Source organism: Erinaceus europaeus, chromosome 19 (assembly GCF_950295315.1).
Source record: "Erinaceus europaeus chromosome 19, mEriEur2.1, whole genome shotgun sequence".
NCBI lineage: Eukaryota > Metazoa > Chordata > Mammalia > Eulipotyphla > Erinaceidae > Erinaceus > Erinaceus europaeus.
The window spans coordinates 67138545-67206116 of record NC_080180.1 but is presented as its reverse complement, the minus strand read 5'-3'; the positions used below and the strand labels follow the sequence as shown (position 1 = coordinate 67206116).

At 61.8% G+C, this 67572-nt stretch overlaps 5 protein-coding genes across 6 annotated transcripts in view; 4 read left to right on the top strand and 1 right to left on the bottom strand.

Annotated features, from left to right (window-relative positions):
* Positions 1 to 12262: 12262 nt before the first annotated feature.
* On the bottom strand, positions 12263 to 17729 carry IL21 (interleukin 21). The gene is made up of 5 exons (XM_016193983.2): positions 17577 to 17729; positions 17434 to 17469; positions 14745 to 14891; positions 13995 to 14072; positions 12263 to 13918 (listed from the first exon to the last, which is right to left on the bottom strand). The coding sequence occupies exons 1-5, from the start codon at positions 17727 to 17729 to the stop codon at positions 13895 to 13897; spliced, it is 438 nt and encodes a 145-aa protein (XP_016049469.1). The 3' UTR covers positions 12263 to 13894.
* Positions 17730 to 33442: 15713 nt separating this feature from the next.
* LOC132534700 (basic proline-rich protein-like) lies at positions 33443 to 38079 on the top strand. Its single transcript, XM_060179168.1, has 3 exons — positions 33443 to 33522; positions 36413 to 36552; positions 36770 to 38079. The coding sequence occupies exons 1-3, from the start codon at positions 33443 to 33445 to the stop codon at positions 38077 to 38079; spliced, it is 1530 nt and encodes a 509-aa protein (XP_060035151.1).
* BBS12 (Bardet-Biedl syndrome 12) lies at positions 36502 to 40573 on the top strand. Of its 2 annotated transcripts, none has more exons than XM_016193982.2 (2): positions 36502 to 36536; positions 38097 to 40573. In XM_016193982.2, exon 2 carries the CDS (start codon positions 38114 to 38116, stop codon positions 39959 to 39961), a length of 1848 nt encoding a protein of 615 aa, XP_016049468.2. In that variant the 5' UTR covers positions 36502 to 36536; positions 38097 to 38113; the 3' UTR covers positions 39962 to 40573. The 2 variants fall into 2 exon arrangements, with proteins under 2 accessions (XP_016049468.2, XP_060035093.1); XM_060179110.1 differs by having other exon boundaries at positions 36535 to 36552.
* A 5311-nt stretch (positions 40574 to 45884) lies between these two features.
* Positions 45885 to 58197, top strand: FGF2 (fibroblast growth factor 2; the record flags this gene model as incomplete). Its single annotated transcript, XM_060179167.1, has 3 exons — positions 45885 to 46281; positions 52724 to 52827; positions 56109 to 58197. Coding segments are annotated over 3 exons (687 nt in total), but the record flags the coding sequence as incomplete, so codon positions are not given.
* A 6069-nt stretch (positions 58198 to 64266) lies between these two features.
* The window catches only part of AFG2A (AFG2 AAA ATPase homolog A), a 28543-nt gene continuing 25237 nt past the window's right edge, over positions 64267 to 67572 (top strand). The window contains exons 1-2 of the mRNA XM_060179109.1: positions 64267 to 64436; positions 66630 to 66751. Of these exons, the coding sequence (XP_060035092.1) occupies positions 64301 to 64436; positions 66630 to 66751 (258 nt within the window). The 5' untranslated portion in view covers positions 64267 to 64300. The remainder of the gene's footprint in view (positions 64437 to 66629; positions 66752 to 67572) is intronic.

Genomic DNA, 67572 nt, shown 5'->3' with positions numbered 1-67572 from the left:
CACTCTGGGGCTTCACTGGGGTGTGAGATCTCATGCTGAGGTTTCTGAGGCATCTTGCTGAGGTGACTGAGGGTCCCACTGGGTCACTGTGGAGTCTCCTTGAGTGACTGTAGGAACTCATTAGTGTCACTGGGGTGTCACTGAGGTGACTGTGGGGTCTGAGGTGATTGGAGGTTTCACTGAAATGACTGTAGGGTCTTGCTGGGGTCTCTGTGGGGGTCTCACAGAGGTGACTGTGGGGTATTAGGTGACGGGTCTTGCCGGGGCCACTATGGGGTGTCACTGAGGTGACTGAAGTGTCACTGGGGTCACTGGGAATTTAACTGAAGTGACTGTGGAGGTCTCACTGAAGTGGCTGGGGTCTTTGGTGATTGTGGGATGTCACTAAGGTGACTATAGGGTCTCACTGAGGTCTCACAGGTGTCACTGTGGTCTCACTAAGTGACTGTGGGATCTGTGGGGGTCTGAGGTGACTGTAGTCTGAGGTGACTGGGGTCTCACTGAGATGACTGTGAGGTCTCACTGGGGTCACTATAGTTTCTATCTAAGGTCACTGTGGTCACTGTGGGGTCTCACGCTGAGGTTTCTGTGGGGTCCCACTGAGGTGACTGTAGGGTTTCACTGGGTCACTGTTGGGTCTCACTGAGGTGACTGTGGGCTCTGAGGTGACAGGATCTCACTGGAGTCACTGTGGGGTCTCACTGGGGCCACTATGGGGGTCTCATTGAGGTGACTGTGGGCTCTGAGGTGACTGGGATCCCACTAGGGTCACTGTGGGGTCTCCATAAGTGACTGTAGGATCTCGCTGGGATCGCTGAGGTTGAGTGAGGCTCTGAGTTGATTGTGATATCTCACTGAGATGACTGTAGGGTCTTGCTGGGGTCATTGTGGGATCCCACTGAGGTGACTGTGGGATATGCGGTGACTGGGGTCTCACTGAGGTGACTGGGCTCTGATGTGACTGGGGTCTCACTGGGTCACTGTGGGGTGTCACTGAAATGATTGGATTCTTGCTGGAGTCACAGGATTTCACTGAGGTTACTGGGGGTCTCACTGAGGTGACTGTGGGGTCTTAGGTTATTGTGGGGTTTCTCTGAGGTGAGTGTAAGGTCTCACTGGGTTCTTGCTTGGATCACTGTGGGATGTCACTGAGATGACTGGGGTCTCACAGGTCACTGTGGGATGTCACTGAGATGACTGGGGTCTCACAAGTCACTGTGGGGATTTCACTGAGGTGACTTGAGGTCTCACTGAGGTGACTGGGGTCTTAGGTAATTGTGGGCTTTCACTGAAGTGACTGTAGGGTCTCACTGAGGTCACTGGGGTCACTGTGGTTTCACTGACTGTGGAGGCCTCACTGAGGTGACTGAACTCTGAGGTGACTGTGGGGGTCTCACTGAGTTATCTATGGAGTCTCACTGGGATCACTATAGGCGCTATGTAAGGTCACTGTGGGGCTTCACTGAGGTCACTGTGGGGTCTCATGCTGAGGTTTCTGTGGGGTCTTGTTGAGACGACTTTAGGGTTTTATGGGTCACTGTGGGGTCTCACTGAGGTGACCGTGATCTCTGAGGTGACTGTGGGGTGTTGGTTGGAGTCACTGTGGAGTCTCACTGAAGTGACTGTGGGGTCTCACTGAGGTCACTTTTGGTTCTTGCTAGATTCACCGTGTCACCACACTGAGGTACTGTGGGTTTCACTGGGGTCATTGTGGAAGTCTCACTGGGGTCACTGTGGAGTCTCCTCGAGGGGTCACTGTGGAGGTCTCACTGAGCTGACTGGAATCTCTCTCAGATCACTGTGTATGGGGAGTCAAGGTCCCCAGGCCCCACAGGTTCAAGGCTACCAGTGGGATCCCATCAAGGCCATCTCTGCAGGAAAGCGAAGGCCACAGGTGCTGGTGTCCCTAACTGCAATGAAGGGGCAGGGAGTGGTGTGGGCGGGTGGCGGGGGAGGTGGGTAGGAGTGGGTCTGAAGCAGCGGTGGCACTAAAACCTCAGGTCTCTGGCCATGTGGGCGTTGACACCCCAGATCGGTGGCTGTGTGGGTGCTGCCCCCTGGTGGATGGATCCTGGGCAGGATTCGGCTTGGGGACATGAAGATTGTCACCTCCCTTCCTGTCACCTGCTGTGCGCCAGTTTGTGAGGTGACTCTCAGAAAGGGCGGTGTGGGAGACAGACAGCACAGGGATGGAGAACTGACGGCACTTCCCTGGGGCCTCCTGGGGTGGGTGAGGCAGTGCCGCGGACAGGTTCTGGCAGCAGTGGTGACAGGGAGGCAGCTGGCTATGTCAGTCCTGGCCCTGGAGCTGGCAGGGGGGCGACATTCCTGTCCCCCAGGCAGGGAGGGTCCTGTCCCCCCCCCCAGGCCCAGGAGCAGACTGGTGGCCACACTCTGTCTCTGCTCAGTGACTTCATGGGGACACGGCCACTGACCCAGAGCCATGTTGGCCACCTGCAGCTGGTCCTGAGGTCATGCTAGAAACTGCACAGGCATCGGGGACCTTGGGGACCCACTCTCCGAGGCTCCACCGCCAGGCTATGAGTGGCCTTGGCGTTTCTTAGGACTCAGCCATGTAGGCCACTGGGCAGAAGCCGGGTGCTAACCAACACTGGACTCACAGTCAGAATGTGGGTGTCCGTCCCCAGCCGAACCTCCCACAGCCCCCCTCACGGAGCCATGGCCCACGGCCAAGAGGGGCCTGGATTTGGGGGCACCCAGTCAGGCTGGCACCTGCTGCAGCTCTGACCTGGGCACTCTGGGTCTCGATGCAACTGCCTGTCTCCCATCTCCACAGGCTGTCACTGCAGCTCATGTTCTCCCTCAACATCAGGGTCAGGGGTCAGGATGGGCTACCCCCAAGCTGGCCTCAGGGAGTGGACATCAGATTCCTCACTGGTCCACCGGCCCACGTGTCTGGTGTGCACTCCCTGACCCAGGGTGGGGGCCTCTGACCACCAGGCCCTGGGCCCCCCAGACTCCCTTCCCCAGAGCAGGCTGGGTTCTGCTGAGCAGGTGTCCCATCTCGCTTGTTGTGCTGGAAGCTCCAGCCCAGTCTCCACAGTGGCCTCCGCCTGGCCCTGGCCACCCATTGCTCTGCGATGTCACCAGCCCAGTGTCACAGGGCCCAGACTCCCACTGTTGGCTGTGATACCCTCTTAGGGTCTGCTGAGTGTTACACCCTCCTAGGGTCTGTGACTGGAACACCCCTTGAGGGTCTGTGGCTGGAACACCCCCTGAGGGTCTGTGGCTGAAACACCCCCTGAGGGTCTGTGACTGGAACACCCCTGAGGGTCTGTGACTGGAACACCCCTGAGGGTCTGTGACTGGAACACCCCTGAGGGTCTGTGGCTGAACACCCTCCTGAGGGTCTGTGACTGGAATACTCTCCTGAGGGTCTGTGGCTGGAACACCCCTGAGGGTCTGGGTCTATGACTGGAATACCCTCCTGAGGCTCTGTGGCTGGAACACCCTCCTGAGGCTCTGTGGCTGGAACACCCTCCTGAGAATCTGTGACTGGAACACCCTCCTGAGGGTCTGTGACTGGAACATCCCTGATGCTCTGTGGCTGGAACACCCTCCTGAGGCCTGCTGGGCCTCTTGTCACCTCAGCATTTCTTCTGGCTCCCTTGCCCTTGATATTTCCTGAACCCTCAGTGTCTCCCTCTCAGGTGTGTCCCCTCAGCCCCTGTCCCCTCAGTGTCTCCTTTTTCAGTGTCCCTTCAGTGTCTCTTCTGTTCCCCAAACCCTCTGTGTCATCTCTGCCATGTTCCCTCATCATTTCCTCAGTTCTGTGTCCCCTCAATGTCTCCTCTGTCTCCAGTAACCTCAGTGTCCTCTCAGCCCCATGTCCCTTCAGTGACCCCTGTCCTGTGTCCCCCAGGGACCCCCTCTGTCCTGTGTCCCCTCAGTGCCCCCTCTGTTATGTGCCCCCTCAGCCCCATGTGCCCTTAATGTCTCCTTAGCCCCTTGCCCCCTCAATGAAGCCTCTATGTTCCCTCAGTGTGCCCTCTGTCTGTGTCCCCTCAGCCCCACATCCCCTCAGTCCCATGTGCCCTCAGTATCTCCGTAGCCCCTTGCCTCCTCAGTGTCCCCTCTGTCCTGTGTCCCCTCTGTCTATGTTACCTCAGTGTCCCCTCAGCCCCACGTCTCCTCAGTGTCCCCTCTGCCCCACGTCCCCTCAGTGTCCCCTCTGCCCCACGTCCCCTCAGTGTCCCCTCAGCCCCACGTCCCCTCAGTGTCCCCTCTGCCCCATGTCCCTTCAGTGTCTCCTTGGCCTTGTGTCTCCTCTGTGTCTCCTCCCCATGTGCTATGCTCTGCCCCTTGTGGGCAGGTCCCAGGGAGGCCTCCATGCAGTGGGCAGCAGGGGGCAGCAGTCTCCCTCTTTCACTCTTGCTCTCTGGCTCGCAGGCTCTCTCTCTCTCTCTCTCTCTCTCTCTCTCTCTCTCTCCCTCTCCCTCTCTTTTTCTCTCTCTCTCTTTCACTCTCTATCTCTCCTCTCTCTCCTCCCCCATGCATGCAGTCCTGCTGTGTGAATGTGAGTGTGTGTCTGTGTGTGTTTGTGTGAGTCTGTGTGAGTGTGTGTGTGAATCTGTGAGTGTGTGTGTGTGAGTCTGTGTGAGTGTGTGTGTGAGAGAGAATGTGTGTGTGTGAGTGTGTGTGTGAATCTGTGTGAGTGTGTGTGTGTGAGTCTGTGTGAGTGTGTGTGTGAGAGAGAATGTGTGTGTGTGAGTGTGTGTGTGAATCTGTGAGTGTGTGAGTCTGTGTGAGTGTGTGTGAGAGAGAATGTGTGTGTGTGAGTATGTGTGTGAATCTGTGAGTGTGTGAGTGTGTGTGAGTGTGTGTGTGAGAGAGAATGTGTGTGTGTGAGTGTGTGTGTGAATCTGTGAGTGTGTGAGTCTGTGTGAGTGTGTGTGAGAGAGAATGTGTGTGTGTGAGTGTGTGTGTGAATCTGTGTGTGAGTGTGTGAGTGTGTGTGCGTGTGTATGTGAGAGTGTGTGTGGGAGTGTATGAGTCTCTGTGTGTGTCTGTCTGTGTGTGTGTGAGAGAGAATGTGTGTGTGTGAGTGTGTGTGTGAGTGTGTGTGTGAATCTGTGTGTGAGTGTGTGTGTGTGCGTGTGTATGTGAGAGTGTGTGTGGGAGTGTATGAGTCTCTGTGTGTGTCTGTCTGTGTGTGTGTGAGAGAGAATGTGTGTGTGTGAGTGTGTGTGTGAGTGTGTGTGTGAATCTGTGTGTGAGTGTGTGAGTGTGTGTGCGTGTGTATGTGAGAGTGTGTGTGGGAGTGTATGAGTCTCTGTGTGTGTCTGTGTGTGTGTGAGAGAGAATGTGTGTGTGTGAGTGTGTGTGTGAGTGTGTGTGTGAATCTGTGTGTGTGTGAGTGTGTGTGCGTGTGTATGTGAGAGTGTGTGTGGGAGTGTATGAGTCTCTGTGTGTGTCTGTCTGTGTGTGTGTGAGAGAGAATGTGTGTGTGTGAGTGTGTGTGTGAGTGTGTGTGTGAATCTGTGTGTGAGTGTGTGAGTGTGTGTGCGTGTGTATGTGAGAGTGTGTGTGGGAGTGTATGAGTCTCTGTGTGTGTCTGTCTGTGTGAGTGTGTGTTGGGGGGCTCTGAGTTGCTCCCTCCCTGAGTCCTGAACACTGAGCTGAGGTGGCAGCCCCAGAGCCATCCCCTCTTCCCAGGGGCCGTGCTTCCCCTCAGAAACAGCAGATAAACTGAGTCGTGCTACTGGCCCCTTCAGGCTGATGCTGGGGAGCCATGGGCGGCCTTCAGAGTGGTCAGCACTCAGCGGGCAGCTGTTTCCTGCCCCAGCCAGGCCCACCTGTGGGACCACAAGGTGCTAGGGACAGATCCAGGGACAGAGCTGGGGAGCAGCCCAGCCTGGGGTTCACACCCCGCCCGCTGTCCTGGGAGCTAGGCCCAGCCTCTCTGCACCCCGGCCAGTGGCAGTGCCTCTGCTTTCCGGAACCTTCCTTCAGGGTGACTTCTAGGCCTCTGCTGTGCTCCCCAGGTCGTGCCCCACCGCATGGCAGGAGGAGGGTGTGTCCAGGCCATCTCCCGGGCAGACGGGCAGGTGAGGGAGCCAGGGGTAATGGGGCACAGCCCCCCGTGGACGCTCTGTGGCCTCTCCCTGCAGAGCCCATCCAGGTGGCAGACCACGCCCGTAGCCACGCTCAGGACAAGCGGCCTGGCCCCTGCAGGGCACCGGGATGGGGCAGGGCTGAGCCTGGGCAGGCTTCCTGAGGAGCTACAGAGACTCCTCAGGGTGCCGGGGGGGGGGGGGCAAGGCTGGCTTGGAGGGCTGCACCTGTAGAAGGCGTGGGCAGAGGGCAGCAGGCCCCCCACCCTCCACAGGACCTGCCCAGGCCAAGCATGAGAGGACAGTGACCCCAAAGAGCTGTGTATGTGTGTGAGAGAGATGGGCCTCGGGACCCCGGCCCATCAGACCCCACAAGACAGAGCAGCCTCTCAGTGTCCTGAGGACTAATTCAGTAATGGGGGTGTCTGGGTGCATCGTTTGGTGGGGGCATATTAATTAAGTGAAGTGAGGCCCAGGAAGTGTTCAGGAAGGCACCAGGGCCCAGAATGTATTGATTTAGTGAAAGACACCAGGACACATCCATGCCCTGAGAAACAACTTATTAACGGAACGGGCCGCAGAAAGAGCCTGTGCTTTTAGAGAATTCTGGGCCCTGCACAAAGGGACAGTCCAGCTCCTCTGGGGGCTGCAGGCTGCGGGCAGAAGGCTCCTCGCAGAGCAGAGGCTGCAGGGATGGGGACTCAGACCCCTTGCTCAGGGTCTGGTTGCCTTAGTCACTGTCATGGTCACTGTTCTCTTTCCTGCATCATCGCTGTGTCTGGGGAAGTTTGCCTCAGGACTCAGAAGCGTCAGCATAAGAGACGCCACTGAGGGGGCTGCCTTTCTCAAGGTCTCCTGTTATTTTAATGAGAGGGGTCCGGGATATGTTCCTTTAATGAAGGGGACCTTGGAGATACTCATTCAGGGTGTTCGTTTAATACGAGGGGTCCCTTTTGTATTCGTCTAGTGAGGGCTCAGCTACATTAATGTCTGATAAACTCATCCTACGATGGGGGAAAGATGTGGGGGTCAGCTTACGCTCAGTGAAGCCACCCTGGTTGCCGTCAATGCCAGGATGGCCCAGGATCTGTCCTGTGGTGAGCGCCTGCAACACGGTGGCTTTAAGGGCTCGTGGACACACTAAGCGAAGGTGTCCAAATCATTCATTTGTTGATCTGGCCCCACAAACACTAGTGTAATGATGGAGGTGTGGGTGTATCTATTCACGGGAGGGGTTCAGGGCGCAGTGCCTCACTGCAGGCGACCTCATGGCGGGGGCCAGGCTGTGGGGCACGTGGGCGAGGCCCGGGTGGGTTCTGCCAGTGAAGGAGAGCCGAGGCTGCGCTCGCGTAGTGAAGGGACACGAAGACACACGCTGAGTGTGGGGGACACGGTGTGCTCCTCGTGGGTGGGGCCCAGGGCGCTCATTTCACCAGAGCCCAAGAGATGCTCTTGGTGCCCTGGCCTGGGGGCTTGTTGCAGGGGCTGCAGGGTGAGCAAAGGGCCCACGATGCACTCACTCACTCAGGGCAGGGCCAGGACACAGCTGTGTGCGGAGGCCCAGTGCATGCGCTCGGGAGGACTCGCGGAATGAAGGAGACGGGGGTAGGTTCATGTCATGAAGCAAGGCTCTTGGCGGCCATTTGATAAACAGGTCCAGACCATGTGCATGGAAAATTAATTACTGGGGCCAGGCGGTGGTGCGCCTGGTTAAACGCTCACTTTACAGTGCGCCAGGAACCAAGTTCAAGACCCTGGTCCCCACCTGCAGGAAGAAGCTTCACGAGCTGCAGGTGTCTCTCTGTCTCGCTCCCTATCTCCCCCTCAATTTCTGTCTCTACCCAATCATAAATAAAGACTTTACTGGGCAATAGTGATTCTCAGGACAGTTGTTGACACCTAGAACAGCCTCTGCCCTCCCTGTGGTTGGGGTCCCACATCATGCCACCACCAGCCCTCTCTGCCCCGTGTCCTGGATGCCAAATGCCTCCCCCAAGCCCCAGTCCACTGTCTTTAACTTTGCATAACAAGCCTTACCCAGCCCAAGACTCACCTTGTATCTCCTTCTTCCCCTGCTGCCACTACTGTTACTATTACCACTACTGTTACTACTACCACTACTACTGCTGTTACTACCACTACCATTACTATTATTACCACTACTGTTACCACTACCACTACCACTACTGTTACTACTACCACGACCACTACTGTTACTACTACCACTACTACTGCTGTTACTACCACTACCACTGCTGTTACTACCACTACCATTACTATTATTACCACTACTGTTACTACTACCACTACCACGACCACTACTGTTACTACTACCACGACCACTACTGTTACTACTACCACTACTGTTACTACTACCACTACCACTACTGTTACTACCACTACCATTACTATTATTACCACTACTGTTACTACTACCACTACTACTGCTGTTACTACCACTACCATTACTATTATTACCACTACTGTTACTAATACCACTACTACTGCTGTTACTACCACTACCACTACTGTTACTACCACAACCACTACTGTTACCACTACCACTACTGTTACCACTACTGTTACTATTACCACTATCAATACCGTCACCGTTACTACTATCACTGCTGTGACTATTACCACTATCAATACCATCACCGTTACTACTACCACTGCTGTTACTATTACCACTATCAATACCGTCGCCGTTACTACTATCACTGCTGTTACTACTACCACTATCAATACCGTCACCGTTACCACTACCACTGCTGTTACTACTGCCACTATCAATACCGTCACCGTTACCACTACCACTGCTGTTACTACTACCACTATCAATACCGTCACCGTTACCACTACCACTGCTGTTACTACTACCACTATCAATACCGTCACCGTTACCACTACCACTGCTGTTACTACTACCACTATCAATACCGTCACCGTTACCACTACCACTGCTGTTACTATTACCACTATCAATACCGTCACCGTTACCACTACCACTGCTGTTACTACTACCACTATCAATACCGTCACCGTTACCACTACCACTGCTGTTACTACTACTACTTCTCCCCCTCTCCCTCCTCCTTCTCCTATTTTAATGGCCACAAGGGTTATGCTGGGGCTTAGTGTCAGCATTATGAATTCACCGCCACTCCCAGCAGCCATTTTCCCCCTTTAAAAAAATTTTTGTTTATTTTTGTCAGAAATTGAGAGGGGTAGGGGAGACAGAGAGGGAGAAAGAAAGACACCTGCAGCCCTGCTTCACCACTCATGAAGAGTCCCTCCTGCAGGTGGGGAGCCGGGGCTAGAACCCAGGTCTTTGCATATATGCACCACCACCTGCCCTCCTGGCTTTTCCCCCCAGAATTTACTTATTTATTCATGAGAAAGATAGGAGAGAGAGAGAGAGAGAGAGAAAGAACCAAACAGAACTCTGGTACATGTGCTGCCAGGAATCGAACTCAGGGTGGCAGACAGTGTCATGCCTTACCTACTGCCTCACCTCCCGGACCACTCCCCTTGCTTCTGAAGTAGCACCTGGAAGTCAGATCACCCAGGACCCGTCCTCTCCCTCCAGAGTATCTCACTCAACACGGTCCCTTCAAGGAGACTCATCACTTCTGACAGCTGGACAGTCAAGGAAGAGCACAGCTGCCCAGTGAAGCTGTGCGGTGTACTCATTCAGTAAGTGGGGCCCAGCATAAGTTCGGCTGACGTAGGGCCTAGGACACGTATGTTCCATGAGGGGCAGCAGACACAGTCGTCTGAAGACGGGCTCCTGGGGCACATTCACTTACAGAAGGGTGTCTGCCTGCACTCAGTGAGGGCGTCCCGGATGTATGAATGTGCGGCCAGCACAGGCAGTTCAGTGAGTGGAGTCACGCCTTCACTGAGTGACGGGACAGGATGCCTTCATTCACGGAAACAGTACCAGTGTGTCATCACTCGTGGGAGGGAAGCCAGGAAGTGTTCCTGTGATGACTGGGGCCTGGCATAGAAATTCCACGATGTGTAAGAGTATATCTTCCTTTAATGAAGGGCATAACCTGGGCATATTCACTAGTGAGGGAGGCCAGGACACAGGGGCCACATGTGTGAGGGAGCCCAGGTCTATTCACGGAGGCAGTGTGGCCCAGGACCTACTGACTGTTGAAGGGCCCGGACGTTTCTTCTCAAGAGAGAAGCTCCAGGGTGTTTTGGTTTGATGACAGAATCCAGGATGTGCTCACTGAGTGAGGGATCCAGCGTGTCTTCCTGGTCCAAAGTGGCGACCGCTGTCCGTCCACAGTGAAGGTGGCTCCAGCGTGGACTAGCTCCTGAGGGGCCCTGGAGAGCGTCAGTGACGGGGACCCAGAATCCATCCAGTTCCTGAAGGAGGCTCATGAAGGGCCAGGACACACTCCTCCCATGTGTGCATTTGATGGAGCGGGTGCAGGGACAGATTCAGCTGGAGGGCCAGGATGCGTTCCTTTTTTTTTTTTTTTTTTCCTCCAGGGTTATTGCTGGGCTCGGTGCCTGCACCGTGAATCCACCGCTCCTGGAGGCCATTTTCCCCCCTTTTTGTTGCCCTAGTTGTTGCCGCCTCATTGCGGTTATTATTGCCATTGTTGACGTTGCTTTTTTTTGTTGTTGGATAGGACAGAGAGAAATGGAGAGAGGAGGGGAAGACAGAGAGGGGGAGAGAAAGACAGACACCTGCAGACCTGCTTCACCGCCTGTGAAGCGACTCCCCTGCAGGTGGGGAGCCGGGGGCTCGAACCGGTATCCTTACGCCGGTCCCTGCGCTTTGCGCCACGTACACTTAACCCACTGCACCACCTCCCGACTCCCACAGGATGCGTTCCTTTAATGAAGGGGGAAGGGCCACTCAGGAGTCCTTCAGTCGGGGGCCGGGTGGTGGTGCAGCGGATTAAGTGCACGTGCAATGAAGCGAAAGGATCCCGGTTCGAGTCCCCAGCTCCCCACCTGCAGAGGGGTCCCTTCATGAGCAGTGTAAGCAGGTCTGCAGGTGTCTGTCTTTCTCTCCCCCTCTCTGTCTTCCCCTCCTTTGTCCTGTCCAACAACAATAGCAACAAGGACAACAAAATGGGAAAAATGGCCTCCAGGAGCAGTGGATTCATAGTGCAGGCACTGAGTCCCAGCAATAACTCTGGAGAGAAAGAAAGGAAGAAAGAGAGGGGGGGGGAAGGGAAGGGGAAGGGAAGGGGGAAGGGAAGGGGGAAGGGAAGGGGGAAGGGAAGGGGGAAGGGAAGGGGGAAGGGAAGGGGGAAGGGAAGGGGGAAGGGAAGGGGGAAGGGAAGGGGGAAGGGAAGGGGGAAGGGAAGGGAAGGGAAGGGAAGGGAAGGGAAGGGAAGGGAAGGGAAGGGAAGGGAAGGGAAGGGAAGGGAAGGGAAGGGAAGGGAAGGGAAGGGAAGGGAAGGATTGGATTCCTTCATCCAGGGGTTTGGATGTGCCCATTTAAAGAGTGGTGTCTGGAGTGCCCCTGTGAAGAGCGCTGTGGTCAGCTCACTAAGGGAGCTCAGCCAGCACGTGTTCACTTAGGGCTCTGGAGTGAGTCACTTTAGTAAAGGGGTCCAGCATGCATTCAGTTAACAAGGGGTCCAGGAGATACAGGGGTCCTGGGGGGAACCCCTTTCATGAGTGGGGCTCTTGATAAGGTCCTTGAGAGGTGCCTGAGTATATTCCCTTTATGAGTTGGAGAACAGGACACATTCTCAGTATTTTAAGGGGTCCAAGATGTGCTGATTCAGTGAGGGAGTCCAGAATGTGTCTGTCCGAGGCGGAGGACAGTATGCGTCCTCCGTGGAGGCAGGAAGAGCTCGTCAGTGAGTGGGGTCTCTGTGTGAAGGTCGGGTCCGGGCGAGCGGTCACTGCTGAGGCTTCCAGAGTAAACTCTGTAGTCGTGGCGCCCGTGGTGTTCATGTCATTGAGTGAACCGGGAGGCGCCCACTTGGGGACAGTGCCCAGGGGACCAGACTCTGGCAGGACTGGACTCAGGCCGGGCTCCCGCAAGGCCTGCGCTCTGCCCTCTGGGACTGGTGTGTGATGGGATTGGGGGAGGAGTGGGTGCTGCAAGTCCAGCCGCCTGGGGGTGCCCGCTCCCGCCCTCCCAGGCCACTCCTCACTTTCCAGAACCTCGGACCCACATCCCAGGGAACCGCAGGAGACAGCCAAGCCACAGGCCAAGTGTTTAATTGGGTCAGGTCTTAAATAAGAGGCACAAACATTTTAAACCAAATAGATAATAAATAACCATTAAGTTACATAGGACATTGTTCACATTCAAACCAGGTCTTCAGAGGGAGTGTGGCACAGCAGTGCAGGCCGGGGAGCTGTGGCCAGCAGGTGTGCGGACCTGAGCCCCAGAGCCCACGCTGGCCATTCCCTCCTCCCCTCCTTTTTGTAGCCGTTTCCCTGTTCCTGTCATTGAATGGCCTGGAGCTATCCGACATCTGACGGGGTAGAAAGCTTGGTCAGCACTGGGGCCAGCCGGCCGTGAGAGGACTCAGACACAGTTCTGCGGACAAGGCGCTCACGTGTGAGCAGAGGGTGCTGGTGACCAGTGCCCCTGGGGAGCAGAGGAGGGGGGAACAGGCCAGCTAGGCCTCAGCAGAGGGTGGGCACTGGGGGCCAGGGGGGACAGGGCTGTGCCCGCACAGCAACCATGGGCTCATCTCAAGGCTACGGCCCGCAAGTTCAAACACACTTTACACACGAAGCGTGACGTCGAGAGGTCCCCCGCTGTCAGCCGGGAGCACCCGGCCTGCCGTACCCCGTGGGTGGCAGCCACCGTCCTCACACGCGGCCCTCAAGGCCTGAGGTGGACTGGGTTAAAAGCACCGTTTCTGAGGCTCTACCCTGGCCACCACCTGAGCCACCATCTGGAACCTGGAGCTGCCTGTCTCCTCGCAGCCCTCAGCATGTCCTGGGGCTTGTCCCTGCACAGACGCCTGGTCCCGCCATGTCCAGCCTCCTCCCCCATGCCGGGGCCCCTAGAAGGCTAGGTGGCCAGGGTAAGTCCGCTCTCCACCGGGAAGGGACGGGACGGGACGGGCTCAGCCTTCATTTCTGGGCTCTGATATTGTCCAGGAGAACTTCCTTCCTTGCGCCAAGCAGACTTGATGTGTGCAGTGAACAAGGAAGGAGGGAGAGAGGGAGGGAACGAGGGGAGAGAGGAAGGAAGGAAAAAGGAAAGGGGGAGGAGAAGAGAGAGGGAGGGAGGGAAGCGGCCTGGCTGTTAGCTGGTCACTGAGGAGAGACGCAAGGCGGCAACTCGTGGCCGGGCCCTGGCACGTAGCCCCGTGGATTTTAGCTGCCATTTCCACACACTTGAAACCATAGCTTCTGAGGGCTGTGAGTCAGAAGAAAGGCCTGGAGGAGTCCGCAGCCACAGTGCCCGGTGGCTAAGAGCCCGCTGGTCCTCTGCTGGGCATCGCTGCCGTGGGTGCGTCCTGCATGCTGACATCCTGGGGTGAGGCAGCAGCTCTTGAGGCCTGTGGTGTCGCACTCTCCACTTTGACTTCCTGACAGTCCAGGCTGCCGGTCCTCACACAGACGGCTGGTCCGACGGCGCGCTGCCCGGCAAGGACCCACGGGTGCATCCAGGCCTCTGGGGTGACAGGGCTGCCGCTTTTGCTCCCCAACACCTGCCCTTTGGGGCGGTGGACGCTTCCCAGTGAGGGTGCTGGCCGGCCCTCACTGCAGAGCACTGGAGCCCCTGGGCAGGCCCCGTGGGCAGGTGGGCAGGCAGGGCCGGGCGGGTTGAGTGTGTCCTCACACCTGCCCTCCGGCTCGGGGCATGGCGGGGCCTAGGAGAGGCGGCGGTGCAGCATCTGCAGAGAGGGGTGTGAACCGTGGGGTGGCCGGGTCGGGGAGTGGGTGGGGCTGGCAGGATGGGGTGCCGTGTACCTGCTGGAGCAGTGCCTTCAGCCTTGCCAGGAACTCTTGGGGCGGCTTCCTCTCATAGGAGTCACAGGAAGGGCACGTCTGGAAGGGCCACGAGACCTCGTCAGGCGGTCCCTTCCCGAGGCACCGGCATCGTCTCCCACTTACACCTGGTCTTCCAGGACGGGGCCTCGGGGATGGGCCATCCCTGCCCTCCTGGGAGGCAACCAGCCGGACACCGTCAGAGACACAAGGCCTGGCGTCCGGGCCGGGACACCGGCTCCGCATGAGCAGAGTGGGGGTGGCGTCTCCTGCTCCTCGGTCTCACACGGAGGGGGACTCTGCCCAGAGGCCTCCCCGCAGAGGTGGGCCCAGTCCATCCACTGGGCTGGGAGCCAGGGCAAGGGTCCAGGCCAGCCTTCCCGCCCCTTCCAGCCCTTCCTGGCTGGCAAGGGTGCCCGCACAGCAGCCGCACACCCCCCACGTCCACCACGGGCGTGACTGGAGAGAAGGGGAGCTCTGGCATGTGTGTGATCATGTGTAGTGCGCGTGCTTGCGTGAATGTATGTGAGCGCCGTGTGCCAGCAATGAGCTGTGGTGTGTATGCCCTTGTGCATGTGCTAGTGTGCGTCTCCTGCGTGTACACGTTGTGTGTGGTGTGTGTGGTCCGTGTGTCGTGTGCATGTGCCGTGTGCATGTGGGTAGCGTGTGTGTGCGTGTGCGGTGCTGTGTGTGCCCACGGGCCCTGCAGGGACAGCCGCTGCCCCCACTCACCCTCCACTCCTCCTGGGCCCGCGAGCCGGGCAGCTTCCTCCTCAGCTGTTTGGCGAAGTTCTGGATGGATTTCTGCTTGCCGCCGCTGCCGGCCGGCTTCAGCTGGACCGTCTGGAAACAGGAGAAGGCTGAGCGCTCGCAGTGGCTCTGAAAGAGAAGGCCAGGTGCAGATGGAGGACGCTCCCCGGCCAGGCCTCTCCTCTGGGGGCACCTGAAAGTGGGCTTCTGGGCACATTTCCTGGATCTGGGAAAGGATGAGGGTCAAAAAGACCTGCCCACCTGCTCCCTCACCTGAGGGGGACACCTGCCCGCCTGCTGCCTCACCTCCAGGGGGACACCTGCCCGCCTGCTCCCTCACCTCCAGGGGGGACACCTGCCCGCCTGCTGCCTCACCTCCAGGGGGGACACCTGCCCACCTGCTCCCTCACCTCCAAAGGGACACCTGCCCGCCTGCTCCCCTCACCTCCAGGGGGGACACCTGCCCGCCTGCTCCCCTCACCTGGGGGCTGCCCACCTGCCCGCCTGCTCCCCTCACCTGGGGGCTGCCCACCTGCCTCCCCAGGACAGCCTGTCTGCACTTTCCACCCACTGGGCCAGGCTTCACATCACCCGTCACCGTGAGGGGCCCAGAGGGGCCTGAGGCCGGGCCTTTCCAAGCCTCCCCAAAGTGCTTATTTAATAGAAACTCGTTACAAGTGGCACTTGTAGCTTTTTTTTCCTTGAAAACCACATGTTCATGTTTGTTGAGGGTTTTTTCTTTTCTCTTCTTTTTGACCACAACTCGCTTAACTTACTGGAAAAAAATGATGTTCATATTAAAGGGTAAATTTTCCAGCTGAAACTGAAAACAGTGATCTGAGACGCCAGCACTTCTCACAGGGACCGTTTTGCTGAGTTGACACTCAGTGTGCCGAGCAGCTTTCAGAATGCAGAAGCCCTGGCCGCGGCTCCAGCCCCTGCGGGGGTCTCTCTGGGGAGGCGGGTGGCAAGCGCCGCCTTCACCCACACCGGCACCCGTCGGGCCGGCCTCCCGGGGCTCCGTCTGGAGCGGGCTCGGGGACAGCTTGGGTGACCGGAGCCCACGGCAGGGCTCGGGAAGCACCAGGTCCCCGGCATCCTTCCCGCCCCTGGTGACAGGGCTGTCCCCCGGGCCTCTGACAGGCCACACAGGGTGTGCCAGCACCCAGGATGGTTTGCAGCATGGGGGAGTAGTGAGGAGGCCCGGCAGGCTGGAGGGACAGCTTCCCGGGGGAGGGAATGCTCCAGCACGCCGGCCTCCATGAGCGTGTGGCTCCCGGCGGCTGGGCGGCCGGGACAGCTGTGCACCAAGGTGCCGTCACGCCGCCGGGCGCCCGGTGTGAGGTGTGACGGAAGGAAGGGTCTGCGGGCAGCACTGGGCTGAGGGCGCGGGTTTGCAGACGAGGAGCGGGCTCTTGGGTGTCTCCCCGGCCCCGGCGACACCGTGGGTGTCAGACCCTGCAGACGCCCACCTGCCTGCCAGTGCAGCCGGCAGCCTGGGACACCGGCAGCCTGGGACACCGGCAGCCCCCACAGCCCCCTGGGACCCAGCCTGGGGTCAGCAGCAGGAGGACGGCTCAGGCCATGGGCAGTGTCCCCCCAGCCCCCAGGCTGGTGGAGGGGTGGGAGCAGGCGCTTCGCAGAGGAGCACAGGGTGACTCATCCGGTGTCCCGAGAGCTGTCACTCTGTCACCCGCCCGCCGGCTCCCTCACGGCTCCGCCTGGCCGGCTCCTCAGGGCACCGGCACCGAGCTCTGGGCACCCAGCTCTGCCGGAGGGAGGCTCCCCGCGCAGCCCGCGCTCCCCCCACTAGCAGCCGCCAAACGCAGCGCGGTGAGTGGCTGGCAGCCGTGCACGGAGGGCGTGGGGCGGCACTCGGGGGCTGTGTGCTCACCCTGACTCCCCGCGAGTGCCGGGTCCTCCCTCCGAGTCCCCTTCCTCTCCTCACTGCATCCTCCCTTCCTCTCTCCCCTCCTTCCTCCTCCTCCTCCTCACTCTGTTGCTTCCCTGCTTCCCCTTTTGCCTTCTCTGTCACTTTGCGACTGACGAAGCGAGCGCTTCTAGCTGAGCTGTGCGCTTCAATGCTCGAGGAGCCGGGTTCGAGACCCTGGCGCCCGCCTGCAGGAGGGGAGCTTCACGAGTGGTGGAGCAGGGCTGCGGGCGTCTCTGTCCCCCCCCCCCCGTCTCCCCTTCCCCTCAACTTGTGTTTCACCCCAAACAAGGAAGTGAGCTTTCCTTAGGGGTGCGCAGCCAGGCTTCCCAAGTCTGCAGAGGGCCGAGCGCCGTCCCGACCCGCACGCTCGGCAGGCAGGCGGTTGTCCGTGGACCGCAAACCGGGCGGCGGGCTGCGGCGCACCTGGCTGAGCGCTCACATTACAGCGCGCCAGGCCCCGGGTTCGAGCCCCCGGCCCCCGCCTGCAGGGGGGAGCTTCAGGAGTGGTGGAGCAGGGCTGCGGGGCTCTCTCTGTCGGTAAAGAAGCCACTTGTGGATCTGCGTCTCAGCTGGGCCTTGGTGCCGCAGCTCGGGGGACTCCGAGCCACTTGGCGCGACCTACACGGGTGCCGTGCCCCCCAGCCGAGTCACTGTCTTGCTGACGGAGCCCCGAGCGCTAAGGGCCCTCAGCGTGGGTGCACCGCGGCCGGACGGAGGCCGCGAGTCGGCTGCTCTTACCCGCACGTCCTGGGGGGCCGGCAGATCCTCCGGGTCCTGGAGCAAAAGAGAAGGGGTCCTGCTTACTCCCGAGTCCGAGTCCGGTCCGGGTCCGGGTCCGGGCTGGGGCCGCGGGCGGGCGGGCGGGGGCCGCGGCCTCTTACCAGGTGCGGCGCCAGCCGGCTCAGCTGCTCCACGACGCCCAGCAGGTGCTGCAGGCGAGCCAGGAGGCGGGGGTCCCCCGCGAGCGCCCCGGCCCCCTCGCGCAGGACCACCAGCAGGCAGAGGGTCGCCAGGGCCAGGCCACGGGGCTGCATGTCGCCTGTCCGTCACGGCCGGGCAGGCGAGCTGAGCAGGGCGCCGAGTGGGGCCGCTACTTATCCGCGAGGAGGCCCTCCTGTCACAGCTGGAAACCGCTGGGAGGTGGACGGTGTGACTGAGGTTTCTTTTCCACTGGGGTGCTGTGCGGGGGGGAGGGCCCACGAAGCCTGACAGGAAAGAGGGTGCATCCCGCCCGCGGGCCCTGTGGGGAGGCCCTGGGCCGCCCTGACCATCCACTCCTGAGCACTGGGCGCGGGGCGCCGTGCTGGGCACTGCTGGACCCTTCGAGGGGAGGGCGCGGCTGACCCAGGAGTGTCCACAGCATGTCTTACTCTGCGGGTGGAGACGGGGTCTCTGAGGTGGAGATGGGGTCTCTGAGGTGGAGATGGGGTCTCTGGTGGGATGGGGTCTCTGAGGTGGAGATGGGGTCTCTGAGGTGGAGATGGGGTCTCTGGTGGGATGGGGTCTCTGAGGTGGAGATGGGGTCTCTGAGGTGGAGATGGGGTCTCTGAGGTGGAGACGGGGTCTCTGAGGTGGAGACAGGGTCTCTGAGGTGGAGGTAGGGTCTCTGGCGGGATGGGGTCTCTGTGGGTAGAGGTGGGGTCTCTGGTGGGACGGGGTCTCTGAGGTGGAGATGGGGTCTCTGAGGTGGAGATGGAGTCTCTGAGGTGGAGATGGGGTCTCTGGTGGGATGGGGTCTCTGAGGTAGAGATGGGGTCTCTGGTTGGATGGGGTCTCTGAGGTGGAGATGGGGTCTCTGAGGTGGAGACAGGGTCTCTGAGGTGGAGGTAGGGTCTCTGGCGGGATGGGGTCTCTGTGGGTAGAGGTGGGGTCTCTGAGGTGGAGACGGGGTCTCTGAGGTGGGACGGGGTCTCTGAGGCGGGACGGGGTCTCTGAGGTGGAGAAAGAGTCTCCGCAGGATGGTGTGCCCATTGGGCAGTAACTCCTGGACTGTTGTAAATTAACTTAAACGGAGGTTTGGGGGTTGAGGCTGCTTGCGCGAGTAAAAGGACTCACAGCGGGAGCTGAACTGGTTTACACAGTACACAGTTGATTAGGGTGACACGTAAAAGGCAAATAAGCACTCATCATCAAGGGTTAAGAGTACACTAGGCCCATAAAGTCTGAGTATAGTCATCAAAAGTCTAGTCCCATAAGATAAACAATTATCAGCTCTGGTAGAGGTTGCTCATGGCTGTAGAGGGTCTAAAAGTTTACCGGCTAGCAGAGTCACACGTGCTCAGTTCCCAGGAGTAGCAGCCATGGCGGATGGATGCCTGGAGCACATCTGCTGAGAGGCATCTGACCAGAAGTCACAGGCAAAGAGAGCGAGTTCTGGCTGCTGTCCTTTTAAGTCTATTCAGCCTACCCACAATGCTTTGCACACCGGCACAGTCTGGATTCACCTACAGCCCACCTGCGCAGACCACTACACACTCTGTCAGCCTTCTGTCGCCAAGGCTGCCGTCAGCACTGTGTGGGGCTCCCGTCCATGGTCACTGCATATGGCATCACCACATTGGACTCCAGCTCTGGTCAGTGTCTAGCCAGGCTCACAGTCCCCTGAGCAGGCTGAGTTCCCGTGCTCGGCGGGTCAGACGCTGCGGACGGGAGGGACAGCTGGCCCTCAGCGTCACTGAGGACCACTCCTGAGAGGAAGAGCTTTGCCAGGGGCTCTGCCCACCTGCAGAAGGGTGTGCCCACACCTGCCCACCTGTGCTCACCAGCACCTGTAGGAGGTTTGCTTGTTTGTCTGCTCCAGGGTTACTGCTGGGACTCGGTGCCTGCAACGAATCCACTGCTCCTGGAGGCTGTTTTTAACATTTTATTGCTCTTCTTGTTGTTGTTATTGTTGTCGTTGTTGGATAGGACAGAGAGAAATGGAGAGAGGAGGGGAAGACAGAGAGGGGGAGAGAAAGACAGACACCTGCAGACCTGCTTCACCGCCTGGGAAGCGACTCCCCTGCAGGTGGGGAGCCAGGGGCTCGAACCGGGATCCTTACACTGGCCCTTCCGCTTTGCGCCACCTGCACTTAACCCGCTGCGCCACTGCCTGACCCTCACAGGTGTATCTATTATGCTGATGACATTGCCGCCCTCAAGACCCCTGGAGCTGCTGCCCTGCTGTAATTACATGTCTGTAGGGCCATGTGGCTCTTTTGGGGGGTGTGGGGAGTGACAGTGACATGTTGGTGGTGAGGGTGTTGTCTCCCTCACGAGTGGAATGATGGGGGTGGGTCTTCGTTTCCAGAAGCTTCTCAGCACCCCGTCCTCCCCTGAGCAGCTGGGCTCCGCACAGAGGCTTCCCGTCTCACGACAGGAGCACGGCAGCTGGGTCACAGGCAAAGGACGCCTGCCATCCTCAGGGACGTGCACCGGCCTTCATGGGGCCTTGGGGACCCCCACCCCAGCCGAGCCCGGTCTGTGGAAACATCAGGGAGCCCCGTAGAGGGACGTCACAGTCCCTGGTACCCCATCACCCAGATGAGGGAAGCATGTCTCAGGGCCACCGTGGGGCTGTGGGGGGAGGTGGGCCAGGGAGAGCAGATGCCACAGAGACACACCCACCACGGCATGCGAGTGCGGGGCAGGGAAGCCCTGAGGGCCTGTCACTAGGCCAGGACAGTGACGTGCACCAGCAATGTCACCGCTGTGGGAGGTGGCTTACACTGGCTGATCACCTCTTTGTTCAAGGCCACCTTCCCAGGCACCCTGGACGTCCCTAAACGTGGAAATCCACACAGGCCAGGTCCCTGCAGGGAGACAGCAGACCCCCCACACCCACGCCTTCCTTCCCTTCATAGCAGAGCCTCCTGACGCATCCCCAGAGGAAGGACGTCCCTCCGTGAGGGCAGAGCTGCCGTCAGCACTTCACCCAAACCTCGGGTAACGCAGCGCTGCCACAAAGCTCTCCTGTGAGGCCAGGGTGTAAAGAAAGAGGAACACTTGAGTCTGCCAGTGCCTCCCCCAAAACACAAGAGTCTGTGTGTCCCCCGAGAACACGAGTGTCTGTGTGTCCCCCAAAACATGAGAGGCTGTGTGTCTCCTGAGAACATGAGGGACTGTGTGTCCCCTGAGAACATGAGGGTCTGTGTCTGTATGTCCCCGAGAACATGAGGGTCTGTGTGTCCTCTGAGAACACGAGGGTCTGTGTGTCCCCTGAGAACATGAAGGTTTGTGTCTGTGTGTCCCCTGAGAACATGAGGGTCTGTGTGTCCCCTGAGAACACGAGGGTCTATGTCTGTGTGTTCCCCAAAACACGAGTGTCTGTGTGTCCCCTGAGAACACGAGTGTCTGTGTGTCCCCCAAGAACACGAGTGTCTGTGTGTTCCCCGAGAACATGAATGTGTCTGTGTGTCCCCCGAGAACACAAGGGTCTGTGTGTCCCCCGAGAACACAAGGGTCTGTGTGTCCCCCGAGAACACGAGGATCTGTGTGTCCCCCGAGAACACAAATGAATGTCTGTGTGTCCCCTGAGAACACAAGTGTCTGTGTGCCCCCCCCCCCCAGAGAATACTTGAGTCTACTGGTGCCCTCCCCCAGAGAACACATGTACCCTTCAGATTAAACTCTCACAGACTATAGTCATGGCACTTCAGATAACACAGGCTCAGTCACACAGGCTGCAGTCACAGAGGCTCAGTCACACAGGCTCAGCCACACAGGCTCAGCCACACAGGCTGCAGTCACAGCGGCTCAGTCACACAGGCTCAGTCACACAGGCTACAGTCAGTCACACAGACTACAGTCACACAGGCTGTAGTCACACAAGCTCAGGGGACAGGCCACAGCTGAGCCCAGGGGACAGGCCACAGGTCAGTCAGTGTAGGAGTGGGGGCTGAGCCACATTCTGTCATCCAAGGCTGAACAGAACAGAACAGCCCCGGGAACGTGGGGCAGTCCTCTATCAGATGCCAGCAGGCATTGCCGGCCACATGGGTCTGCAGGTCAATGGTGCTCTCGGCTGAGAGAGAGAGAGAGAGAGAGAGAGAGAGAGAGAGAGAATCCCTTGTGGAGACCACTCCCCTGTGCATGCAGATGGGAGCTCCCATCTGCATGCACAGAAAGGTGGGAAGGATTTTTCCTAGAAAAGGCCTTCAAAAAAAGACTCCCTGCTCAGCTCCTGAACCAAAGTGGGATTTTTGTTTGTTTGTTTGGGCAATAAATACCTGTTCCACTGGAAATTAAGACAGTGCTGGTTCTGTTGCTTCCCAGCACAGGAGTCTGTGGCTTGATGGAAGTTTGGAGCAGGAAAGATTAGAGCTGGAGGCTGGAGTGTAGACGTGGGGCCCACCCTGGCCAGGACAGGGGACAAGACAGCTCCAGGCCTGTGCAGGGGTTGAGGAATGAGGGAACTAGGGATGCGTAACTCTCAGAGGTCAGGGCCCGCCCTCTGAGGTCTAGGCTAGCCCCCCGGGTCAGGTCTAGCCCTCTGTGGTCTGAGCTGGCCATCTGGGGTCTAGACTGGCTCTCTGAGGTCTACAATGACCCTCTGTGGTCTAGACTGACCCTCTGTTGTCTAGACTGACCCTCCATGATCTAGACTGACCGTCTGTGGTCTACACTGACCCTTTGTGGTCTAGACGGACTCTCTGGGATCTAGACTGAACCCCTGGGGTCTACACTGGCCCTCTGGGGTCTACACTGGACCACTGACCCTCTGGGGTCTACACTGGCCCTCTGGGGTCTACACTGATCCTCTGGGATCTAGACTGACCCTCTGGGATCTACACTGACCCTCTGGGATCTAGACTGGCCCTCTGGGATCTACACTGACCCTATGGGATCTACAGTGACCCTCTGGGATCTACAATGACCCTCTGGTGTCTACACTGGCCCTCTGGGGTCTACACTGGCTCTCTGGGATCTACACTGACCTTCTGGGGTCTACACTGGCCCTTTGTGGTCTAGATTGACTCTTTGGAGTCTAGACTGACCCTCTGGAATCTAGACTGACTCTCTGTGTTCTAGACTGACCCTTTAGGTTCTAGACTGACCCCCTGGGGTCTACACTGACTCTCTGGGATCTAGACTGACCCTCTGGGGTCTACACTGGCCCTCTGGGGTCTACACTGGACCACTGACCCTCTGGGGTATACACTGGCCCTCTGGGGTCTACACTGACCCTCTGGGATCTAGACTGACCCTCTGGGGTCTACACTGACCCTCTGGGGTCTAAACTGACCCTCTGGGATCTACACTGACCCTCTGGGGTCTAGACTGGCCCTCTGGGATCTACACTGACCCTCTGGGGTCTAGACTGACCCTCTGGGATCTACACTGACCCTCTGGGGTCTAGACTGGCCCTCTGGGATCTACACTGACCCTCTGGGGTCTAAACTGACCCTCTGGGGTCTACACTGGCCTTCTGGTGTTGGTCTGAGGCAAGCCTCTTTTTACTGAGGAGTCCTTGTGGCAGCTCTTCAGAAGGAAGTGGTGTCATCCCTGTGTGGCAGTAGAGACAGGGCTGAGCTGGTGCCTCTGTCCTCTGAGAGTGCTGTCCTCCCAAGTCCCTGCTGTGTCGGGGGACTGCCCATCTGTCTGTCTGTCTGTCTGTCTGTCCGTCTGCAGAGACAGGGCTGCATTCTGTGGGTACACGTGTCCTGGCCCCTGCTTCCTCCCCGTGGCGCTTCCTGTGTGCTGAGCTGGCGTTTGCTCCTGGTGTGATGTAATGGGTGTCACAAGGCTCTATCAGGAAGGAAATCTTTGAAGGTGCAGGACCTTGACACTCAGACTGTTTCGGTTTGATTAAACGGACGGAATTCCACACGAGTGGAAAGTTGTGCGGGCAGCCTGGAGTCCTGGCCTGGGTGGGGGGTGCTGGAGGAATGCCTCTTTGTCCAGGACTCGGCCCTCAGTAGGGCTGTGCAGGACAGACCATGAGACAGCTGGACAGGACAGACTTCTGGGGAGGGGGCAGGAAGGGAACCCAGGGGAGAGGACAGGGAGGGGACCCTGGGGGGGGGCAGGGAGAGGACCCTGGGGAGGGGACACGGAGGGGAACCTGGGGAGGGGGCAGGGAGGGGGCCCTGGGGAGGGGACACGGAGGGGACCCTGGGGAAGGGATCAGGGAGGGGACCCTGGGGAGGGGACACAGAGGGGAACCTGGGGAGGGGGCAGGGAGGGGATCCTGGGGAGGGGGCAGGGAGGGGAACCTGGGGAGGGGACATGGAGGGGACCCTGGGGAGGGGACGAGGATGGTTCCTTGGGAGGGCAGGGCAGGAGACCAGGGTCAGGCTGTGCCCAGGCAGGCAGTGGGGAGGGGCAGGGTATGGCAGCCTCTGGAGACCCTCTGAGAGACACGCCTGCCCAGGAAGGCAAAGGTGTGAACCAGCAGCGAAATCTCAAAACCTTGTCATGTTTTGGAAAGTTCAGGATGGCCTCATTTGAGCTGACTAGAAACACTTCTCGTTCAAGATGAAGACCATCCAGGGACGGGCAGAGGCCTCTCAGCAGGCCGTGTCCCACAGTCACAGCCCAGCCCCTCAGCCTGCTGGGGACTGGACAGGACAGGTGCTGGGAGCCAGGGTGGTGCCCTGCAGCCGGCCTCCCAGCTGCCCCTCTGCCTGCGCCTCTGCTGCAGGGGCCACAGCTGGGCGACCCTCTCCAGCAGTCAGGTGGGGGGACAGCTGTGGGTGGACAGAGCCACGAAGGTCCGCTTGGCGGGCAGGTCTCCATCCTCCGCTCGTGCTCCGTTGAGGGTGGAGGAATGGCTTGCTGTGCTCACCTGGGAAATAGAGGCACCTGAATGCTCTCTGGAGTGACCCCAGGCCTCAGGTGGCCTCTCCTTGGCCACCATGCCCATGGGCAGGGGACAGTGCTGGCCGCAGCTCCGGTGCTGCCCATGGCCGTGCCTCTCCAGGCCATGTGTGCAGACCCGCCGCCATCAGCCAGACTCGTACCCAGGGCCACTCTCCCATGACGAGGGTCCTAGATCCCAGGCTCCTCAGAAGTTTCCAGACTCTGCCTGCAGCTCCCTCCCCAAAGAACGTGGGTATCACAGAGCCTGCCCCAGGCCACACGTGCAGCCGTCCCCTGGCCTGGAGGCTGTGTACCTCCAACCTGACTGGGACCCCACCCTGCCCCTCACAGCAGAGCTTGGGCAGGACTTCAGAGGCTCTCTGTCCATCTGGCTGAGACCTGGGGGGGGGGGGGTGGACCTAACCCAGCTCAGACCTAGGGGTGACCCACGGAGACCCCTCCATGACACGCAGTGGCTTTGCTCAGACACAGTGATTCTCTGGCCTTTACTAAGAAACTCAGGGTGACTCACAGTAGGGAGTGTGAGCTGAAAGACAACACACAAGCCAAAAATCACGAGAAAGAAAGAAAGAGAGAGAGGGGGGGGAGAGATAAGAAAGAAAGAAAGAAAGAAAGAAAGAAAGAAAGAAAGAAAGAAAGAAAGAAAGGGAGAGAGAGAGAGAGAGGAAGAGAGAGAAAGGAATGAAGGAAGTAAGAGGGAGAGAGAGAGAGAGAGAGGGAGGGAGGGAGGAAGCAGGTGAAGGGAGAGGAGGAAAGGCCTTTGCGGTCGCCCTTCCCTTCCCGCAGTCAGTCTCGCCTGAGTAGAAGAGGGTTTGCCGCCTGACTCACGCCCAGATGTGGGCTCTGTGTCAGTCGGGTTTAAAGCAGACCAGTGTCTGCTGTTAACATCGCCATCTCTCTCTCCTCCTCCTCGCGCCCTTTTGCAAACACTTCTCTCCCTCCTCCCTCAAGTTCTTTCTTTCTCCCTCTTTGTCTTTTTGGGGGTGGGATGGAGAGGGGCTAAGACTAGTTCACACGTTCTGCCACAAAAGTATTATCCACCAAACCAAGCTTATTCTTTTTTCTAAGGATTTGTGTATTTGCTCCTCCTTGTTCTGAAGCTGCTCAGCACAGCTTCCAGCAGCAGAGGAGGGCTGCTTGCACACTGAGGCGTTTGGACCATTCTGTCTCCCGAGAGCGCCCGTGATGCTCGGGAGGGAAGCCAAGCCTGTGACAGGAGCTCACATGTGATTCTAAGAACCACAAATCCAGGGCACCGAAAAGGCGTGTTCTCGTATAATGATTAAATTCAGCACAATGTCTATCTCACCAGGACGCCCGTCCAGACACCCCTTCCCCGTCCTCTTCACTTCTGAGCCCAGGGAGGAGCTGCTGTCCCCTGTGCTGGCTGTCACTCGGGTGACGCTGGGTGCCAGGAGCCCACCAGCCCTCAGGGTGAGCAGCTCACAGGGAGGCAGTGAAGGCTCATCTGTCTCTGGAGCGAGGACAGTTGAGCCTGCTGCCACCACAGGAGAACTCACTGTGCCAATCTCCCCACTCACCCTCACCTGTGGCACCGTGTACATGGGTGGGGGGCTCTGGGACAGGTAGGGGACCCATGGGGGGCTCTGGGACAGCCGGGGACCCATGGGGGGCTCTGGGACAGCCGGGGAACCCATGGGGGGCTCTGGGACAGCCGGGGACCCATGGGGGGCTCTGGGACAGCCGGGGACCCATGGGGGGCTCTGGGACAGCCGGGGGACCCATGGGGGGCTCTGGGACAGGTAGGGGACCCATAGGAGGGCTCTGGGACAGCTGGGGGACCCATGGGGGGCTCTGGGACAGCCGGGGACCCATGGGGGGCCCTGGGACAGCCGGGGACCCATGGGGGCTCTGGGACAGCCGGGGACCCATGGGGGGCTCTGGGATAGCTGGGGACCCATGGGGGGCTCTGGGACAGGTAGGGGACCCATAGGAGGGCTCTGGGACAGCCGGGGACCCATGGGGGGCCCTGGGACAGGTAGGGGACCCATAGGAGGGTTCTGGGACAGCTGGGGACCCATGGGGGGCTCTGGGACAGGTAGGGGACCCATGGGAGGGCTCTAGGACAGCTGGGGACCCATGGGGGGCCCTGGGACAGGTAGGGGACCCATGGGGGGCTCTGGGACAGCCGGGGGACCCATGGGGGGCCCTGGGACAGGTAGGGGACCCATGGGAGGGCTCTGGGACAGCCGGGGGACCCATGGGGGGCTCTGGGACAGCCGGGGGACCCATGGGGGGCCCTGGGACAGGTAGGGGACCCATGGGGGGCCCTGGGACAGGTAGGGGACCCATGGGGGGCCCTGGGACAGCCGGGGACCCATGGGGGGCCCTGGGACAGCCGGGGACCCATGGGGGGCCCTGGGACAGCCGGGGACCCATGGGGGACTCTGGGACAGCCGGGGACCCATGGGGAACTCTGGGACAGCCGGGGACTCATGGGGGACTCTGGGACAGCCGGGGGACCCATGGGGGGGTCTGGGACAGCTGGAGGACCCGGCGTGGGGGCCCCAGGTGGCTAGTCAAGGCGTGAGCACAGAGCCCAGCTGTAGGGCTGTAGGGCCTGACTGGGGAGCAGGACTTCGTGGCCGGCACACGTGTCACCAGCCGCCTTGTGCCATGTTTTTAGAGGCCTGGTGAGATGGCGGGGCCGGGGGGCCTCACCCAGTGGAGAACACACCTGTCCTATTTCCCCACGGCCCATGCCTCAGCCCCCACAGCTGGGGTCAGGCTCTGAGGGCCATGTGCATCTCTGGGCTTTTCACCCCTGGGCCTGTCAGAGCAGGAGCTGGGCCAGTGAAACCCAGGTTAAGACATTTACCACGCAGAGCCAGGCAGTGGTGCAGCGGGTTAAGTGCACATGGTGCAAAGCGCAAGGACCGGCATAAGGATCCTGGTTCGAGCCCCTGGCTCCCCAGCTGCAGGGGAGTCGCCTCACAGGTGGTGAAGCAGGTCTGCAGGTGTCTGTCTGTCTCTCCCCCTCTCTATCGTCCCCTCCTCTCCCCATTTTTCTCTGTCCTATCCAACAACGACAACATCAATAATAACTACAACAATAAAAAACAAGGAGAACAAAAGGGAAAATAAATAAATATATTTTAAAAAAGACATTTACCAGTGCAAAAGCCAGCAGCTTCAAAACACAAGGCTCCACACCTGCCGGTTGAATCGAAGGCCACTGAGTAGGACAGAACCCTGACCCTGACCGTGACCGTGACCCTGACCGTGACCGTGACCCTGACCCTGACCTGGGTGGCTGGGACACCCCTTCCTGCTTCCCACAGACCTCTCTACACTGTGGGTCTGTGCCCAGGGTCCTGCCCGTCAGCAGGCAGGGCTCTCTTTGCTGACAGGCCTCTCTTGGTGTCACTTGTGAAGCAGACAGATCCTTCTAACTTTCTGCCTTTCTTCTGGTGACTATTTCTTGACTTGTTTATTCCAGTAACCTGCTGCTTGCAGCCTTCCTCTCTCCTGGGTCCCTTGGGCATTGCTGGCCAGGACATACCTGGTGGTCCCGTGCGGTGGGCACCTTCGATCTATTGTGTTGGGTCTATCCTGGTCTCTCCTCTTGAGTTTGTCTGAGCTGCTGCTGACTGTGTGAGCCTGGACTCCTCATTTCCTGCTGGAGGAGAGGGGAGGGGGGAACCTGGAAGCTTTAAACCATGCACAGGGAGTCGGGCAGTAGCACAGCTGGTTATGCGCATGTGGCACAAAGCGTTAATGGACCAGCGCAAGGATCCTGGTTCGAGCCCCCGGCTCCCCACCTGCAGGGGAGTCGCTTCACAGGTGGTGAAGCAGGTCTGCAGGTGTCTGTCTTTCTCTCCCCCTCTCTGTCTTCCCCTCCTCTCTCCATTTCTCTCTGTCCTATACAATGACGACATCAATAACAACAGTAATAACTACAACAATAAAACAACAAAGACAACAAAAGGGAATAAATAAAGAAACTAAATATTTTAAAAAATTTAAAAACATGCACAGACAGTTCATCGTCATGTGTTCTAATTAACACAGTGACTTAAGGAAAAGTAAGGTAAAGTGTCCTTCCCACTCATATACAAATGCTGAGCCTTTACATTCCAGACACCAAGCTGCAGATGCTACCATGACACCATCCTGACCTCCCTGGGCAGACACCCTCACCATGTGTCCTGGAGCCTCCCCTCCCCAGAGCCCTGCCCCACTAGGGACAGACAGACACAGACTGGGGGTGTGGATCCACCTGCCAACACCCATGTCCAGCGGAGAAGCAATGACAGAAGCCAGAACTCCCACCTTCTGCTCCCCATAAAGATCTTTGGTCCAGACTCCCGGGGGGAGAAGTGACAAGAGGAAGGTAAGAGGACTCTGCACTCCAGCTCCACCAGCACCAGAGAGAGAAGGGAAAGGAGAGGGACAGATGGAGGTAGTTATGTTGTCATGAGTGGCTTGGTCGGGAAAAGAGAATTGGATCAGAAAAAAAGGCGGCAACCATGTATAAATATGGACAGATAGTTGCAGAGAAGATGGTTGACCCATTCCTACGGCCTTGGGGGAACTGTGGTGGCTTGCAGTGAGGAGACTGAGGATTCAAAGCCCTGTTGACATGTAATTCTGTAATATTAAAAAAAAATTTTTAAGTTGAGCCTTTAAAACATGTGTCTGACCTGCTACATGCCACTGGGTTTTGCTTCTGTCTTCATCACCTTGACATGTGTGTTACCTTCATTAAGTAAGTACATTGATGTGCAGTGACTTTCAGTGGGCAGGGCCGACAGCATCGTGGCTCTGCAAAGAGACTTTTGTGCCTGAGGCTCCAAAGTCCCAGGTTCAACAGCCTGCATCGCCACAAGCTGAGCTGAGCAGGGCGCTAGTGAAATAAATAACAAATAGATAAAGGGACTTTGGGGCTGCAGTCTCCAGCCCCAGAGAGGGAAATTTTAAAGTACTATCACTGGGTGGGTGAAGAGCTCAGGGTCTAAGGTGGTAAGTGAGAGGTGTCGTGTCCACATAGCTGAGTCACAAAAAGCCTGGGTGTGTTCCTGCCGCTTTCTCTCCCGGATCCTGGTGCTTCGCCAAGCAGAGGGCAAAATCCACTTCATGGGGGGGGGGTGCCCGTGGGGCTTGGCTGCCGTCCCCAGCGTGTCCCCGCCGAGTCCTCGTGCCCACACGGGCGGCCGGCCGGCAGCTCCTGAAAAGCTTGAGGCAGGTCAGGTGCTGACGGGCGCTGCTGAGTCTCCCTGAGCGTGAACGCGGCTTTACAGATCCCGACACTGAAACCCACTCGGCTTAGCACTCGCAGCAAAGCTCTTATTTAAATTTGTTTAGCCTGGGCTGAGTGGTCTCCTTCAAGTGACACATGAAAACAGTCGCGTTTCTCCGTTTGAGCTGTGCTGCTTTCATGGCAGTCATCTCTGTAGCATGCGGCGGGCAGGGGCTTTCTGGTAAGCGACGCCCACACCCCCGGGGCGGCCACACCTGGGCGGCGGGCAGCCGGTGACTCATCTGAGAACTGGGTGCTGACACCCCGCATCCCTGCACCTCAGTGAGAAGGGAGCCGGACCAGGCTGGCATTGCACCTGAGCCACAGGGAGGCAGACGCCTGCGGGGGGCTGTGCCCGTGCCCCACTCACAGGGAAGCAGCTGGTAGGGGGTGCGGTGAGGCCACTCTGGGATCTGAAGGGGGCAGGGCCTGTGGCCACAACCAGAGCCATGGCCGAGTGAGCTGAGGCCCCTGGGACGGGACCCCCCTGCCACATCCTGGGCACCTGCCCCCGGAGCAGAGGGTGGTGCTGGGCCGGCCCCTCCATGCGGTGTGGCCAGTGGCCCCGACCCTCTGAGCCTGCAGGTCCTGCCCAGTGCCAGTGCCAGATGCTGGCGGCCACCCCCAGAGAGCACAGGAGGAGTCTGCACTGTGCGTTCACGTGTGGCTACGTGTCCACACAAGTGTAAACATGTGCGCTCATGTATGTTCGTGTGTGCGGGCTGTACGCTGTCGACTTGTGTACCTTGTCTGTGTGAACGTGTGCTCGTGTGTTCAGCTTGTTCCAGAGTGGATGTGTGTTAATGTATGTTCTGCGTGTGATGACATGCACGCATGCGCATGACGTGTGTTGGTGTGGGTGCGTGACAGGTCTTTGCATGTGTGTGGCTACGGTATGTGACACATATGCCTGCTCATTGTTCCATGTGTCAGGGTGACATAAGGAGGGAAGAGGGGCCATGAGAGTGACCACAGAGCCCAGCATATGCACAGGGGCCTCAGGACTCAGCCATGGCCCTCGAAAAATCCCCGCAGCCTTAGCTCATCAGCTCCTCCAACTAGGCCTCAGCCCTCAACCCTCAGATCATCAGCCAGCTTCACATCAGGACCTCACCCACTGAGCCCTAAGCCCTAGCCTTCAGCCCCTCAGCCCTCAGGCCTCACAACTCAGCCCTTAGCCATCAGCCCTAAGACCATCAGCCCTCAGCCCTCAGCCCATCAGCCCTCAGACCCTCAGCCCTCAGCCCTCAGCCCTAGGACCCTCAGCCCTCAGCCCCTCAGCCCCTCAGCCACTCAGCCCCTCAGCCGTCAGCCCTCAGCCCCACAGCCCTGAGCCCTGAGCCCCTCAGCCCCTCAGCCTTCAGCCCCTCAGCCCTCAGCCCATCAGCCCATCAGCACTCAGCGCCTCAGCCCTCAGCCCCTCAGCCCATCAGCCCTCAGCCCCTCAGCCCTCAGCCCATCAGCCCTCAACCCTCAGCCCTCAGCCCTCAGACCCTCAGCCCTCAGCCATTCAGCCACTCAGCCCCTCAGCCGTCAGCCCTCAGCCCCACAGCCCTGAGCCCTCAGCCCCTCAGCCCCTCAGCCTTCAGCCCCTCAGCCTTCAGCCCCTCAGCCCTCAGCCCATCAGCCCATCAGCCCTCAGCCCATCAGCCCTCAGCGCCTCAGCCCTCAGCCCCTCAGCCCATCAGCCCTCAGACCATCAGCCCTCAGCCCTCAGCCCCTCAGCCCCTCAGCCCACAGCCCATCAGCCCTCAGCACCTCAGCCCTCAGCCCTCAGCCAGCAGCCCATCAGCCCTCAGCCCTCAGCCCCTCAGCCCCTCAGCCTGCAGCCCATCAGCCCTCAGCCCCTCAGCCCTCAGCCCTCAGCCCATCAGCCCATCAGCCCTCAGCCCCTCAGCCTTCAGCCCCTCAACCCTCAGCCCTCAGCCCCTCAGCCCCTCAGCCCCTCAGCCCTCAGCCCATCAGCCCCTCAGCCCCTCAGCCTGCAGCCCATCAGCCCTCAGCCCCTCAGCCCTCAACCCTCAGCGCTCAGCCCCTCAGCCCTCAGCCCCTCAGCCCTCAGCCCTCAGCCCCTCAGCCCTCAGCCCCTCAGCCCTCAGCCGCTCAGCCCTCAGCCCCTCAGCCCTCAGCCCTCAGCCCCTCATCCTCACAGCCCTCAGCCCCTCAGCCCTCAGCCTCACAGCCCTCAGCCCCTCAGCCCCTCAGCCCCTCAGCCCTCAGCCCATCAGCCCCTCAGCCCCTCAGCCTGCAGCCCATCAGCCCTCAGCCCCTCAGCCCTCAACCCTCAGCGCTCAGCCCCTCAGCCCTCAGCCCCTCAGCCCTCAGCCCTCAGCCCTCAGCCCCTCAGCCCTCAGCCCCTCAGCCCTCAGCCGCTCAGCCCTCAGCCTCACAGCCCACAGCCCCTCAGCCCTCAGCCCCTCAGCCCTCAGCCCTCAGCCCCTCATCCTCACAGCCCTCAGCCCCTCAGCCTCACAGCCCTCAGCCCCTCAGCCCCTCAGCCCTCAGCCCCTCAGCGCCTCAGCCCTCAGCCCCTCAGCCCTCAGCCCCTCAGCCACTCAGCCCTCAGCCCCTCAGCCACTCAGCCACTCAGCCACTCAGCGCCTCAGCTCTCAGCCCTCAGCCCTCAGCGCCTCAGCCCTCAGCCCTGAGCCCATCAGCCCTCAGCCCTCAGCCCCTCAGCCACTCAGCGCCTCAGCCGCCTCAGCCCTCAGCACTCAACCCATCAGCCCTCAGCCCCTCAGTCCTCAGACCCCCAGCCACTCAGTGCCTCAGACCCTCAGTGACTCAGCGCCTCAGCCCTCAGCACTCAACCCATCAGCCCTCAGCCCTCAGACCCTCAGCCACTCAGCGCCTCAGCCCCTAGACCTCAGCCCATCAGCCCTCAGCCCCTCAGCCCCTCAGCCCTCAGCCCCTCAGCCCTCAGCCCCCTCAGCCCCTCAGCCCCTCAACCCCTCAGCCTCCTCAGCCCTCAGCCCTCAGCCCTCAGCCCTCGGCCCCTCAGCCCCTCAGCCCTCAGCCCTCAGCGCTCACTCTGTGCCCCTCAGCCCCTCCTCCCCAGGAGTCCCCTCCCCTGCTTGGGGTAGCACCTGCCTCCCCACTCAGAGGCACACACAGCCTGAGGAGAGGCCAAGGCTACCTGCCGGCCATGTGGACACTGGCCAGAGGCCACCACCAGGCCCTGACACCATGTGGAGGGGGCTGGACACTCCATGTGCCACACGAGAGCCATGCCCACCAAGTGCAGCTGCACTGCCCAGCCTGGTGGACAGAGCCCCTCGGTGCCCTCAGAGACGGTGCTGGGGACAGAGGGTCAGCCAGGGCTGCACAGACACGGGCTCCTTCCCACCCCTCAGGCCTCCACCTCCTGGAACTTTCTGTGGGAAGAGGCTTCCTCCCCGTGTGCCGGTCCCACAGGAAGTCGTCCCTTCAGTCAGCTTCCTGTGTGGAGGGGGCTCCCGCGGGGCTCCCCCAAAACTCCCCTGGCAGTAAGACTTTCCAGGGGGACAGACACGGAGAAGGAAGCAGGTGCCGCTCTGAAAATCCCGCTGCTGGGGCCCCGGGGAGGGGAGCGTCCCTGAGGCCTCAGCTGTCCCTGCAGGCGTCCCGGTTTCCTAGTGAGGCGTGGCCCTGAGCCCCAGCAGCCTGAGGGAAGCCGCATGTTGTCTGCCGGAGTCCAGGCGGTGGGCCATGCCGCTGTGGGGCCCCCGGGTGCAGGCTGAGCTCACAGCCGCAGCTGTCCCGTCAGGTGGACAGAAACACCGGCTCAGGTATGTCTCGAGAGGGCATACCTCACAGCTGCCACCGTGCTCTGGGAGGGCGGGCAGATGCCACCCGGCTATGTCCATCTGTCCTCGGGCCCAGGACAGTCTCCTGCACATTGTCAGGCTCACCTCCACACCTGGTCTGAGTGCAGATACCTTCCTGACACCTCTTGATCAGAATGAGTGAGGTGGGTCTGCTCACCTCCACTGATCCGGGTGACAGCAGTGGGTCTGCTCACCCCCACTGATCCGGGTGACAGCAGTGGGTCTGCTCACCTCCACTGATCCGGGTGACAGCAGTGGGTCTGCTCACCCCCACTGATCCGGGTGACAGCAGTGGGTCTGCTCACCTCCACTGATCCGGGTGAGAGCAGTGGGTCTGCTCACCTCCACTGATCCGGGTGACAGCAGTGGGTCTGCTCACCCCCACTGATCCGGGTGACAGCAGTGGGTCTGCTCACCTCCACTGGTCCGGGTGACAGCAGTGGGTCTGCTCACCTCCACTGATCCGGGTGACAGCAGTGGGTCTGCTCACCTCCACTGATCCGGGTGACAGCAGTGGGTCTGCTCACCCCCACTGATCCGGGTGAGAGCAGTGGGTCTGCTCACCCCCACTGATCCGGGTGACAGCAGTGGGTCTGCTTGCCGTTAATCGAGTGAAGTTAAGATAGTGACACCTCTATTAATCAAAATGAATGAGGTGGGTTTGCTCACCCCTTTGATCTGAGTGAAGTCACATGAGCAAGGCTAGGTGGTGGCTAGGGCACAAACACGCCCCTCCCCGCAAGAAGAAAAGAATATTGTCATTTAGGGTACCAGGCATAAGCGCAGCAGGTTAAGTGCACAAAGTGCAAAGTGCCAGGATGCACACAGGATCCGGGTTTGAGCCCCCGGATCCCCACCTGCAGGAGGATGTCTTTGCAAGTGGTGAAACAGGTCAGCAAGTGTCTTCCTTTCTCTCTCCCTCTCTAACTTCCCTTCCTCTCTCCATTTCTCTCTTTCCTATCTTATAAAAAAAAAAACGGGAAAAAATGGCCTCCAGGAGCAGTGGATTCATAGTGCACGCACCAAGCCCCAGCAATAACCCTGCTGGCAAATATATATGTGTGTATATATATGTTGTCGTTTCTTTTTTATTATTTTTTTGCCTCCAGGGTGATTGCTGGGGCTCGGTGCCTACACCATGAATCCACCGCTCCTAGAGGCCATTTTCCCCCTATTGTTGCCCTTGTTGTTGTAGCCTTGTTGTGGTTATTATTGTCGTTGTTGATGATATTTGTTGTTGGACAGGACAGAGAGAAATGAGGAGAGGAGGGGAAGACAGAGAGGGGGAGAGAAAGACAGACACCTGCAGACCTGCTTCACCACCTGTGAAGCGACTCCCCTGCAGGTGGGGAGCCGGGGGCTTGAACCGGGATCCTTACACTGGTCCTTGAGCTTTGCGCCACCTGCACTTAACCTGCTGTGCTACCTATATGTTCTACAAAGGCTACCTATATGTTCTACCTATATGTTCTACAAAGGCTCCCGCATTCTGACAAATCACATCTTGGCTTCATGTTTACATCAAACCAAAGTCAGCCTCAGGCCTCTTGGCCTCCGTCCCCAGGGCCCAAGCGCCACCTGGTGGGACTGTGTGACATCAGGGTCACAGGTCAGATGGGACTGGCCTGACCCAGCACTGAAGCATGAAACCAGGAGACCCTGGGCTGCATTGAGCCACCATCAGAGTAAGGGACTGGGGAACTCAAGAGCCCCAGGTGACGGGTGTCCCAGGAGCCCCAGGTGGCAGGTATGTCAGGAGACCCAGGTGACAGGTGTGTCGGGAGCGTGGGTGGCAGGTGTGTCGGGAGCGTAGGTGGCAGGTGTGTCAGGAGCGCAGGTGGCAGGTGTGTCGGGAGCACGGGTGACAGGTGTGTCGGGAGCGCGGGTGACAGGTGTGTCGGGAGCGCGGGTGGCAGGTGTGTCGGGAGCGCGGGTGACAGGTGTGTCGGGAGCGCGGGTGACAGGTGTGTCGGGAGCACGGGTGACAGGTGTCGGGAGCGCGGGTGACAGGTGTGTCGGGAGCGCGGGTGACAGGTGTGTCGGGAGCGCGGGTGACAGGTGTGTCGGGAGCGCGGGTGACAGGTGTGTCGGGAGCGCGGGCGGCAGGTGTGTCGGGAGCGCGGGCGGCAGGTGTGTCGGGAGCGCGGGCGGCAGGTGTGTCGGGAGCGCGGGTGGCAGGTGTGTCGGGAGCGCGGGCGGCAGGTGTGTCGGGAGCGCGGGTGACAGGTGTGTCGGGAGCACGGGTGACAGGTGTCGGGAGCGCGGGTGGCAGGTGTGTCGGGAGCGCGGGTGGCAGGTGTGTCGGGAGCGCGGGCGGCAGGTGTGTCGGGAGCGCGGGCGGCAGGTGTGTCGGGAGCGCGGGTGACAGGTGTGTCGGGAGCGCGGGCGGCAGGAGTGTCGGGAGCGCGGGCGGCAGGTGTGTCGGGAGCGCGGGTGGCAGGTGTGTCGGGAGCGCGGGTGACAGGTGTGTCGGGAGCGCGGGTGACAGGTGTGTCGGGAGCGCGGGCGGCAGGTGTGTCGGGAGCGCGGGCGGCAGGTGTCCCCGAGCCCCGTGGCGGGCGTCCCGACCTGCTCCCTGCCGCTTCCTCAAAGCTGAAGCCGCCCGTCGTCGTTCTTCCCTCGGCGTCCAGCCCGAGGCTGTAGGGCTGCGACACTCACACGCCGGCGGGACGGAAGGCCACGCGGGAGAGGCGGGTCCCTCGCGGGCCGCGCGCCACAGGCGGCTCACCTGGCGGTCGCTAAGAGCGCGTTGCTAGGGCTCTCGGGCCCGCCCCCTGCCGACCGACAGGCTCGCGCCCCAATGGGCAGAAGCAGTGGGCGGAGCCCCAACCCCGCTCCTCTCCACCAATAGCGTCTCGCTCCACCTTTTCCCCGCCCGCCCGCCCGCCGCGAAGCGGAACTTCCGTTTGGTTTCCAAGCAACGGGCTGCGGCTGCTCGCGCCTGCGCAGATGGCGGCGGACGGCGCGCCCGAGTGGTGGGCTTGATCCAAGGTCGGGGGAGAGGTCAGAGGTCGCGGGGACCCGGGCCCTAGTGTCTCCCGGGCCCGCGAGTACGGGGGTGGGGGCGGGGGGTGTCCCGTCTCGGGACGGGGTCCGCGCTTGGTTGGCACGTGAGCCGAGCGAGCGAGCGGACGCTGCCCCTGGGGTCAGGGGTCAGGGTCCACAGGCCGGCACTGACCCCTGACCTGACCCCTGACCTGCCCCCGAGCGGCTGGTCCGCGGCCCCTTCTTCCGCCTGCCGGGCTCAGAGCCTCTCAGAGGCCTCCCCGCCTGGCACGTCGCCTGTGCCGCCTGCGCCCCCCGGGACCCCTGGGACCCCTGGGACCCCCGGCTCTGCCCCCGGACCCCCGGCTCTGCCCCCGGGACCCCCGGCTCTGCCCCCGGACCCCCGGCTCTGCCCCCGGGACCCCCGGCTCTGCCCCCGGACCCCCGGCTCTGCCCCCGGGACCCCCGGCTCTGCCCCCGGACCCCCGCCCGCCCCCGGGACCCCCGCCCGCCCCCGGGACCCCCGCCCGCCCCCGGGACCCCCGGCTCTGCCCCCGGGATCCCGCCCGCCCCCGGGACCCCCGCCCGCCCCCGGGACCCCCGCCCGCCCCCGGGACCCCCGCCCGCCCCCGGGACCCCCGGCTCTGCCCCCGGGACCCCCGCCCGCCCCCGGGACCCCCGGCTCTGCCCCTGGGACCCCGCCCGCCCCCGGGACCCCCGGCTCTGCCCCCGGGACCCCCGCCCGCCCCCGGGACCCCTGTCCGTCCTCAGGACCCCTGTCTGCCCCCCGGGACCCCTGGCTCTGTCCCCGGGACCCCCGTCTGCCCTCGGGACCCCCCGGCTCTGCCCCCGGACCCCCGGCTCTGCCCCCGGGACCCCCGCCCGCCCCCGGGACCCCGCCCGCCCCCGGGACCCCCGGCTCTGCCCCCGGGACCCCCCGGCTCTGCCCCCGGGACCCCGCCCGCCCCCGGGACCCCCGGCTCTGCCCCCGGGACCCCCGCCCGCCCCCGGGACCCCCGCCCGCCCCCGGGACCCCCGGCTCTGCCCCCGGGACCCCGCCCGCCCCCGGGACCCCCGGCTCTGCCCCCGGGACCCCCGCCCGCCCCCGGGACCCCCGGCTCTGCCCCCGGGACCCCCGGCTCTGCCCCCGGGACCCCGCCCGCCCCCGGGACCCCCGGCTCTGCCCCCGGACCCCCGCCCGCCCCCGGGACCCCCGGCTCTGCCCCCGGACCCCCGCCCGCCCCCGGGACCCCCGGCTCTGCCCCCGGGACCCCCGGCTCTGCCCCCGGACCCCCGCCCGCCCCCCGGGACCCCCGGCTCTGCCCCCGGGACCCCCGCCCGCCCCCGGGACCCCTGTCCGTCCTCAGGACCCCCGTCTGCCCTCGGGACCCCTGGCTCTGTCCCCGGGACCCCTGGCCGCCCCCGGGACCCCCGGCTCTGTCCCCGGGACCCCTGCCCGTCCTCAGGACCCCTGTCCGCCCCCGGGACCCCTTCCTGTCCTCAGGCTGCCCATGCACCCCCTCGCTCTCATAGCTGCCCTTTCCTTGCAGACGCCCGCGCCGCGGACATGGCCCGGCACCTGGGGCTGGAGCAGCTGGCCACGCTGGCAGAGGCGGCCGGGGCCTTCCTGGGGCCCGTGAAGTCGGCCAAGTTCGTGGTGGACGAGGAGCGCGGGGACAGCGTGCTGGTCGGCTCGGCGCCACGGCTGCTGGAGCGCCTGGAGCTGGGCGCCACCGGCCGGCTGCTGGCGGAGGCCGTGCGGGCTCAGCACGCGGCCCACGGGGTGGCCACCGGCACGCTGCTGTGCCTGGCGGGCGCCTGGAGCCGGGCGGCCCAGGAGTGCCTGCAGCTGGGCGTGCCGGTGTCCGCGCTCGTGGCCCTGATGAACGAGGGCCTGGGCGCCTGCCTGGACGCCGTGGACGCGCTCCGGCTGCCCGTGCGCCTGTCCTGCCGCCACATGCGGGGCCCGCGCCCACTGCCCGCGGCCCACGCGCCCGTCGCCTGGGTGCCCGGCCTGCCCTGGAGCGACCGCGGCCTGGACTCTGGCTCCCGGGAGCCCCCGGTGCCCTGCGCGCCCCGGACGGATGTGGGGGCCCGTGAGGGCACAGCGCTGGCCCACAGCAGGCATTTCCGGGGATCGCAGGGACCCCATCCTGGATCGGCTGCCCCCAGCACACAGGGCTGCCACGACCTGGGGCAGCTGGTGGGGGCCCTGAGCCGCGGTGACCCTGGCAGCATGTGGCTGGCTGGCACCGCCCTGTGGCTGCTGGACCAGAGCGAGAGCCTGCAGCCGGGCAGCTGCCCCGGGCCCCCCACGTTGGACCTCACCAGGGTCCTCACCTGCTACCTGCCGGGCCCGCCCGAGGCCGCCTCCTACGTGTGTCCCGGCTATGCCACCGTCCTGCCAGCCGCCCAGGCGCCTCTGGTCAGCGCCCTGCAGGGCCGGCCCCTGCGTGCTGTGCTGCTGGAGGGCGACCTCACGGAGAGCTACCGCCACCCTGGGCTGCACCCGCCGGCCTCCCGCATGTGCACGGTGCTGGGCGGAGGGCCGGGTCCCGAGGAGGAGGAGGAGGAGGCTGCCTGGGCCGAGCGTGTGCTGGGGGTGCTGGGCGGCCTGCAGGTGCATCTGGTGCTGGTGCAAGGACGCGTGTGCCCGGGTCTGCGGGAGGTGTGCGCGGCCGCCGGCCAGCTAGTGCTGGACTCGGTTCCCAGGGATGCCCTGTGGGCCCTGGCTGAGGCGACAGGCGCCCAGCCGGTGGCGTACGCGTGGCAGCTGAGCGAGCTCTGTGTGGGCGCGGGTGTGTGCCTGGCCGTGCTGGGCGAGGGCGTGCGTGGGCTGATCGTGTCTGTGGGCGTCAACGGCGTGCGGCTGGTGACGGCGGTGCTGACCTGCCCGGCCGAGGCACTCATGCAGGCCCGTGAGGACCGCTTCTGGGCCAGCGCCCGCCGCCTGCAGCAGGCCCTGGGGGAGCGCAGCGTGTTCCCTGGCGGCGGCGCCGTGGAACTGCTGTGCCTCAGCCAGCTGCAGGCGCTGGCGGAGATGCCCCCCGACCCCCCTGCGCGCCGCCCCGGGCTGCAGTTACACGCACCCGCCGTGTTGGGTGGCCTGGCCCGCGGCTGGCACAGCTTCCTGGCGGCCGCGCTGAGCAGGCGCTCCCCCTTCCCCTCGGAGCTGGAGGCGGCCACACGAGTGCAGCGCCTCCTGCAGGCCGCCGTCAGCTCGGGCGCCCCGGACGCCTACATCCTGCGTGAGTGCAGGACGCCCCACGTCTACGACCTGGTCACCCCAAAGCTGGAGGCTTGGCGCCGTGCCCTGGACCTGGTGCTGCTGGTGCTGCAGACGGACGCCGAGGTGGTGGTGGGCACCGCGCACGTGAGGGCCACCCAGGGCGCCCAGGCCCAGGTGCTGCTGTAGCGCCCTGCTCAGACTCAGCTGGACCGTGCACAGCAGGACAGACTCCGGACAGGGACGGACGACGACAGGACACTGGAGGTGGCTGGGCTGCGTCTCTGGAGATCCCCTTGGCACCCGCTTAATGGTGACATGTGGGTAGCAGAGAGCACCCCCTCGCCAGAAGCTTGCGGGGAAAAGCTGATGGGGGCTCTTTGGCCGCCCTGTCCCGTCTCCAGGCCTCTCTCCTGTCCCCAAGCTGCCTGCTGGTCACATGGCCCGGGCAGGACTCCTGTGTTGACCTGGCTTCCCAGGCCCTGGGGCAGGTAGCAGGCCAGCCCCCCCCCCCTGCCCTGAAGGCGGAAGCAGTGGGGCTCCTGGGGCAGCAGGTTTGCCATCGCGCTCACATGCAGGACTCTGTGCTCCAGAAGGCCGGGTGGGAAGGTTCGCCAGGGGCGTCAGTTTTAGCTGCATGCTGGCCCGACCCCCTGCACCCTGAGGAGTGGGACTGAGCCCCAAACAAACCCTGCTTCAGACTATTTTAAGGTTTCATTTCCTCTCCAGAATGTTTTTCCTTTTTCCATTTTGTTTGGCGTGTTTCTTGGCAGTTGCATTAAAAACATTTCCCCATGTGAAGGCCGTCTGTCCACAGTCCTCTGACTGAAACGCAAGCTGGGGTTCAGGGTGGCAACAGGCAGCGCTGGGCTTGCTGTCACAGGCGCCTGGTCCAGAGGTCTCTCCCAGCCTGGACAGAGTCCACGAGGCAGTGTCCCTCCCTCCCTGGTGAGTCCCCCTGGGCCGTGTGGGTACCCTGGGTGTGAGGGCCACACAGTGGGCTCCCTGAGGGAGAACAGCGTGCTCCAGGATCAGGGCCCAGGCCGCCCCACCGCTGAATCCAGGAAGCTGCTGCTTGAGCTGAATGCAGGGGGCAGCTCCCCAGGCCCTGGGATGGGCCTACAGCACCCACCACTGAGCCCTCTGACTCCACACCAGCCTCGACCGGGAACATGGAGGCAGGTCCAGACTCCTCTGCTAGACGGCGTTGGCCTCTGGGCAGCTGACCGTCCGTGGCCAGGTCCCCTGCCACCCTCGAGGGCTGGACACGGCAGGCAGGGAGGGCGCTTCTGGGTCCCGTGGGAAGGGAGCGGCCTGTGAGGCTTGGGCACCATCATTCTGGCCACACACACTGGATGGGAAAGGCCAGGTCTGCCTTGTTTTGTTCTTGTCTGTGGTGACACGTTCACAGCTAGACATCCAGGACAAGGATCCTCACCACACCCGCCCAGAGGGCCCAGTCACAGATCTCTGAGTGCACCCAAAAAACCACAATGTCTGACTTTGAAACTGTCAAAAGCAGCCATTTCTAAGCCAGTGTTAGAGCCCGGCTGGCGTTGGCTCTGGGAGGGTGTGGGGAGGCGGGAATGGGGCTCTCGTGCGAAGTCCCACCTGGGCCAAGTCCAGGCTGCCCTCCCTGGGTGGTTATGGAGTTGCCCTCCCTGGTGGGTGTGGAGGGCTGACCTCAGGTGAGCCCACTTTCGTTCCGGGAGCCAGAGCATGAGGCAACATCCACAGTGAGAAGAGCCTGGAATCTCATCCTAGATGAGAGGAGAACGGGCAGGTGGGGAGCTCCCCGGTGCACAGGTGTGGTGGCCCGTTTCACCAGCCATCAGCTGGACATTCCCAACTTGACTATTTGCTGGGCTAGCTTCGCGGGCGGGAGACAGACGACCAGAGACTCATGGCTGAGCTGTACGCAGTATCTCTTTATTTATGTAGAACACAGCACAAGCTAAGCTAAGCTAAACTAAACTAACTCTAATCACAATCCTGTCCTTATATATATACTCGCCAAGTAGGGTGGAAACAGGATGTGATGTAAGAGGGTGGAGCGAAAAGAGACTGGTGGAAATCAGGGTGTGACAAGGAGAGGGGGCGGAGCAAAGAGACATGAACCAGTGGGGATTAAACCAGTGCCCTGCAGGCAGGGTGGTGCTTAGTTAACAGTGTTATGTAAACAGAATACAGTGTTAAGCAGGGGGATTAATCCAGTGCCCTGCAGGCAGGGTGGTGCTTAGTTAACAGTGTTATGTAAACAGAATACAGTGTTAAGCAGGGGGATTAAACCAGTGCCCTGCAGGCAGGGTGGTGCTTAGTTAACAGTGTTATGTAAACAGAATACAGTGTTAAGCAGGGGGATTAATCCAGTGCCCTGCAGGCAGGGTGGTGCTTAGTTAACAGTGTTATGTAAACAGAATACAGTGTTAAGCAGGGGGATTAAACTAGTGCCCTGCAGGCAGGGTGGTGCTTAGTTAACAGTGTTATGTAAACAGAATACAGTGTTAAGCAGGGGGATTAAACCAATGCCCTGCAGGCAGGGTGGTGCTTAGTTAACAGTGTTATGTAAACAGAATACAGTGTTAAGCAGGGGGATTAATCCAGTGCCCTGCAGGCAGGGTGGTGCTTAGTTAACAGTGTTATGTAAACAGAATATAGTGTTAAGCAGGGGGATTAATCCAGTGCCCTGCAGGCAGGGTGGTGCTTAGTTAACAGTGGTTATGTGAACAGAATACAGTGTTAAGCAGGGGGATTAAACCAGTGCCCTGCAGGCAGGGTGGTGCTTAGTTAACAGTGGTTATGTGAACAGAATACAGTGTTAAGCAGGGGGATTAAACTAGTGCCCTGGAGGCAGGGGGTGCTTAGTTAACAGTGTTATGTAAACAGAATACAGTGTTAAGCAGGGGGATTAAACCAGTGCCCTGCAGGCAGGGTGGTGCTTAGTTAACAGTGGTCATGTAAATAGAATACAGTGTTAAGCAGGGGGATTAATCCAGTGCCCTGCAGGCAGGGTGGTGCTTAGTTAACAGTGGTCATGTAAACAGAATATAGTGTTAAGCAGGGGGGTTAAACCAGTGCCCTGGAGGCAGGGGGTGCTTAGTTAACAGTGGTTATGTAAACAGAATACAGTGTTAAGCAGGGGGGTTAAACCAGTGAAACAGAAGGGGTCTTAGAAGCAGACCAACAGCTATTCACTTCCCTGCTGTCACCATGCCATAACGGCCACCGTGTGGGCACAGCTGGCCACTCCTCCGCTCACCGCCTCCGGCCCTGCTGCAGCCTGTCATGCTGCTCCCCGGCCCCCGCCTCACCGCCCAGGTGCCATGAGCTTCCTCACCCTGTGACCTCCACGCTGCACCTGGCTTTCCACAAGTGACTCCCAGCCCAGGGGCTTCTGGGAGCTGTCGCTCCTGCAATGCCCAGCACCACGAGTTTCGTACTCTTTGTGTGTGGTCGCGTCCCACTGAAGTCATCTCTTGGGCTCCTGGAATCCAGAGTCCATTCAGAGGTGTGAGGAAACGAGAAGCGCAGTGAGAAGAGCTGCCTCCCCGCTGGCAACATGTGCGCAGCAGGTGCTAAAAGGGCCCCTCAGAATCTCTCGTCTCGGCGCCAGGACGGAGCCGTGAGGAAGCAGCTGTCCACCTCTCGTCATCTCGCACTCAGTGGCGTCTCCTGAGTCAGGACTTCACTGTGAAGCCATCACTGCGGAGCCACTTTTCCATTCACTTATTAGGTCAACCTGGGTGTGTGCTCTCACCCCTCTGTGGAAGCACTGGCCTTTCTGCGGCTGCTCTTCTCTGTGGGAGCACTCACCCTGCGAGTGGACATGGAGGCTGGGCCACAGAGGCCACAGTGGCGGGCCATGTGACTAGGCTAGGCAGAGTCACCCCACCCAGCCCAGGGGACAAGGACGGACACATCACAGGGTGTGAGAGGAGGCCACCCAGGGAGGGAAACAGAGGTGACATCACAGGCTGACCTCACCCTCCCTCCCCCAGGTCAGCAGAAGGAAGCCCCACGCCTGCCATGCCCTCCACGGGCCCCGGACACGATGCTGGTGGGGTGGCTGAGGCTGACGAGAGCCACACGGAGAGCCTGGGGGCAAACGGCGGCAATCCCGAGTCCCTGATGAGTGGCTGGGACTCCCCGACACCCCTGTCTGTGAGGGGAACTGGGATGGCCTCTGCTCCCCAACACCCTGTCGGTGCAGAGGGGGCTCAGAGAAGCCACCCAGAGGCCAGCGAGGGCCTGGGGACAGGACCTGTACCTGAGAGCGGCACAGCCTGCAGGGCCAGGCCAGCTGTGGGTCAGGGCAGCGGGCCGCACCCTCACTGCACCGGCTACCACACGGCCTACCTGCCTGCTGTGCTCACTCCTGCAGCGCTGTGAGGGGCCGCCAGGCCGTGCTGCTCAGTGTCACGGGCAGAGAGCCACTCTGGCATAGCAGTGCTCGGGAGCCAGCTCAGGACCTCACGCTTGGCGCTCCACTGCTTATCTCACTGCTCCACCTGTGCCAGAGCCCGGGGCGGCGGCCCTGCAGGACTGAGGGGCGCTGGTCAGAATGCCAGTTTCCAGGCCACAGCTGCTGCAGACATGAATGGACAGCATGGGAGGCCTGGGGGAAGAAGGCTGAAGTCCTCAGTCCAGTCAAGAGTTCCAGCTTTTCTGGCCCAGGAGACAGCGTGATGGTTCTGCAAAAGACTCTCCTGTCTGAGGCTCAGAGGTCTGAGGTTCAAGCCCCAGCACCACCGTCCGTCAGAGCTCATCAGGGCTCTGGTGTCTCTGTCTCTGTTCCTATAGTAAAATAAAACAAATTAAATAAGAAAGAGAGGGGAGTGGGTGGGTGGTGGCAAGCTTGCTTGAGTGTACACATTATACAGTGACAAGGACTAGGTTCAAGCCCCGGTCCCGCCCTGCCCAGCCCCACAGGGAGAAGGCTTCATGATTCATGAGTGTTGGAGCCGCTCTGCAAGTGTCTGTCTCTCTTCCTCTTTATCTTCCCTCTCAACATCTCTCTGCCCTAGCAAATAAAATCAAACTCAAGAAAAAAGTGAGGGAGCGAGCGAGCGAGCGAGACTCAGCTCTCTGCAGCCACTCCTCGTCCAGTGACGGGGGCTCGCGGGGTCAGGCCCCGGTCCCCGGCTGAGGAGCTCGGGGAGGGTGTGCGACAGCCGGGGTCCCTGGCTGAGGAGCTCGGGGAGGGTGTGCGACAGCCCAGCCGGCTGCAGCCCCCGCTGTGGTGAAAGGGCCCAGACACTGCAGAGTCTAAGACTTTCTACGCCAGGGCTGGGCCTCTGCTCAGACGTTTCTGGGAAGAGAAGCATTTCCAGGGAAAGATGGAGCGTCACGGAGGCGTGGAGGAGGGGGCTCAGGACAAGCCGGCCCACCCACTTCCCGGCGCCCACACCCCAGCCAGAGCCCCCACTCCCTGCCTCCGGGCCTCCCTAACCTCATCCAGGCCCCCACCCCGCCCAGGGCCCACTCCTCCAGGCCACGCACAGCCCGGTCCAGGCCCAGGGAGAGCAGCTCCGCACACCCGGCAGATGGGTGACCCTGCGACTGCGGCGAGACCTGGCACCGCGGCTGCCTGGCCAGTGGGCCCGGCCTGAAGCCCCAGCCCTCAGCTGCCCCCACCTCTCCCCTCCTCCCTGCCCCCTCCCCTCTGCCCTCCTCCCTGCCCCCTCCCCTCTGCCCTCCTCCCTGCCCCCTCCCCCCCTGCCCGCCTCCCCTGCCCCCTCCCCGCCTCCCCTGCCCCCTCCCCGCCTCCCCTGCCCCCGCCCGCGCCCCCAGCAGGCCCCACCCCGCCCCCTGCTCTGCCCGCCCCCGCCCCATCCCTCCAGGCCCGCCCCACCCCGACAGACTCCGCCCACACCGCCCCTCCCATCCCACCAGTTCCCTAGGCCCCGCCCCCCCTGTCAAGCCCTGCCCCAGGCTCGGCCAATCCCGTCAGTCCCCGCCCATCTCTTCAGGCTCCGCCCCAGTCCTGCCGCCCCAGGCCACGCCCACCCACGGGACCCCACCCCCAGGCCCCGCCCCATCCATTCAGGCCCCGCCCACCCCGCAGACTCCCCAGCACCGCCTCCAGGCCCCGCCCCATCCCGACAGGCCCCGCCCTCGTGCCACGCCCCCCGCCCCCTGCGCGGAGCCGCCCCGAGGGCGCCCGCGGAGCTGCAAAGCGGTTCCGACCCGGACCCGGACCCGGACCCCGACCCCGACCCCGACCCGGACCCCGACCCCGGAGCCGGGGCCGAGTCGCACGCTAGTCGGCAGGCTGGGGGGCCGGGGGCGCGGGCGAGGCGGGCGGGGGGCGCGCGGGGGCGGCGGGGGCGGGGGCTCCTCGGCGTCCCCCCGCGGGGTCCCCACGCTGCCGCGGCCCGAGCCGGGCGCCGCCTTCCCGCCGGGACACTTCAGGGACCCCAAGCGGCTCTACTGCAAGAACGGCGGCTTCTTCCTGCGCATCCACCCCGACGGCCGCGTGGACGGCGCCCGCGACAGGAGCGACCCCCGCGGTGAGCCGAGCCGAGACGCCAGAGAGACACCCGGGAACCCCCACCCCGGGGACCCCCAGAGACACACCCCGGGGACCCCCCACCCCGGGGACCCCCACCCCGGGGACCCCCGCCCCGGGGACCCCCAGAGACACACCCCGGGGACCCCCACCCCGAGACGCCAGACACCCCGAGACCGCCAGAGAGACACCCCGGGGACCCCCACCCCGGGGACCCCCAGAGACACACCCCGGGGACCCCCACCCCGGGGACCCCCACCCCGGGGACCCCCAGAGACACACCCCGGGGACCCTCACCCCGGGGACCCCCACCCCGGGGACCCCCGCCCCGGGGACCCCCAGAGACACACCCCGGGGACCCTCACCCCGAGACGCCAGACACCCCGAGACCGCCAGAGAGACACCCCGGGGACCCCCACCCCAGGGACCCCCACCCCGGGGACCCCCAGAGAGACACCCCGGGGACCCTCACCCCAGACCCCCAGAGAGACACCCCCAGGGACCCTCACCCCGAGACCCCCAGAGAGACACCCCCAGGGACCCTCACCCCGAGACCCCCAGAGAGACACCCCCGGGGACCCCCACCCCGAGACCCCCAGAGTGACACCCCCGGGAACCCTCACCCCGAGACCCCCAGAGAGACACCCTCAGGGAGCCCCACCCCGAGACCCCCAGAGTGACACCCCCGGGGACTTTCACCCCGAGACCCCCAGAGAGACACCCCCAGGGACCCCCACCCCGAGACCCCCAGAGTGACACCCCCGGGGACTTTCACCCCGAGACCCCCAGAGAGACACCCCCGGGGACCCCCAACCCGAGACCCCCAGAGAGACACCCCTGGGGACCCCCAACCCGAGACCCCCAGAGAGACACCCCCGGGGACCCCCAGAGAGACACCCCCAGGGACCCCCACCCCGAGACCCCCAGAGTGACACACCCGGGGACCCTCACCCCGAGACCCCCAGAGTGACACCCCCGGGAACCCTCACCCCGAGACCCCCAGAGAGACACCCTCAGGGAGCCCCACCCCGAGACCCCCAGAGTGACACCCCCGGGGACTTTCACCCCGAGACCCCCAGAGAGACACCCCCAGGGACCCCCACCCCGAGACCCCCAGAGTGACACACCCGGGGACCCTCACCCCGAGACCCCCCAGGGACCCCCACCCTGAGGCCCCCGGAGAGACACCCCCGGGGACCCCACCCCGAGACCCCCAGAGTGACACCCCCAAGGACCCTCACCCTGAGACCCCCCGGGGACCCCCACCCCGAGGGACCCAACACCTCCTCCGTGAGAGGCACCCCCTAGAGAGCCCCAGGAGAACCCCCAGGTGGGCTCAGTCGAGGAACCCCCCAGAGACCTCCCCGGGAGACCCCGTGGTGAACCGAGGCCGAGAGAACCCCCCAGGCCCCCATGGAGACCCCCCTAGAGGCCCCTGGGTGAGCCATGGTGGGAGGGGAGAGACTGTGGGAGAGACTCCTTAGGGACCCCCAGGAACCCTGGACAAGCCCACCCCAGAGACTGCCAGAGAGACGCCTCAGAGAGATCCCAGGATTGCCGTCTGGGGAGACAACTCCCTTGGAGAGACCCCAGAAGAGACCACCCCGGAAAGGCGTCCCCCAGACATAACAGATAGGCCGCAAAGGGCCCCCGCAGAGACAGCTCCAGGAGAGACCCCTGAGAAACCCCAGGATTGCCCTCCACACACCCAGACCCCCAGGAGCGACCCCCAGGCCTCCCCCAGATAGGCCCATGGACAGTCTAGCGGGATAGACCCCCAAAGAGTCCCACCTTGCTGGGACACCCAGACCCTGTGGACAGCGCCCTCGCCCTGCTGGGGTCCCCTCTAGCTGTGACAGCCTGAGCTCAATTCTTCCAGGAAGCCCCCACCACCAGGACCCCCGAGACTGCCCCACACACAGCTACACAGCCCCATGGAGACCCTTGCCCAGCAACCCCTGCCCCCAGACTCAGGTCCTCCTGGGCACAGAGGCAGGCTCAGAGCCCCCAACCCCAGTCCGCAGGAGCTCCATGGAGTCCCCAACCCTACAGGGAGCCTCCAAACCCCTGAAATTTGCCCAGGAGTCCCTCCAGGACCACCACCTGGAGCGGCCAGCCCCACCCCCAGAGACATGCACTAACCCACTAGCACAGACCCCCACCCAGAAACCCCTCGTGGAGACCCAGACAACCCTCCCTGCCCCCAGCCATTTCTCCCCAGCCCCATCCTGAACCCCCGGTCTTCATCTCAGTGCCTGCCCCTTAGGGCACCCGGAGACTGGTGGTGCACCCAGACGTGCCTCCCACACTACCCTGGTGGCCAGCACATCCTGGACACCCAGGTAGACTGCCCGCTAGGGGTCCAGATGGACGCTGATTCTGAGTATATGTGCAGACAGTGACGGGAAGGCTGAGCCACCTTCTCTGGGACACTGAGCCACATTCTCTGAGACCCTGAGCCTCCTTCTCTGGGACCCTGAGCCACATTCTCTGGGACCCTGAGCCTCCTTCTCTGGGACCCTGAGCCTCCTTCTCTGGGACCCTGAGCCTCCTTCTCTGAGACCCTGAGTCACCTTCTCTGGGACCCTGAGCCTCCTTCTCTGAGACCCTGAGTCACCTTCTCTGGGACCCTGAGCCTCCTTCTCTGAGACCCTGAGCCACCTTCTCTGGGACCCTGAGCCTCCTTCTCTGAGACCCTGAGTCACCTTCTCTGGGACCCTGAGCCTCCTTCTCTGAGACCCTGAGCCACCTTCTCTGGGACCCTGAGCCTCCTTCTCTGAGACCCTGAGCCTCCTTCTTTGAGACCCTGAGCCTCCTTCTCTGGGACCCTGAGCCTCCTTCTTTGAGACCCTGAGCCTCCTTTTCTGAGACCCTGAGCCTCCTTCTTTGAGACCCTGAGCCTCCTTTTCTGAGACCCTGAGCCTCCTTTTCTGAGACCCTGAGCCTCCTTCTCTGAGACCCTGAGCCTCCTTCTTTGAGACCCTGAGCCTCCTTTTCTGAGACCCTGAGCCTCCTTCTCTGGGACCCTGAGCCTCCTTTTCTGAGACCCTGAGCCTCCTTCTCTGAGACCCTGAGCCTCCTTCTCTGGGACCCTGAGCCTCCCTCTCTGGGACCCTGAGCCTCCTTCTCTGAGACCCTGAGCCTCCCTCTCTGGGACCCTGAGCCTCCCTTTCTGGGACCCTGAGCCTCCTTCTCTGAGACCCTGAGTCACCTTCTCTGGGACCCTGAGCCTCCTTCTCTGGGACCCTGAGCCTCCTTCTCTGAGACCCTGAGCCTCCTTCTCTGAGACCCTGAGCCTCCTTCTCTGGGACCCTGAGCCTCCTTCTCTGAGACCCTGAGCCTCCTTCTCTGAGACCCTGAGCCTCCTTCTCTGAGACCCTGAGCCTCCTTCTCTGGGACCCTGAGCCTCCCTCTCTGGGACCCTGAGCCTTGTGTCCTGGGCCTTAGTTGCTGCCATGGTCAGGTTTGTGTGGATGTGCTGAGTGCCATGGTTCCCTAGGCCCCAGCCAGTGGGCTCATGGTGCTGACTTGTGAGGGTTGCTGAGTCCCCTGCCCGTGGTTGACGGTGCGGGGAGGTGCATCTTCTGCTTTCTGTCTCACATAACCTGGAATGTTCCACTGAGCCCTGAGAGCTTCTGCCCTGTGGGGGTTTGCGTGGAACCCGTGTTTGCCTGTGTGAACATGGGCGTGTGTGTGCATATGTGCGTGTGAATGTGTAGGCCTGTGTGCACTGTGTGTGTCCTGTGAGTCCACCCTGTCCTGCAGCCACCGTGACCCCACAGTGCAGGCCGTGTCCCCCTCAATCCCCGGTCACTCAGCCCCCACCTCTTGTACCACAGTGAGCAGCCCTGGAGGCGCGGGTCCATCCCTCCCACCTGTGCTGTGTCTGGGGATGGGATGGTACAGTCTCACCGGCCAGGGGACCTGCCTGCCCTCCTTCCTGAGCGAAATCACTTTGCAAATAGGAATCAGTCAGGCTGAGTGGTCAGCACAAAGCTGGAAATGGTCAGCAGCACTGCCCGGGGTACGGGGGTGAGGGGTCCAGAGCGCCAGGTGTGTGCGTGTGCATGTGTGCATGTGTGCGCGCACCTATCTGTGTGTTACGTGTCCCTCTTGGTCACACAGCGTGGACTGGATGGGAGCTGAGGGTCCTGCCGTCCAGGCGCTGGTTCTGGGGTGCCCAGTCCTGTGCTTTCCCTGCTGGGCATCCTCCTGTCCCTTTCCCTCTGCCCGAGGAGCTGTTGAAGAGACTCCAGGGCAAATGTCACCTCGGGTGAACCATCAGACCGGCTGGCCTCCTGCGTGTCTCCCTGGCCAGGCACTTGAGCGGAAGTGCGGGGGAGGGAGGTGTGCTGCTTGAGCCTGGTTTTGGCTGTTTGACACGCTTGCTGCACACCCAGAAGGCCGTGACCCTGGCGGCAGGATGCTGGCAGACAGTGTCCCAGGGCCCACAGGGGATGCTGCAGGAGGGAGCAGGGCGGCACCACTGGCACAGTGGGCTCTGCTGTGGGTGTGGGGCTGTGACATGCCAGTCTGGGGTTCTGGGCCCTCAGCCGGCCGGCAGCCTCCACGCCACCTGGGGACCGATGTTGGGAGCCACGTGCTCCTGTGGGTCCAGGGCAGAGGAGCCACGGCCCTGCCCCAAATGCCTGGCTCTGGTCGCGTGCCCAGGACGGGGTGAGACAGCTCACGGCTGCCCCAGGGCCCGCTGTGAGACTTGTGACAGTCCCCGCTCCCAGCCCCCAGCCTCCAGACAGGTGCCGCCTGCCACCTGCGGCCGGCCGTGTCACAACTTCTGGAAGGCTTAGGGATGCCTGGTGGGGCACTGCAAGCAGGCTGGGGGCGGGACATGGCCATCTATGAGCTAACTGCCCCTCAGCACCTAGGCCCTCCGGTCACTCGCTGGGGTCTGTCACCTTCACTGGGGGCTGTCAGCCTTGTGTGGAGGCCAGCACCATCCAGGAGCCTAAGAGTGGGGGACCTGGCCTGGGGGGACCAGCTGTGCTGGGCATTGCATTGGGGGCTTCTGCTCAGAGGGGCCGGGGCAGGCCTGGCCGGGGGGGCAGCTGGGGGTCACTCTGGGCACAGTGTCCTGTGAAAGCACTGTCCCCAGCACTGGAGGCCCCAACGGTGCCCCCCACCTCCCGCGCTCCCGGGCAGGGCCCCTCAGCCTCTCTCCTCCCCGTCTAGCCGGTGCCGAGGCCTCCCCTCCCGGCTGGGGGGTGAGGGCCCCCTGGAGCCAGCGGCCTTGGTGAGGGCAGAGCCCCATGGTCTGCTCCTGCCCTGTTCCCAAGTGGAAAAGCAGCCCCAAGGTCTGCAGCCTGCTTACAAGGCGACTCGGTGCCCCCCAAGCTTCCATGGCCCCCCGCCCCCACCAGCTGCCCAGGTGGTGCGGCTTTCTGAGGAACCTGATTTGTCAACCGAGAAGCAGTGAGTGTGTGTGTGTGTGTGTGTGTGTGTGTGTGTGTGTGTGTGTGTGTGTGTAAATGATGCTCTGGGGAGGGGGCCTATGGAGGAGATGGGACCCAGGAGAGGGGGGCTGGAGGAAGGGGTTTCTGGAAGGGGAGTGGCAGGGAGAGGGACCCCATGGAATGGGGGGCCCTGCTGCCAAGAAGTGACTCCTGGAAGCTGTGCTCCTGTTCTCTCCCCAAGATTCTTCCCCAGGTGGGGGGCATCCCATGTCCTGGGACACGACTGTCCAGAGCTGTCCCCTCAGGATCTGCTGTCCAGGGCTGTCCCCTCAGGTCCTGCTGTCCAGGGCTGTCCCCTCAGGATCTGCTGTCCAGGGCTGTCCCCTCAGGTCCCCCTGTCCAGGGCTGTCCCCTCAGGTCCCCCTGTCCCCTGTCCAGAGCTGTCCCCCCAGGATCTGCTGTCCCCTCAGGTCCTGCTGTCCAGGGCTGACCCCCCAGTATCTGCTGTCCAAGGCTGACCCGCCAGTATCTGCTGACCCCCCTCAGCCTCTGCTGTCCAGGGCTGTCCCCCCAGGTCCTGCTGTTCAGGGCTGTCTCCTCAGGATCTGCTGTCCAGGGCTGTCCCCTCAGGTCCCACTGTCCAGGGCTGACCCCCCAAGATCTGCTGTCCAGGGCTGTCCCCTCAGGTCCTGCTGTCCAGAGCTGTCCCCCCAGGTCCTGCTGTCCAGGGCTGTCCCCTCAGCATCTGATGTCCAGGGCTGTCCCCCAGGACCTGCTGTCCCCCACGTCCCACTGTCCAGGGCTGTCCCCCCAGGTCCTGCTGTCCAGGGCTGTCCCCCCAGGTCCTGCTGTCCAGAGCTGTCCCCTCAGGTCCTGCTGTCCAGAGCTGTCCCCCCAGGTCCCGCTGTCCAGGGCTGTCCCCCCAGGTCCCGCTGTCCAGGGCTGTCCCCCCAGGTCCCACTGTCTAGGGCAGTCCGCTCAGGGTCTGTTTTCAAGGGTCTCCCCGGCCAGGCTGACAGCCGTTCTTTGTAGTGAAGCTGCAGCTGCAGGCTGAGGAGAGGGGTGTCGTGTCCATCAAGGGTCTGTGCGCTGACCGCTACCTGGCCATGAAGGAGGATGGCCGGCTGCTGGCCTCGGTGAGTGGACCCTCTGCCTGGATGGCAGAGTCTGCGTGGGGCTGGGGGTGGGTGGGCCGGGCCGGCCGTGCTGAGCCTGCCCAGAGGCTTCCAGGAGGGCGGTTGACGCACCACAGGCAAGAGGCAGACGGCCCCTCCCCAGCCAACGCTGGGCCCTCTGTGTCCTCACTGCTGCTGTCCCTCCAGGCACATGCCCTGGACATGCCGTCAGACTGGCTGAGCTCTGTGGGGGAGCAGCGTCCACTCCGGGGAGCACCTCGTCTCTGCATGGAGGGAGGGAGCCCCTGTCCCCGTGAAAGTCGCTTTCTGAGCTCAGACGCAGGGGAAGTGGCTGTCTTGTTTGTGTGTGTGTGTACCTGGATCTCTCACTCGCAGGATCTCACATCTCGGGTCAGAGAGACAGAGAGAGACATTGCAGTACAAGCTTCCCCAGGGGTCTCTGAGGCTCCGCTCCCCCAGACTGACGGCCGTTATTAAACTGTCCGGCAGCAAGGCCACGCCGGGGCAGAGGCGGCCAAAGGAGGTAGCCGAGGGCCGAGCTTCCCGGGACCGTCCTCCCCAGTGGTGCTCCTGTGCTTCTGCTCGAGGGAAGGCAGCCCCCCCACACGCCTCGTCTGTTTTCCATTCTCAGAAGTGGTGCAAGCAGAGCATTCTTGGCTTCATGTCACGCAAGCTCCCTTGTTTGCCAAAACTGCTAAATCACAGTTCTGTACCAGAAAAGCCGGGGGTGAGGGATGCCCACCCGTCTGCAGACTGGCTGTGCGGCCTGGGCAGGGGCGAGGAGGGAGGGGCTGCTCCAGGGCAGAGGGAGGACGGGGGCTGCCCGAGGGGGGAGCCCAGAGGGGCTGAGGGCAGGGAGCTTTGCTGAGTAGCTTCCTCACCCCCACCCAGCTGACAGGGTGCTGGGATCTCCCCCCCTCAGCTGACAGGGTGCTGGGTCTCTCCCCCCTCAGCTAACAGGGTGCTGGGATCTCTCCCCCTCAGCTGACAGGGTGCTGGGGCCTCTCCACCTCAGCTGACAGGGTGCTGGGATCTCCCCCCCTCAGCTGACAGGATGCTGGGTCTCTCCCCGCTCAGCTGACAGGGTGCTGGGGCCTCTCCCCCTCAGCTGACAGGGTGCTGGGGCCTTTCCCCCTCAGCTGACAGGGTGCTGGGTTCTCTCCCCCCTCAGCTGACATGGTGCTGGGATCTCTCCCCCTCAGCTGACAGGGTGCTGGGATCTCCCCCCCTCAGCTGACAGGGTGCTGGGGTCTCTCCCCCTCAGCTGACAGGGTGCTGGGGTCTCTCCCCCTCAGCTGACAGGGTGCTGGGTTCTCTCCCCCTCAGCTGACAGGCTGCTGGGATCTCCCCCCCCTCAGCTGACAGGGTGCTGGGTTCTCTCCCCCTCAGCTGACAGGGTGCTGGGGTCTCTCCCCCTCAGCTGACAGGGTGCTGGGATCTCCCCCCTCAGCTGACAGGGTGTTGGGGCCTCTCCCCCCTCAGCTGACAGGGTGCTGGAATCTCTCCCCCTCAGCTAACAGGGTGCTGGGATCTCCCCCCTCAGCTGACAGGGTGCTGGGGCCTCTCCCCCCTCAGCTGACAGGGTGCTGGGGCCTCTCCCCCTTCAACTGACAGGGTGCTGGGGCCTCTCCCCCCTCAGCTGACAGGGTGCTGGGGCCTCTCCCCCCTCAGCTGACAGGGTGCTGGGTTCTCTCCCCCTCAGCTGACAGGGTGCTAGGTTCTCTCCCCCTCAGCTGACAGGGTGCTGGGGTCTCTCCCCCTCAGCTGACAGGGTGCTGGGGTCTCTCCCTCCTCAGCTGACAGGGTGCTGGGATCTCCACCCCTCAGCTGACAGGGTGCTGGGGCCTCTCCCCCTCAGCTGACAGGGTGCTGGGATCTCCCCCCCTCAGCTGACAGGGTGCTGGGTCTCTCCCCGCTCAGCTGACAGGGTGCTGGGGCCTCTCCCCCTCAGCTGACAGGGTGCTGGGATCTCCCCCCCTCAGCTGACAGGGTGCTGGGGTCTCTTCCCCCCCTCAGCTGACAGGGTGCTGGGGCCTCTCCCCCTCAGCTGACATGGTGCTGGGGCCTCTCCCCCCTCAGCTGACAGGGTGCTGGGGTCTCTCCCCCCTCAGCTGACAGGGTGCTGAGTCTCTCCCCGCTCAGCTGACAGGGTGCTGGGTCTCTCCCCGCTCAGCTGACAGGGTGCTGGGTTCTCTCCCCCTCAGCTGACAGGGTGCTGGGGTCTCTCCCCCTCAGCTGACAGGGTGCTGGGGTCTCTCCCCCTCAGCTGACAGGGTGCTGGGGTCTCTCCCCCTCAGCTGACAGGGTGCTGGGGTCTCTCCCCCTCAGCTGACAGGGTGCTGGGGCCTCTCCCCCTCAGCTGACAGGGTGCTGGGGCCTCTCCCCCTCAGCTGACAGGGTGCTGAGTCTCTCCCCGCTCAGCTGACAGGGTGCTGGGTCTCTCCCCGCTCAGCTGACAGGGTGCTGGGTTCTCTCCCCCTCAGCTGACAGGGTGCTGGGGTCTCTCCCCCTCAGCTGACAGGGTGCTGGGGTCTCTCCCCCTCAGCTGACAGGGTGCTGGGGTCTCTCTCCCTCAGCTGACAGGGTGCTGGGATCTCCCCCCCTCAGCTGACAGGGTGCTGGGGCCTCTCCCCCTCAGCTGACAGGGTGCTGGGGCCTCTCCCCCTCAGCTGACAGGGTGCTGGGGCCTCCCCCCCCATATGGACACTGACGAGCCAATGCTGGCTATTCCCTGGGCGACACTGTCCCCTGGGGTCACTGGCGGGCCGGTACCAACTGAGCCCTGGCAGGCACTTGCTGGCCTGTGCTGTCACCGTGGAGCTCCAGGCCCCCTTCATGCCTGTCTCCCACTGTCCTTGCTGGTTTAGGGTGCTGCCCGGTGACGGGCTCCAGTGGCTGGGCCCTGCTTTCCTGAGAGGTGGGGACACACTGGGACAGAGCCGTCACCACACACTCACTCCTGCATCTCTGTGACTCTGGAGCAGGTGGCCAAGCTGGTCCCTGTCCACACTGGGCTTCACCTTGCCCTTCCTGTCCTCTCTGTGCCCTTCCTGTCCCTTCTGTCTCCTTCCTGTCCCACTTTTGCCCTTCTTGTTCCTTCTGTTCTCTCCTGTCCCCTCTGTGTCCTTCCTGTCCCCGTGGGTGCCCTCCCCCTGGAGCACTCTCGGTGGCTGAGGCCCAGCCCTGCAGCGTGCCCCGTCCCTTCATGGTCGGTCCCTGCTGCCCCGTCCCTCTGCGCACTCCGTGGCACGGGGTCTCAGTCCGGTGCTCCTGTCTCGCAGAAGCTTGTCACGGATGAGTGCTTCTTCCTGGAGCGGCTGGAGGCCAACAACTACAACACCTACCGCTCTCGCAAGTACTCAGGCTGGTACGTGGCGCTCAAGCGCACCGGCCAGTACAAGCTGGGGCCACGCACTGGCCCTGGCCAGAAGGCCATCCTCTTCCTCCCCATGTCTGCCAAGAGTTGAGGCCCGGCATCTGCCCATCACGCGGCCCAGCACACCGACGGCTTCTGTCACGCAGCACCATGGGGCCCAGAGTGTGTGCGGCCTCCCTCGGTGGCTCTACTGGCCGTCTCCGGCCCCTGCGGGCAGCTGGGGTGCTGCCGCCCTCCCCACTGCCGGGCAGCCGCATCTGTGCGGCCCCAGTGATGTAGTGTCCCCGGCGAGGGACCTGTGAGCGTGCGTCTGTCTCCTCACACTCGCTCACGCACACACGCACGCAGGTGTGTGTCCATGTGGTGGGCCGTGCCAGATGTCCCCCCGCCCCACGTCCCCGGCGGCAGCTGAGCTCAGGCCGCCACCCCCAGCAGACGGACAGAAGCACCCACTGCCTCGGCCCGGGGTTGCCTCCAGGGGTGAGGGGTGAGTGGTGAGGGGATGGCAGCCAGGGCACAGCCCACACTCCTGACGGCAACACCTCCCTGTGGCCTGCTGGCGGGAGCACGGGGCCAACTCAAGTCCTTCTTTCCTGAGAAGTGACTCCGAAGACCGGGGCCGTCCCCAGCGCCCACCCCCAGGCCTGGCAAGGCCCCACCGGGCTCGTGACGCAGCAGAGCTGGGTCTCCCGTGTCTGCGGTTCAGTGACACGCACGGTTCTGGGGGGCGTGTCACTGCTCTCTGAGCACCCCCAGCCCCCCAGGTGGGCTCCTCCCTCCCGGTGTTTACGGGCCACGCCCTGCCGGCAGGGAGACTCGCCAGCCCCTGGCTCTGCGAGGCCGGTGTCCATCGGCGCCGCTGGGCTACCCTCGGGGAGACAGTGAGTCACAGCCACCTCCCTGTCCAGACAAGGGCTGGGGGCCCAAGGACAGCACCCCATCCGGTACCTGGGCACTTTGCAGCTTTCCGGAGAGTCTGTGTCCTGAGGGGGTGGGAGAGGGAGAGGGAGAGAGACATGGTGGGCACTGTGAGCCTCCGGCAGCCCTGGCTCCACCTTCGAGACCCCATGACCAAGACAGAGAGGCCCAGGAGCCTTATTAGTCTCCAGGCAGCAGAAAGCAACTCCAGGCGCAACTCAGAGTGTCAGGCTGCCACACATTTGTCACCGAAGCTGCCGGGATGGTGGCTGACATGAGGCCGTTTGGGGGCCACGTCACCCGGTTCATTCTCCTCAGAGCCCAGCTCCATGTGGCCAGGAACCTGGCACATCCCCCAAGGGGCCCCCGGCGGACCAGCTCAGCCTGGACCTCAGGCCTGTCTCCGGTGCCCTCCCTGGAGCCGCTACACCTGTCTGGGGTGGCGACACGCAGACGAAGCAGAGGCCTGGCTCCGGTGCCGCCCAAGCCAGAGTCTGGCCACCCGGCCCGGCCCCACGCGCACTCTCCATCCATCCTCGCCCCCCACCCCCCGGGGGCTTCTGCTCCCCACCCCCTACCTCCAGGTGTCCTTACCGAGGGGGGCTCTGCTTCTCACCTCACAAGCCTCATCTCTGAGGCTGCTCTGGGCACTGGGGATGCATCCTCGGGGCAGGCGCCCACCCTCCTGTGCCCTGCTGTTCGGGGCTGCTTCGTCTGCTCTGAGGAAGAAGGCCACACAAGGACGTGCTGCGAGCCACCAGGCTCAGGCCACAGGGCAGGGGCACCTGTACCCCTGTGCGGCCCTCGCCCCTGCCCCGGGTGCAGGCCTGAGGGGAAGACTCCCTGCACCAGACGCTCTGCCCTGAGACCTCCACAGCTGCAGCGACCCAAGCCCTCCAGCAGACGTGGCCCCAGGACCCGTCTGTCACAGCCTGCCCGGTGACTTTCAGCCTTGCACAGTTCCTACACTTCAGACTCCGTGACTGGCTGGTCAGGGCCCGCCTGCCTGGTGAGTGCCCATCTGCCTTCTTAGGGCCTGCCTGCCTGGTCAGTGTCTGTCTGCCTGCCTGGTCAGAGCCCACTTGCTTGGTCAGTGCCCAGATGCCTGGTCAGTGCCACCTGCCCACCAGGAGCTGGACCAGCTGTGCAGAGGGTGCTTTGGTCCAGCTTCCAGGTGCACCTCCCTGCAGTTGAAGGAGCTGCCTGGTGTGGGTGCTAAGAGTCGGGGCAGACGGCTGTGGCCCTTCAGGCCCAGTCCATGGGTGGTCAGGACAGGTGGGCTTGACCCTTGGGCTGCTGATCAGATAGATGGTAAGGCTGGTTTCTGGTTCTCCATCCAGTTGCTGTCAGGTCAGAGACTCGGAGCCCTTGCATCTCCTTTCCCTCTTCCTGTCTTGAGGGGCCGGGCGCTGTCCCAGGGTCACCTCCAGCCTGGGCTTCATTAGACATTCTCTCGGTTTAGTGAGATAAATATCAGATGAACTTCCCTGAAGGGAGGCTGACACCACCACACGCTGTGGCTGACTTACCTCCAAGTTCACTTAGGTTGGTCTCCACGCTCGGGTCAAGAACTTGCATTCTTCCCATTTGGTCCCAGCAGAGCCACATCCAGAGTGACCGGGGTGCTAGCTTTGCACCCGGGATTCTCACCCTGAGCCCTGTGCAGAGGGCGGTGTGCTTGTCCCGGCTGTCTACACTGACGGAACAAACCGCCGGCTTCCCGGTGTGTCAGCCCTGAAGTGGTCCTGTCAAGTTCCCTCACTTGTTCTCCAACAAGTGGCCTGTGCTCAGCCACAGAGCGAGAAGGCAGCATTTTCCAACTCAGTCAGAAGTGTGTGAGCTGCACTGATGGTTCCTCCAGACTCATGCGGGCCTCCTGGAGCGTCCATGTGTTTGCCGCAGGCAGGCTGGTCAGGTCCTGGGCTGGCAGGGCCCTCGGACACAGACACGAGGCGGCACCAGGAACTGTTCCGACACGCACACGCTTGCATGTTCCTGCTCCCTCCTGCCCTCTTCCTTGGTGATCTTAGCAATCTTTCCCACCTTTTGGGAAGGAGGCAGGTTTTGTTGGGCTGATGTGACAGATTCTGTATGAAAGAAGCATCTACTGAACTTGTGTGATTTAAAGTTGCTGCTAGTTAATGGTTGACAAGCAAACAGAGGACTCCCACAGATGCTGCTACAGGAGCGAGTGTCTGTTTAGTCACCAAAGTGCTGCTTCTAACGTCCACACTGATCTGTGCTGTGTGGATAATCAGACACAGTAAGCTTGGGGTTTGACTTGTTCCGTGTGCTGATATTTTAAGTAAAAATGAACCTGCCTTTCATGTGTTGTGTGAATAAAATGGGTTAGTTCAAGCATGTGCTTTCTTGAGAACTGTTTCTTTTGTGAGGAGGGGTCTTGGACAGGGTAGGCGTGAGAGAAATGGCTGGCAACACAGAGGTGGGCAGGTCGGCTCTTTTGTTCTCTCCCACCCCCAGGGTGAAATCTTTAGGAAGCAACAAGCCTTGCTTCCCTGGTGCCAGTGCCACTGGCACCCAGACCTCGAGGCCAGGCACTTGGTGGGGCAGTAGTTGGGGCCATGATCTGTACGGTCAGACCTGCTGCCGGTCACCACAGGCCATCTTGTGAATGCAGTGATGAGTCTTGGGATCATCTCCTGGCTCCCCTTCTCAATGTTTCTGTCAGTTGTGTGTCTGTGGAAACCAGAGTCTTGTGTGAAAGAGTATTGGGAGGGGTTGGGAGACAGTACAGTGCTTCTGCAGAAAGACTCCTGCCTGAGGCTCTGAGGTTCCAGGTTCAATCCCTAGCACCACCACAAGCCAGAATGGAGCAGGGCTCTGGGGGGCTGGGCTTGGGGGGTGGACACTAGGGCTTTTCTAACAGAGCAATGTTCTGATGGGGCTAACAGGTGCTTCTGAAAATAGCATCTTTCTACATCAAATTATTATTATTATCAGAGCACTAATCAGCTGGTGGTGCTGGAGATTAAACCTGGGACTTTGAAGCCTCAGGCATTACAGTTTCTTTACATTCAACTTTAAATCTTTACCCAGACCTCACTATAAATAATTGTGATTGATTGTGAGCAAATTCAGAAATGGGAACGTCCTGGAAGGGGAGGTGCTAGCTGGAGGCTGGAGTGTCTTGCACAAACCCAGTTCTTGTCCATGAAACCCCACATAGATGGGTGAGTAGCAAGTGGTGTGGGGTGGCCTGTAGTCTCTCTTCCCCCAGAACCTGAGCCCAAGGGTGAAGCGAGAAGACAGCCAAAGATCACGGAGAAACTCTCCTGAGCTGGGCTCGGGATGTGAGAGCACCTACACCAGCAGGGCTGCTAGGTCACATGGACCTAGTGCCTGTAAGGTGGTGCTGTGCTGAACCTAAGCAGATTCTTGAGGAGAAAACGAACCGGTAGATGTCCTGACAGGACCTGCACTGGGCCCTCATGCAGCGAGCCCCGTGGCCCAGTGCTGGGAGCTCTCTTCCTGTCCGCCGTGCTAGTGTTCTTTCAGCAGCCACATGCCCCACACGCCTGTGGTCCCTGCTGGCAACCCGTGTGCCCCTTTTCAGATGTGATGAGTAAACGGAAGGTGCTCACTTCCTGAGTGACTCAGTTCAAGGCCAGCAAAATCAGGGTTAAAACCCAGGCCACAGACCCGAATCCTTTTAATATACTTCACAAGTTGCTTTGCTGTTTCTCACCAAGCCTTTACTGCCAGTGCTGTTCCGTGGCCTTCTGGTCTCACCTTCAGACTCCACTGGAGTCTTCTCCATAAACCAGACAGAATTTCTGGCTGATATTCTTCCAGGCTTAAGAATCTGAACCCAAATCAAACTTGTCATCAAACGTGTTCAACCTAAAATCTCCTGGTTGGTCGCTCTGCTGGCAGTCGACAGTTCCTCTTCTCAGTGATTGTTTCATGAAGAAGTTGTTGCAGACAGGGAAGCAGAGCGGAGCTGATGAGATTTCCATGTGCTCTGCCCGCCTGCAGGAGCACAAAACCTCTCTGTGCTTCAAGTGTAAAATTCCATGATCCCTTTCCCCAATCCTAAAAAAGGAACTTTCCACTCTTGTAAAGTAAATATTCTTCTCCAGTGTTGTCTGGCCTGCTGGCTCAGAGGGTCCACTCGCTGACCCTCCCTCTCTGGCTGGGCTGGGTGCCTGGTGCCCAAAGGCAAAGCAGCCAAGTCGCTTACAAAAATCTGAGACTGTAGTCATTCCACAGTCTTGGGAACAATGGCTGTGAGGACACATTTTCCCTGACGTTTGCCAAGGGAAGCTGGCATGCTTGTGTGTCCGCAGCCCCCTCCTTGGCGTGGACCTGCCAGTCCAAGAGATGGGCCTTTGGGACCTCAGTGAAGGCTAATAAGCATCACGTATTTATGTATTTTCCTCAGACACCAACAAAGTGCAAGGAAGCAATTTAACGAGTTCAATTTAATGAGTTCACTGTCTCCTTAGCAGCTTGTCCTGAAGATAAGCTCGACTTGGTTTTAGGATTTCTAGAATGAGGGGACAGGAACGACCCTCCTTGAGCCTCCTCCTCACTGCTTTTCCAGCCCAGAGGCCATTTTCCCAGCAGATGACCAGCCTCCAGACCTTCCCTGGGTGTGGCTGCTGGAAGCCCAGCCAGGAGTTTGTGTAAACAAGATCCCAGGACTAATTCCTTTCAGCTGCATCTCAGGGACAGGGAGCAGGGTACAGCCCACCAGTCTGTCCTTTGGTCCTCACAAAGTCTTTGACCCTTCTGGTCCTTTGGCCCCAGCTCCGTCAGAGCTTCAGTGAAAGATTTGTTAGTGAGAGAGGGAGAAAACTGGCGCGTCACTCTGACATGCAGAGTGCTGGGGATTCAGGGCTGAGATTTTTTGATCACCTCCTGGGGCCTGAACCCGTGTTTAGAGAACTCTCACCAGCTACAAGACTATCCCTGTTACCCACAGGACAAAAATAAATACATAAATGAATAAATAAGACAAAAACAAGAGATGTCTTCTTCTGGGAAAAACCTCATGCATGCTATAGTGGGAGCAGGGCATGCCCGCCAGCCCTGCACAGACCCCTCCCTCCCGTCACACTCTGATTCACCCATTGAATCAGAGTTCTTTGTTTTCTGAGACACAGGCAGGTTTGTCCTGTGAGCGCCACCATCTTTTACTACAGCAGTAGGGAGTGGGTTAAACCTGCACCCTCTTGGGCCCAGCCTCACCCACGGAGACATGGGCACAACTGACACTGCAGAGCCCTGAGGTGGACTAGGGCATGAATCTGGCTTCGGTGTCTCTGTGGCCACACGGCAATGATCCCGTGTGAGCAGCTGTCTGGCAGGATGAGTTCATGTCTCTGGATAGCACAGTGACAGGGCACAGGGGCTAGAGGTCAGAATCGATGCCCAGCACCGGATGCCAGCCTTGGGCAATGTTCTGGAACCTGCCTCTCACACAAGTAAGCAGCTCTTAAACTTCCTGTTGGGTAGCCAGGCACTAGGACCCGGGTCCAAGCCCCCAGTCCCCATCTGTGGGAGGGAGGCTTCCCTGCCCATGAAGTAGGGCTACAGGTGTCTGTCTGTCTGTCTCTCTCCATCTTAAAAAAACAAAATATTTTTTTAATATTTTATTTATTTATTTATTCCCTTTTGTTGCCCTTTGTTGTTTTATTGTTGTAGTTATTATTGTTGTCATCGTTGTTGGATAGGACAGAGAGAAATGGAGAGAGGAGGGGAAGACAGAGAGGAGGAGAGAAAGACAGACACCTGCAGACCTGCTTCACCGCCTGTGAAGCGACTCCCCTGCAGGTGGGGAGCCGGGGTTTGAACCGGGATCCTCACGCTGGTCCTTGTGCTTTGCGCCACCTGCGCTTAACCCGCTGCGCTACAGCCCGACTCCCAAAACAAAACATTTTAAAAATTATCTTTATTGGGTAGAGATAGTCAGAAATTGAGAGGAAGGGACCTCCTGTTGACACCCCGTCAGTCAGGCCAGACCCTCCCGTGGACACTCCGTCAGCCAGTCAGTCATGCCGATCCTCCCGTGGACGCTCCATCAGTCATGCCAGACCCTCCCCGCAGACACCCCATCAGTCAGTCATGCCGGGCCCTCCCGCGGACACCGTGACCGTCAGTCAGTCAGTCAGTCAGTCATGCCGGACCCTCCCGCGGACACCCCGTCAGTCAGTCAGTCAGTCATGCCGGACCCTCCCGCTGACACCCCATCAGTCAGTCATGCCGGACCCTCCCGCGGACACCCCGTCAGTCAGTCAGTCAGTCATGCCGGACCCTCCCGCGGACACCCCATCAGTCAGTCATGCCGGACCCTCCCTGCAGACACCCCATCAGTCAGTCAGTCATGCCGGACCCTCCCGCGGACACCCCGTCAGTCAGTCAGTCAGTCATGCCGGACCCTCCCGCTGACACCCCATCAGTCAGTCATGCCGGACCCTCCCGCGGACACCCCGTCAGTCAGTCAGTCAGTCATGCCGGACCCTCCCGCGGACACCCCATCAGTCAGTCAGTCAGGCCGGGCCCTCCCGCGGACACCCTGTCAGTCAGGCCAGACCCTCCCCCGCAGACACCCCGTCAGTCAGTCATGCCGGACCCTCCCGCGGACACCCCGTCAGTCAGTCAGTCAGTCATGCCGGACCCTCCCGCGGACACCCCATCAGTCAGTCAGTCATGCCGGACCCTCCCGCGGACACCCCGTCAGTCAGTCAGTCATGCCGGACCCTCCCGCGGACACCCCGTCAGTCAGTCAGTCAGTCAGTCAGTCAGTCATGCCGGACCCTCCCGCGGACACCCCGTCAGTCAGGCCAGACCCTCCCCCGCAGACACCCCGTCAGTCAGTCATGCCGGACCCTCCCGCGGACACCCCGTCAGTCAGTCAGTCAGTCATGCCGGACCCTCCCGCGGACACCCCGTCAGTCAGTCAGTCAGTCAGTCAGTCAGTCATGCCGGACCCTCCCGCGGACACCCCGCGCCCTGACGGCCCGAACTCAGCCTCAAGGCGCGGGCGTGATGCGTCCGACCGTCTGGCTCTCACACACCCGGCCCCGCCCACTAAATTCGGGCCTGCCGGCGTCCGGTTCCGGTTTCAAGGGGCGATGCTTCCTCTTCCGGTTACAAGGGGCGGAGCCACGCCCGTCCCGGAAGTACTTCTCCTGAGGCGCGCCAGTCGAAGCGACCATGGCGTCCCGGAAGGGCAAGCGGCGAGCGGAGCGCGGCGGGGACGGGCCGGGCGCCACCCCGGGGACCCCGAGTGCGACCGCCGGGTCCTGCGCGGGCGCCCCGCTGCTGACGGTGACCGGCCTGCTGGAGCGCGGTGCGGGCCGGGGGCGGCGGGGCGGCGGGGCGGCGGGGCGGCGGGCGGCGGGCGGCGGCGGGTCTCGCTGTGGAGGGAGCGCGGCCTCGCCCGGCCGGACGCCTGACGCCTGTGGCGCTGACGCGAGCTCGGGACGCGGCGGCCGGCGCCCTCCCCTCACCCTCCACCCTCCACCCTCCCTCCCCCTCTCTCCTCACCCTTCCGCCTTGCTCCCCTCGAGCTCCCTCTCTCCCCTCCGTCCCCTCCCCTCCCCTCCCCCCTCACACTCCCCTCCCCCCTCACACTCCCCTCCCCCCTCACACTCCCCTCCCCCCTCACACTCCCCTCCCCCCTCACACTCCCCTCCCCCCTCACACTCCCCTTTTCCCTCCCCTTCTCTCCCCTCCCTTCCCCGCCCCTCTCCCCTTCTCTCCCCTCCCCTTTCTCTTCCCTCCCCCCTCCCTTTTCCCTTCCCCACTTTCCCCTTCCCCTTCTTCCCACTCCCTTTCTCCCCTCTAACCCCCTCTCCCCACTCCCCTTCTCCACCGCTAACCCCCTCTCCCCCCTAGCCCCCTCTCCCCACTCCCCTTCTCCCCTCTCTGTCTCCCCCTCTAACCCCCTCTCCCCACTCCCCTTCTCCCCCTCTAACCCCTCTCCCCACTCCCCTTCTCCCCCTCTAACCCCTCTCCCCACTCCCCTTCTCCCCTCTCTGTCTCCCCCTCTAACCCCTCTCCCCACTCCCCTTCTCCCCCTCTAACCCCCTCTCCCCACTCCCCTTCTCCCCTCTCTGTCTCCCCCTCTAACTCCTTCTCCCCACTCCCCTTCTCCCCTCTCTGTCTCCCCCTCTAACCCCTCTCCCCACTCCCCTTCTCCCCCTCTAACCCCCTCTCCCCACTCCCCTTCTCCCCTCTCTGTCTCCCCCTCTAACCCCTCTCCCCACTCCCCTTCTCCCCCTCTAACCCCTCTCCCCACTCCCCTTCTCCCCTCTCTGTCTCCCCCTCTAACCCCTCTCCCCACTCCCCTTCTCCCCCTCTAACCCCCTCTCCCCACTCCCCTTCTCCCCTCTCTGTCTCCCCCTCTAACTCCTTCTCCCCACTCCCCTTCTCCCCTCTCTGTCTCCCCCTCTAACCCCTCTCCCCACTCCCCTTCTCCCCCTCTAACCCCCTCTCCCCACTCCCCTTCTCCCCTCTCTGTCTCCCCCTCTAACCCCTCTCCCCACTCCCCTTCTCCCCCTCTAACCCCCTCTCCCCACTCCCCTTCTCCCCTCTCTGTCTCCCCCTCTAACTCCCTCTCCCCACTCCCCATCTCCCCTCTCTGTCTCCCCCTCTAACCCCCTCTCCCCACTCCCCTCTCCCCTCTCTGTCTCCCCCTCTAAGTCCTCTCCCCACTCCCCTTCTCCCCCTCTAACCCCCTCTCCCCACTCCCTTTCTCCCCCTCTAGCCACCTCTCCCCCCTAGCCCCCTCACCCCACTCCTCTTCTCCCCAATAACCCCCTCTCCCCACTCCCCTTCTCCCCTCTCTGTCTACCCCTCTAACCCCCTCTCCCCACTCCCCTTCTCCCCCGCTAACCCCCTCTCCCCCCTAGCCCCCTCTCCCCACTCCCCTTCTCCCCCTCTAACCCCCTCTCCCCACTCCCCTTCTCCCCTCTCTGTCTCCCCCTCTAACCCCCTCTCCCCACTCCCTTTCTCCCCCTCTAACCCCCTCTCCCTCTAACCCCTCTCCCCACTCCCCTTCTCCCCCACTAACCCCCTCTCCCCACTCCCTTTCTCCCCCTCTAGCCACCTCTCCCCCCTAGCCCCCTCTCCCCACTCCCCTTCTCCCCCTCTAACCCCCTCTCCCCACTCCCTTTCTCCCCCTCTAACCCCCTTTCCCTCTAACCCCCTCTCCCCACTCCCCTTCTCCCCCACTAACCCCCTCTCCCCACTCCCTTTCTCCCCCTCTAACCCCCTCTCCCTCTAACCCCTCTCCCCACTCCCCTTCTCCCCCACTAACCCCCTCTCCCCACTCCCTTTCTCCCCCTCTAGCCACCTCTCCCCCCTAGCCCCCTCTCCCCACTCCCCTTCTCCCCCTCTAACCCCCTCTCCCCACTCCCTTTCTCCCCCTCTAACCCCCTTTCCCTCTAACCCCCTCTCCCCACTCCCCTTCTCCCCCACTAACCCCCTCTCCCCCTTTAGCCCCCTCTCCCCCTCTAACCCCCTCTCCCCCTGCCCGCAGACAGCAGAGTGCCCAAGGCTTTCCAGAACTCACTGGTGCAGCTGGGGCTCAGCACCATGCGGTCTGCCGACATCTGCATCGGGCGTCCGGTGCTGCTCACCAGCCTGGAGGGGAAGCAGGAGGTGAGTGTCCCCCTCGGAGACCCGCTGCCTTGGGGAGAGGTGGCTCTCCATCAGGGTTTTCCCAAAAGGGACAGGGAGAGAGTACAGGGGTTTGCACAACAGGTTTTTAAAAACCTTCCGTTTGTTTGTTTGGTAGAGAACGTGAGAGAGGAGGGGGGAGGCCGAGAGACGCCTGCAGCCCTGCGTCACCGCTCCCAAAGTGGCCCTCTGCAGGTGGGGACCAGGGACTTGAACCTGGGTCTTGGCACAGTGTATTGTGAGTGCTTAACCAGGTGCACCACCACCTGGCCCTCATACAACAGGCTTTTTTTAAAGATTAAAGATACTTTTATGTAACTTTTTAAATTTTTTAAAAGAGCTTATTTACTTATGAGAAAGGAGAGAGACAGCCAGACATCACTGGTACATGTGCTGCCAGGGATTGAACTCGGGACCTCATGGTTGACCAGTGACGGCACCACTTCCCAGACCACATACGACAGATTTTTGTACCTTAGATTCCAGGCTCCAGGTTCAGTCCCTGGCACCAGCAGAAGCCAGAGCTGAGCGGTCTCTTGGTACAGAACAACTTGTTCACACAGCTACGTTGGGCTTCTCAAATAAGCTGCTCAGATGTTCACTAGACAAAGCCGTGAGCATCCAGTACGACAAATGGAATCCTTGAGTAAAACTCTAGCAAAGGCGGAGCTAGGGGCCGTTGCCCCTCCCAGGTTAGGGCACAGAGGCCTGTGACCGCCTCTCCCTGCCCCTGCGGGGAGTTCGTGTCCCCACTACCGGGTGGGGGCAGTCACCTGCGCGACCGACTGGGAAGCCGAGGAGGT

Bases quoted from the DNA above. Each gene is read 5' to 3' on its own strand.
- IL21 (XM_016193983.2), bottom strand. From the start codon at position 17,729: ATGCAGCCCCGTGGCCTGGCCCTGGCGACCCTCTGCCTGCTGGTGGTC. The intron at 17,470-17,576 runs GTAAGAGGCCGC...CTTTTGCTCCAG, and splicing joins GCCGGCTGGCGCCGCACCTG to GACCCGGAGGATCTGCCGGC. The intron at 14,892-17,433 runs GTAAGAGCAGCC...CTTCTCTTTCAG, and splicing joins CGGCCCCCCAGGACGTGCGG to AGCCACTGCGAGCGCTCAGC.
- BBS12 (XM_016193982.2), top strand. From the start codon at position 38,114: ATGGCCCGGCACCTGGGGCTGGAGCAGCTGGCCACGCTGGCAGAGGCG.
- LOC132534700 (XM_060179168.1), top strand. From the start codon at position 33,443: ATGCCGCTGTGGGGCCCCCGGGTGCAGGCTGAGCTCACAGCCGCAGCT. The intron at 33,523-36,412 runs GTATGTCTCGAG...CTCCACCAATAG, and splicing joins GGACAGAAACACCGGCTCAG to CGTCTCGCTCCACCTTTTCC. The intron at 36,553-36,769 runs GTCGGGGGAGAG...CCTGCCCCCGAG, and splicing joins AGTGGTGGGCTTGATCCAAG to CGGCTGGTCCGCGGCCCCTT.